Source organism: Alnus glutinosa, chromosome 4 (genome assembly GCF_958979055.1).
Source record: "Alnus glutinosa chromosome 4, dhAlnGlut1.1, whole genome shotgun sequence".
Classification (NCBI taxonomy): domain Eukaryota; kingdom Viridiplantae; phylum Streptophyta; class Magnoliopsida; order Fagales; family Betulaceae; genus Alnus; species Alnus glutinosa.
The window spans coordinates 12,202,134-12,263,862 of NC_084889.1; the positions used below are offsets into that span (position 1 = coordinate 12,202,134).

Here is a 61,729-nt window from a genome sequence, read left to right on the forward strand (position 1 = left end):
CAACTTATAATATTCATAGATTTGAATGATCTATAAATAAGCTAAAACCATAAAACAAAATTATTATTTGATCTGGTAGAGGCCACTTAGAAGTTAAGAGGCTTCGATAATAATTAATAAATTTCAATAGGCCTGCAGATATATTGTTATACTACTAATTACCTTGTTCTGAGTTTATAGTTGTTTTTATTTATTTATGTATTTTTTTTTTTAAAAAAAAGAAGATATATATATATATAAATTCCTTTTTCTTTTTTCATTTTAATAGATAGAGATATATTGTTATTACACATGGATTCATGTTTCTCATAGAGTGAAGATGGGGATATTATCGACTGCGTTGACATCTACAAACAACCTGCTTTTGATCATCCTGCTTTAAGGAACCACACTATTCAGGTGAATTTTCTTTCATATCCCTCTTCTTAATTTCTCTGTGGAATATTATATACAAGAAAAAACTTCACTTAAATATTTTGAAATGTCATTGCTTTTGTAATAATTTCTCTAAACATAAAAAACTTTCAATTTAGTATATCAATCTTTTCATTTCATCACTTCGTTAGGATTTTCTGTTATATCATATTAAAATTCTTAAAACATTCACATTTATTATTTTGTAAATTTCGTTAAATCCTGATTAACGCCTAAATCTTTGCGAAAAAATAAAAATAAAAAATTATTATTCCTTAAAAAAATATGAGTATTTTGAGAATTTTAACAACCCTCCGTTAAGATTTAACGGAAAATCCTAACAAATTATTGGAATTTAAAAAAATTAAAAGATGAATACACTAAATTGAAAGCTTATGAAGTTTACAAGAATAATTGCAAATGTAATATTAGTTCAAAAAATTTAAGTAAAGTTTTTCCTTATAATATGAATTTCTCTCAATAACATGACAATATATAATGCAATTCATGTCATTTGTAGATGAGACCCAGTTTTAGTTTCCCAAATGGGTCTTCTGATCGGCCGTCGGTGCCATTTCAAACTTGGCAAAAGAGTGGAAGTTGTCCAGAGGGAACCATTCCCATTCGCAGAGTTCGAAGGGAAGAGTTATTGAGCAGTACTGCTTCCCTTGAGCACTTCGGAAGGGATGGCCCGCGAACTTCCCCGGCAGTCAACACAACAAGTGAGCTCTTTGTATACCATAACGGCTCCAAAATCGCCATCTATCCTGTACCTGACCACTCGGTAATTGTAACACCCTTTTTACTCTCTCTCTCTCTCTCTCTCTCTCTCTCTCTATATATATATATATATATATATATTCTTTCATTAACCTTTTATAGCTTTAGAGTGTGTTTGGCATTGTGATTTTACAAACAAAAAATGTGATTTTAAATCAAATCGTAGAAAATGAATCATTTGAAATTACGTTTTTAAAAAATTACGATTTGAAAACGTAGAAAATATGTTTTTTCAAATCGCAGGAAATTTGGTGATTTTTTTGGAAACCCACAACTTTAAAGGTTAAACTGCGATTTTAAAGACTAAACTGATATTTTGTTAAAAGCTTAACTACATTTTTAAAAATTACTTTTTCAAATTATATATTTGAAAATAGCACTTTTTGAAATTACAAATCCAAACAAATTCTTAATTTGCTCCTTGTGCTAATAGAATTATAGGTATATGAATGAACTAGCTAGATTTAAACATGGCTGCATCAGCATATATAGTGATTAATGGATTGTTTTGAATCTTTCTAAAGCTTTTGAAAGTGGATTTTTAAGATTTTTCTCCAAATTAATCCAGAAGATTCTGTCACAAACTTATACTTATCTGGCATCCAATTTGGAATAGACAAAAAAGAAAAAAAGAAAATTGTGTTCCAAAGATTTCATGGGTTTGTACTTTTACAATAATCGAATATTTTTGCAACATCAAATTTTTTTTTTTTTTTTTTCTGTTTAATTAATTGCAAGGTATAATTTTAATAAAAAGAAATTCAATGACCAATTTAATTTGTTTGGTGATGCTTTTGTGAACCAGACTTCATTTCTTATTGCAACGGGATATAATTTTGTTGGAGCTAGAGGAGACATAAATGTTTGGAGTCCAAGAGTTGAATCATCCGATGAATACACTACTGCTCAAATTTGGCTGAAAAATGGCCTCGGCGACATTGAAACTTTAGAAGCTGGCTGGATGGTTAGTTCATTAATTGAAACAATTAATAAAAAAAATTTTAATGTAATATTTGTCAGAGAAACTATCATAAATTTATTTATTTATTTATTATTATTATTTTCAGGTCAACCCAAAGTTATTTGGTGATGCAAAACCCCGACTATTTGGACGTTGGACCGTAAGTATGCTTTGAGTACGTTTTGGAGTGCGATTTCACATATCAAAAGTAAAATTTTAAAACAAATGGTAAAAAATGTATCATTTGAAAATGTGTTTAAAAAAAATACAATTTGAAAATATAGAAATAATTGTGCTTTTCAAACGCAAGAAAGCAGGATTGATATGCGTTTTAAAACACTTTATTCTAATAGTTCAACTGTAATTTTAAAAGCTAAATCGTTATTTTAACAAGTGCTTAACTACATTTTTATAAATTGTGTTTTCAAATCGAACATTGAAACTACAAACTCAAACAGAGTTTTACAAACTAGAAAAAGTGAAATGTCATTGTCAATAATGTTTTGATTGCTTTATGTGTGTAAGTTTTGAAATGTAGAAGCAAGAAATGCAATTCTGATAATAATATCCATTTCCTTCTCAAAACAAATAATCATTAATTAGCTATAAATTTTGATAATTTATTTGTTTCTTCTTCTTCTTCTTCTTTTCTTATTTATTTTTAAATTTTTTTTATTTTTTATAATTAGTTGGACGCGTACCGAACGACAGGCTGCATTAACCATATTTGCCCTGGGTTTATACAAACTAGCAAAAAGGTGGCATTAGGAGCAGCTGTTCAACCTTTGTCAGTGAGTGGAGGACAGCAATATCAGATGAGCATTCGCATTGACCACGTAATAAAACTCTCTATCTCTAGTGATATCATTTTTTTTTTTTTAAACGGGATATTTGAGATTCGGAACATCATGCAAAGCGCTTTTTTTACACGTATTGGGTAAAGCTAATTAAGCTTTTGCCTACGGACATGACATTAAAGAATTATTTGCACTCATGGGGTTGAACCTTAAATTTGATGCTTCACGAGGAATCGAAGTCAAGTGGCTCACTGCTCGAGCCCAACCCTGAGGGTTCATTTTTCTTGTCCTTTGTACGTATTCATGGCACCTAAATGGTTTATAGGAAAGTGATGACAATAACCAATGTTTAACTATATATTGTTTTAGGATCCAAGCAGCGGCAGCTGGTGGCTAGCATATGGTGATGAAACAGTAGGTTATTTTCCGGGAAGTATCCTCAATTATCTGCAACGGAGTGCCACCAAAGTTCATTGGGGAGGAGATGTTTACAGCAAAAGGGTAAAGAAAGAAAACAGCCCCCACACAGCAACAGCCATGGGGAGTGGGGATTTTGCAAATGGTCTGTGGGGAGTGGCGTCTTATATTGAAAAGATTAGGATCGTGGATGGGTACCTTCTGCTGAAGTACCCTCAATGGGTATCTAATTTCAGCGAGGAACCCAATTGCTATACGGCGTATAACTACCGGAAAAATCCTGCTGACGAGCCTATTTTCTACTTTGGTGGGCCTGGTCGGAACCCTAATTGTCCATGAGAGAGCAAGGTTAATAATTAATGTTGGTCGTGGACATGGTTTTGCTTTTTTAACAATTTCGATGGCTTGTATTTGAATAAAATGAAAACTTTATCACCAGTTCCATTAGTGCTATGCTCTTTGATTTGCATGCATGTATCTCAACGTACTAAGCACTTCCATCTACCCCCGGGTCTCTCTTAATTATGTATAATTAATATAAAATTTTGAAAAAAAAAAGGGTTTTCAAACAACATATCAAGATCGTTGTAGGATTCTTGAGATATTCTACCTAATTAAATTCTCAATTGTTGTTTTTTTTCTTTTAAATTAAAAATATGAAATTTTGTCACCTCAGCATTTGCAAAATTATCATCTCAACATTTTTTACATTTACCAATTCAATATTTACCATAATTAATAATATCCATTAATTCTAAAATCCACTGATGAACAATATGCGTAGAACTCTAGATGATCCAACGAGTTAGACAATTACACGCAAGACAGAAATTTCTCGGTGAAAAGTGCATACCATATGCATGGGAAAAAATATTTTCCTACAGGAATATAATCAGGTGAGTGTTCCAGAGCTTCAGAACATATAGCAAATTGTGGAAGAATTTTTGGTCTCTAAATGTTCTTGAAGTGGTGAAAGTTTTTAAGTGGAAGGCATGTAATAATTTGCTGCCCGACAAAGAAAACTTGTTTAGAAAAAGGATAGTTAATGATTATTTGTGCCCAATTTGTGAAGTGGAGGTGGAAAATATGTCACATTTTGTGGCGATGTCCATCATCATGTGATGTTTGGGGGTAGTGCTCTAGAAAAATGCAAAAATGTTTCAATGGGGGGGACGATTTTTTTCAAGTTGCAGGTGGGCTACTGGACAAGTTTGAGAGAATGGAGAATTTGAATTAGTGGCCACAATAGCCAAAGGAATGTAGCTACAGTAAAATGTAGTGGTATTTGATGGAGCTCGATTGAGTTCCTCACCCTAACCGGCCAATTTGTCAAAAAGGAGGAGATTGTGGAGGATTTCTATGCAGCAGAACAGGAGAATGACAATAAGGAGATACGACAACAAGATACAGATATATGTACCAAGGTGGTTGGCCGGCTCCTCCATGTGGTGTGTACACAATTAATTGGATGCGGCTCTTGATAAGTCAAGAAAATTGATGGGCATAGGCATGATTGTTAGAGATCATGAGGGAAGGTTTTGGCAACAATGTGCTCCTCCATGAGGTACATCATTGATCTAATTGTGGTGGAGGCTTTTGCGACCGGAAGGCTGTGCTTTTTGGCATAGATCTGAATCTATACAATTAATGTCATTTTTGAAGGTGATGCATTGGAGATAGTACATACACTTTGGAGGGAAGATCGAACTTGGAGCAGGTATGAGAATTTGATTGATGACTTGAAGATAACTCTACATAGTCTCCAATCATGGCAAGTGTTGTATACAATGAAGGAAGCAAAGAAGGCATCCCATCTTTTGGCAAAAGCGACTCTTAAACAATTTGCAGAGGAAAATTAGATGGAAGAATACCCTGGGTTTCTATGTGATATTGTAATTTCAGAGAGTTGTATAATTTTATTTTTTTATGAAACCCTGAAATTTCACTTCAAGACAAAGAATTGAAAGGAAATTAGGAAGGTGGAAGTAACTTGCGAATGCAGCCAATGAAAGCCACGGCGCACTATGATGGGTAAAACCATCAAGAGTAAGAGAACTCTTAAAGACTCAGATGTAGACCAATTTTCAAGGAAACCGAGTAGACTAAGAAAAATAACAACAAACATGAGATCTTCTTCACAGACAAAGATTCTGAAGCCCAATTGGTTTGGGTTAAGACGAAAGCAGCAACACAAAATAGAAAATCAGAGTAATAAACAGCCAAAAAAACTCAAAACCCAGAAAACAACAACACCAAAAGTGGAGGAGGTGGGGACGCGCGTGGAGCCACGTGAGATCCTTGCGTTGACGTGCGTGAGTTGGTTGCCTATGGGAAAGGGAACAAATTTTGCCCATGCACCTTCAACTTTAGTCTAATAGTCTTGTTTCTAATATATATCATCAACTAAAATTATGTTTCATTGTTTTTTTTTTTTTTTTTTTTTTTTTTTTCACACAGAGAGAGTGAGAGAGAGAGAGAGAGAGAGATAAAAGAGTTAGTTTTTTTTATTTAAAAAAAAAAAATTGAAGTTAACCTCTTTTTCTTTTAAGATAGGGGGAGGGAGAGACTAAATTAACAACAATATGAATTTGAGAGTTGAAACTCTTCGAATTGAAATTACAAAAACCAAGTTGACAATGGACCCGAATTTAAAAGGGACATAAATGTATTTTAGGTTATCAAGTTAGTCTTTAATTATTAAACAAGATCTTTGATGTTAACTCGCAAAAAACTATACTATTTTTTTCTCTAACTAGGGTAAACAAACCGGATTGAGATCCAGGACAATAGCGGTCAAAATTGCTTGGCAATTATTGTGTCAAAGCATATATAAGATTCATATGCTCGAGTAGATGGTTAGGCAACCCAAAAGTTATTTGTGTAGATGCGTCCCATATATGCTCTCTTAAATTAGATGCCCAAATTGTTATTGATTCCAATCCAAACAAACCTTTGTCTTGACTAATTTCCTAGACATGAACAGTCATAATTAAAACTAGCCTATAACCCGTAATATGCCCGGGTTTTTCTCATTTTATATATATATAACAAGCTATTCTGTATTTTATTAGATAATATCCATACAAAAGTGCATATGTATACAAAACAATAAAGATCAATTAATAAAATAGTATGAATGTTAATCAACTTAGGATATAAATAATCACTAAACTGCAGGGTTCTCTAAAAGGGATGGGGGATTTTATTTATTTATTATTATTTTTTGTTGGGGGCCGGGGGATAAGGTAGTGCCTGGCAGAGGGAGGTTGGGTTTTGCTATGAGAGTGGGGCGTTTCCGTATATAGTGTTAGGTTTTTAGTTTGCCCATTTAGTGTCCAAAACATGGTTTAATTTTATGTTCCAAAAAGACAAGTATTGCAGTTGGTGTCCAAACATGGAAGAAACATGTCCGAACATGAGCTATATCCGAGAGAACATGTTCTCTATCATGTTCCCTAGTGTCTGAACATGCCCTTATTGCTGAAGCTTATTGAAGCCGATCAATGTTCGAACATGGAGGACACAAGTCCAGACATGATGGAGATCTGAGAACTCTTGTTCTCTATCATGTTTGCACATGTCCAAACATGCCTAGGTTAGAAAGGCATCACTGAAGCTGATGTCTGGACATGGATGTCACGTGTCTGGACATGGTGGAGATATGAGAGGACATGTTCCCTGTTGTATTTGTTGCTGTCCGGACATGATGGAGTGATCGGACATGAAACCCTAACCATATCCGGACATGCTTATCTTATGTTTGGACCTTGCCATACAAAACATATTTCGATTTTTATTTTAAAGGATGTTCTGCTTAGTATTTTAAAAAGTTCTCTCGGACATGCTTATCTTATGTCTGGACCCTGCCATACATAACATATTTCGATTTTGATTTTAAAGGATGTTCTACTCATTATTTTAAAAAGTTCTCTCCTGCATGATTTTCAAGAACCTCAATAAGAGTTCGGAGAGCATATTTGGTATGATCAAGCACTACTTTGATTGTGTTCATATAAGGGGTGCTTGGGGTTGTGTGCTAAAAGATCACTTGCATGAAGTGAAGACTCTTGGAGTATGAATCAAACCACGGTGATGCTGCATCATTGTTCATCAACAGAAGTCTATCGGTGGGTCAATAGGGGAATTAGAAGAAGATAGGCTAGTGAGGAAGCATGGAAATGAGTGAGGAGCTTGTTTGCGCACAATGTATATTATGTACACTGCTTAAAATACTTTGTTCTGCATGTTTTCTTTACATTAAAATAATACATGAATTGTCCCTAGAATAATGTATTTTCAAAACAAAACAATATTTGATACTAGCATATTAATAGAGCTGAGACAACACTTATCAATTTTGAAAAACCCATGATATTCTCAATTACTAAAGCCACTTGTTATTTTCATGAGATAAGATAGGCTCATTGCATGAAAAGTTTCGTGATAATTTACTTATTAGTTGTGGACTTGCATAGTTAATTACTTTTTCACCTGTTAAATATTTTGGTGTTTTGCAATCTAGTAGGTTATTGAAGAGGCAGATTCGAGCGATATATTTGCAAGGCTGAAGATAATAAGCAAAAAGCTTATGTAGGAATGTTTGCATGGTATAGTTTAGACGGTACTGTATTGTAAATTACATTCTCTTGGAAGTTTTGTGTTTATATTTGATGATAAATGATACGTAGTATTTATGCTCATATCATTGTTTTCCACTTTTCGTTATATTTTTACTTTGATAATTAGTGTTTAAGGTATTAATTTCAGCTAATTACAAGTTAATCAGTGTGAAAGGCACTATGAGTTCCGAGTTAATTATTTTAGTTAATTAATTTTGGAGTTGCTACTGTTCATGGTGTGGATATATGTTGATCTTTAGAATTTATTTTGCACATATATGCTATATCCAAATAAAAATGGGAGGGACAGAGTTCTAAATAAGTGGGAAGCAGCTCTGGTATTAAATTCATGTAAAACATATACATAGAGCAAAAATATTTATAGGGATCAATGGAGGGAAAGACTAATTAAATTAAAAACAATTTAAAATTTTAGGGTTGAGATTGCTTTAATTGAACGTACCAAGACCAAAAACTGATTATAAACTTAATTCAATGGATTGAAGCTAAATGAATGAAAATGTGTAAGAGAATGACACTAAACACATATCAAAATGAATATAGCCTATCTGTCAGGTTATATTAGTCCTTATGGACAAGGAATATCTTTCTATTTAATGTCAATTATTCACAAATAAATTATCTACTAATTGAAACAAGATATAGTTATTGGACAGAGTCATCACCAAAATTGATTCTAGTCTTATATGGTGTTTTCTCCCACTTGGCATGCATGTACATTGACTGTGTAAAGGTATCCTTAATTAATTAGGTGGGTAGTTATTTTTCCAAATGTACTTTTTATGGGAAGTGAGTGATTTTTTTTTTTTTTTTCTAGGGAAATTAATCATGGGTACTTTAGGAAAGGTTTAAGAAATTCTATCTTCTTCCTCCTGTAGACCAAACTGACCTTATATATATCTCCCAGTGTTTGTAGCCATTCTAATTTGTTCTGTTGGTTTGTTTTATAGAGAGAGAGAGAGAGAAGAGAACATGGTGAAAAGATTTATATTCATTTTTTTAGCATTGAATTTGCTCATTTTATGTGGCGGACTTGATCATGCGAAAGCCAAAGCTAGAAAAAGTCTTTCAAAAGTCAATCGGAAACTGAAGCTTCTCAACAAGCCTGCAGTCAAGAGTATTAAGGTATATTTTTCTAGGTTATCTGTACGCCTAATCTCACTTAAAACTTTCTCTCTCATCTCTTAGGGTTTTGGCCTAGCTAAAAGATGGATTTGGCTCAATCCAATTATTTGCTTCTATTTTTCCAAGTTTTCTTTTAGATCATTCAATGTGAGAAGTATGAGTAAAGAATAGGGGAAGAATCCAATTGCGTGAATCGATGGACCTTCTGCAACAATTAAATATCTTGTTCATGCAATTTATAAAAATGAAATTTCCTACAAACCAATCTATAAGAGCGACATGTCTTTTAGAATGTGAGAAATACGTATATTTTAATAGTATGTATTTTTTACTTATTTTTTTAGTAGCATTAATAAGAAAATATGTGCTTCTCACATGGTTAAAGAATACGATATTCTTAGAGGCTGATTTGTAAAAAAATCCTATAAACCAGTATATAAAAAATTTAATTATGTCCCCAAAATTTAACGATGAAACAAAGTTATTTGATCTGAAAGAAGGATTTAAAACATGAAAATTAAACCCCATTAACTTTTTGTGGCTGACTTGGTAAATTCACTGACAAGTGGTGGCTTCAATGATTAATGTCATTAGGCCATTCATCCAAAAATAATAATAATAATAATTCAATAGGAAATGTACATCGTGCAGTATAAAATGGTTATTAATGAGAGATTTTGTCATTGTTCACTAAGTATTGCAAATGCATTAATTCGTGTTTCTTGTAGAGTGAAGATGGGGATATTATCGACTGCATTGACATCTACAAACAACCTGCTTTTGATCATCCCGCTTTAAGGAACCACACTATTCAGGTGAGCTTTCTTTCATAACCCTTTTCTTTTTCTGTGGAATATTATATATAAAGAAAACTTCACTCTAAACCCTACAGATTCAAGGTATAGAACATTTTAAGTTTGAAAATCACTTAAACCCTACAGATATTATCGTGTGGAATTTTCTTTCATAATCTTCTGTAGGGTTTATATGAGTCCCTCATATAGACCTCACAGAACTAATTGGTAGGGTTTTCTCTCTCTCTCTCTCTCTCTCTCTATATATATATATATATATGGGCCATGGCCCCCCCCAAATTTCCTAAAAAAAAAAATTTTAAGGTGAGAAAAAAAATATAATCTAAAAAATTAAAAAATTTAAGGTAAAAAAAAAAATTTAGCTTACTTGGCCCTACCCAAAAAAAATTTTCGGCCATTGGCCCCTGCCCATAAGAACTTCTGGCTCCGTCCCTGTATATATATATATATATATATATATATATATATATATATATATATGTATATGTATATGTATATGTATATGTATATGTATATGTATATGTATATGTATATGTATATGTATATGTGTATGTATGTATGTATGTATGTATGTATGTATGCATGCAGATGAAACCCAACTTTAGTTTCCCACACGAGAGTTCAAGTAGGAAAAATGAGTCATCCTCTCCGGCGGCGCTATCTCAAACTTGGCAAAAGACTAGTGGAAGTTGTCCAGAGGGAACCGTTCCCATTCGCAGAATTCGAAGGAAAGACTTACTGAGGGCGGCTTCCCTTGAGCACTTGGGAAGGGACGGCCCGCAAACTTCCTCGGCAGCCAACACAACATTCGACCAAAGTCGTCGCATCGTATACCTTAACGACAGCAAAGTCCAAGTCTATCTATTTGCCAGCCACTCGGTAATTCTAACAGCTAGCTGATCATCATGTAGTGGCTACAAAAATTTTCCCGCCATAACTTGTGACGATTTATTTGGTGGCCGATCGAACCAGAATGCATTTCTTATTACATCGGGATATAATTATATTGGCGCAAGAGGAGATGTAAATGTTTGGAGTCCAAGAGTTGAATCGCGGGATGACTACACTACGGGTCAAATTTGGCTTAAACACGGTCTTGAAAGTGTAGAAGCTGGCTGGATGGTTAGTTAATTAGTTCCTTAATTAATTAAGCCTAATTAACAATAATCCTATTTTTATTTTCGCAGCAATAACTCAAGTTAATTATAATTTTATTTTTTTTTCACTTTCTATTTTTGCAGGTCAACCCAAAGTTATTTGGTGATACAAGACCCCGGCTATTTGGACGTTGGACTGTAAGTACTATATAAATATATGTGCTACTATACTAATGCTCTGTTTGTTTCGGCGTAAAATGATTTTTGTAAAATGATTTCAGCATTTTTCGGTATTTGGTAGGGGCGAAAATAATAGTCAACCGGAAAATGATTTTTGTTTGACCAAAAATGCTTAGTAAATTTAGGAAAATGATTTACGCTTTTTAAAAGCGTAAATCATTTTCTGAAGACGCCAGACGCATTCGACCCCTATTAAACGACACAGTCGACCTTCACTTCAAGCAGTCGACCATCACCGAAATCTTGCCGGTACCGAAATTCGACAGCATCCGGGCAATGTCACTGGAATCCGGTTAGCCCAGATTCCGGCAATCATATTCCGGCCATCTGGCCGGAATCTGGCCAGAACGGCCAGCTGGCTGGAAAGATTAGGCCAGAACGGTCGGATTCCAGCGGTTCTGGCTAATTCCGATCAGTATGCCGAAATCCGGCCAACCTAGATTCCGACGAAATTGTTCGGATTCCGGCATTTATCTTGGATTCTGGCTATAATAGCCGGAATAGCAGAATTCGGTAAAAGTGGCTGAAATCCTATCGGTCAATGACGGAATCTCGTCTTCAGTAATTTTTATATTATTTTTCATTAATATTTATATGTTTTGAATAAAAATTGATTTTTATAGGTTAATATGATTGAATAAAAATATTAAAAATATTTGTGATTTTCCGTACGCGCCAAACACCGAAAAATGCTTTCGGCGAAAAATATTTTTCAAAAAAATGACTTCCCTGAAATCATTTTACGACGGAAACCATTTTACGTCGAAACAAACGGAGCATAAATTTACGAAGCGGAAAAAGGGAAATGTTATTGTTATTTATGTTTTAATGAGCTTAATTACTTTATTTGTTTCTTTTTCTTTTTTGATTAGTTGGATGGGTACCAAAGGACAGGTTGCATTAACCATTTTTGCCCTGGGTTTATACAAACTAGCAAAAGGTTTGCATTGGGTGCAGTTGTTGAACCTTGGTCACAGAGAAGAGGACCCCAATATCAGATCAGCGTCCGCATGGACCGTGTAAGTAATAAAACTCAATCATTTCTCCTCTCTCTCTCTCTCTATGGATATTATTTGCAGCAGAGTTATACATAAATAATTACTTGTACGTGCATGCATTCGAAGCTTTTGCATTCGCCACTCCGCCAGCTCAATCCATCGAATCGGAATAGCCGACTGTTTTTGGTTAATATCATGAAATTGGATGTTCAAGTAATCAATTCCGATCCTCACTCGACCGATATACGGTTCTTGCAGATAAGCTCGTATATATAGATTTTATTAGGGATGGATCACAAGTAGTCTGCCTCAAGGGTTTCACGTCATTTGAAAAAAAAAAAAAAAAAATACTTGATGTCGTACGGAATTATAATTGTTTTGACAGCGTATGATAACAACATAAATTAAGAATTGAATACTGAAAAGAGAATTCAAGAAGAGAAAAAGTAACAATTAGATAAGAAAAAAAAACCCTAGTCGTCTCAAAGAAGCAATTAAACTGATAATAACTCTAAAAAGCTGAAATTTTTATTGATACTCCAAAACTGAATTGAGAAATAATACATACTATATGCTTTTACATAGGCTAGGTTTTGAGTATATATTACCCAAGCAAAATACTTGGAGTATAAAAATATCTATAAACTTAAAAACAAAGTAAAATTCTTGTAGACAAAAAAAAATACTTTTCAAACATTATGCATATATGATTCTTTTCATTCTTGTTCTGATCTTATTCCCAAAATAATCTTAAAATATTATATATGTCTGATTCTTGTCGTTTTATATATATATAATAACATTTTTCTTTTCTTATTGTATTGACGATGGAATATTGTTTTGTTTTCAGGATCCAGATACTGGCAATTGGTGGCTCCAGGTCGGCGACGAAGTAATAGGGTATTGGCCCGGCAGTATCCTCAACTATTTGAGACAAAGTGCCATCATCGTTCAATGGGGAGGAGATGTTTATAGCCAGAAGGTAAAGAGAAGCCGGCCGCACACTGCAACAGCCATGGGGAGCGGGGAGTGGCCATCTGGTCTCTGGGGATTGGCGTCTTATATTAACAAGGTTAGGATCGTCGATTATTCCCTCCAGGTGAAGTACCCGGAGTGGGTTCACAGTTACGCCGAGGAGCCCGATTGCTACGCCGCCTATAACTACCAAAAAAGTCTTGCATTTGAACCTGTTTTCTACTTCGGAGGGCCTGGGCGGAATCATTACTGTTCGTAAGACTGAAATCGCAGAATTCGAAACTATGACACTGGTCGGTTCCATTAATTAATTAATATGATGATGCTCTGTCGTCTCTTTGATATGAGCAATGCATGCGTCTCATCTCTCCCCAATCTCATCATGTTAAGAAGAAGGCTATCACGGTCTATCGATCACGTACAAATTCACTTCTTTTTTGTCAAAAATAATACCAGTTGTAAAAACTGAAATAAATGGGTTATGAAAGTCGTTTTTCTTGAGAAATTATTTGTCCTAGTCAATTCTGGTGAATTGGTATGCACAGGTTACAAGGTTTTGATAGAGAAATTAAGGAGAAGAGAATTTTATGTATTCTAAAGCAGTTAATCGTTAGATTAAAATTATACTTAACAGTTATTTAATTATTATCATTAAATCGTTGTTGTTAGTAACCGTTACTCAATTTCAACCATTAGATCAATCTCAATTTAATTTATCAAACCACGATCGAGATCGTATAATGAAGCATACACACGAGTAGACACACCCAAGTAAAGCTTGCTTTAAAGCAATAGAATTGTGTGAGTTTGGCATTATAAATGCCAATTTCAGTTTCTCTTTCTTTTTTTTTTCATGTTAAACATACTCCGTTTTTTAAAGCTTTTTAAAACCTTCCATTTAAAATATATATATGAAACTTTTTTAAAGTTCTTCAAAACCATCCATTTAAGGCACTTTAAAACTTTCAAACATCAAATTTTCTCATCTTCTTCTCATGGAATGCACTTCTCCTTTAGTATTTTAAAGAGTTAATGGCTTTGTTTGATAATTTTTTTTTTCTCTTTTGTTATTTTTTTTAACTCAAAATACTCAAAAACTACTTTTACATTTATGTCATATCGACATATTTTTTCAAAAAAAGAAAAAGAAAAAGAAGTCTAAAAAGCATTTACAAACAGAATCCTATATATGTTTCAAATGGATCTTCTTGTAATGGTTTAGGGTTCTTGTAATGGTTCGATGAATCCTAGAAGTCCTGTGCAGATCGGCCGCCTGCCGCCCACCGTCCGTCCACCGTTCGTCACCTCTCCGACACCGGGCCACCACCGACAACTGGTGGCTGGTAGGCGATATAGATTTTGCCTACCGACGTCAGTTCGGTCGATAGGCGAAATGGATTCCGGGAAGTCAGTTTTTGCACCGACCGAACCGACAATCTTATTTCTGTAAAAAAAAAAATAATAATAAAAAATTATATAATAAAAACGACACCGTTTTGCGTTACAAAGAGTAAAACACACACCTTCTTGGTTTAGAAGTTCTCATTGAACTGAATCTGAACTTTCCTCGCCGCATACTATATATTCATCACTTAGAAAAAACTCAAAAACCTAATCTGAAACTTTCATAAACACGCCTTCTTCGTTTTTCCATTCTCTCTTGCTGTTGCCAAACTCTGAAATTCATTCTCTCTCAATCTCTTGCCAAGCCGTGACGCAGTTTGAAGGTAACATAAGCTTTTCTTCTTTTATGCTTTATTTCTTCTTCTTCTTTAAGTTTTATGTCTTATTTTTTATTTCCGTGTATTTGGTATATTGAATTTGAAGTTTAAGGCACACTTTTTAAGACTGGCTTGTCTAAGACGTAGAGGTTGAGCTTTCAATCCACCTTTTTTTTTGTTTTTGTCTCATTGACCAAGCATTAACTATGCAGCAATGTTTCTTTAAAAAACAAAAAATAAAACTATGCATGCAGCAAGCCAGCAATGTTTAACTAATTGACTCCTCCATGACAAACTTTCTTGTATTTTACTTTTCTTCTCTTTTAATAATACATGTGCATTGAGCATCATACACGAGACTGACACACCAGTCTTTGGAGCTGTGCGACTTGGGTGACTCTAGACGCGTGCAAGTCTCAATTACTTTTCTGGCAATGTCAATCCCTCACGCAGTGTGTCAAATTTTCAATTTCAATTTTTTTATTTTTATTTTTTTGTCATGAACTAACTATGAACTAACTATGGCTTTGTGTTAAAAGGCTTAAATATTTTTAATGTATTGTTAACCCATGACTTTGTATTAAAGCAATACTGCATGTTCTAACAGTAAATATTATTAATTAATATTGATCTAATGATTTTTTTTTTTATTTAGCTTTTATATTATAGCTTATTTTAATGGTTTTCTAGTGCATCATGTTTCCCTGTGTACTTAACTGCGCTTTACATTTTTTAATGAAATTTTTCTTACTTATAAAAAATAAAAATAAAAAATAAAAAAATAGTGTGTCAAGTTTGTTCACCATGATAAAGAATACTATTAATTTTTAATTGTTAATCAATTACAGATGGATTCACTTCTAGGCACACCTTCACTGGGTAGTGATTCTTGTCATCTATCTTCTCCTCTGAACACTCCAGTGACTCCCATAAAGATTGAGGAGACTCAAGTGACTCCCATAAAGATTGAGGATGTAGAAACATCTGCTGCTAGATCTATGCCAGTTGGTGGTCATGGTCGTGGTGGACGACCACCATTCCCTAGGAAAAAAAAGAAATATTTCAAACAAATCTGCAGCATGGGACCATTTCACTAGAGATAAAAGTACCATTGATAATGATCCCGTGGCACATTGCAATTACTGTGGGACTCCCTATAAATGTCATCCAAAAATCAATGGCACCTCATCTATGCTGTATTGTGTGAACTCATGCCAAAAGTACAAGAGCCTAAAATCTAAACAGGATAGGTCTCAATCTAAGTTCACTTTTGAAGCCGGGCAGGGTAGTAATGGTAACAACCTCATGATTGCCAAGTATTCTGAGAAGGTTATTAGGGAGGCACTTTGTGAAATGATTATTGTTGATGAAATGCCTTTTATGACCTTGGAGGGAAAGGGATTTCAGAAATTACTCAGGGTTCTTGAGCCTCGATTTAAGGTTCCTTCTCGATATACAGTAATGAAGGATTGTGTCAAACTGTATATAAGGGATAAAAACATACTGAAGAACACATTTTTTACAACTGGTCAAAGGGTTTGCTTGACTACTGACACATGGACTTCAATTCAAAATATGAATTATATGTGTATCACTGGAGATTTCATTGATACTAATTGGAAATATCACAAAAGAATATTAGCATTTCGTCAAGTGGCAGATCATAAGGGGCAAACAATTGCAAGAGAATTAGAAGAGTGCTTGGTTGAATGAGGTATTCATAGGATATTGATAATATCAGTTGACAATGCAAGTGCTAATGATACTGCAATTGATTGGTTTAAAAAAAGAACTATGGCCAATAAGGAAGTTGTTTGTCGTCATGAGTTTATTCATGTGAGGTGTTCTGCACATATTCTTAATCTAATTGTGCATGAGGGTTTGAAAAATGTTGATGATTCAATCATAAAAATCCAAAATATGGTGAAGTATGTGAAGTCCTCCCCCCAAAGATTGGCCCTCTTTAAGCCTTGTGCAGAAAGAAAAAACGTTGAGTGCAATGCTTCCTTAACACTTGATGTTCCCACTAAATGGAACTCTACTTATACCATGTTGGAGGTGGCAGAGAAGTACCAAAGGGCATTTGAACTTATGATAGATGAAGATGGACATTTTTTAAACTATTTGTATAAGGATGGTGCAGGAAAAAGGGGGTTGGGTTTCCCGACAGATGATGATTGGTATAATATTCGTCACTTTATTAAGTTCTTGCAAGTGTTTTATGATGTCACAATGCAAATCTCTCTGGTTCCTTGCAATCAACTTCCAACTTATATTTCGATGTGCTTTGTTCTGTTTATTCATGTTTGACAGAATATTCTGAAAGTAGTGATCCGTTGTTGAATACCATGGCAAACAGAATGAAAGTGAAATATGATAAGTATTGGGGAGATGTTGAAAAGATTAACCCGTTGTTATTTGTGGTTAGTTTGCTTGATCCACGTTACAAGATGGCTAGTTTGAAATATTGGTTCCGGCTTAGTTTTGGGGCTGAGAAAGCGGAAAGAATTGACTCTCAACTGAAGTGGGTATTGGGTCGGTTATATGAGCACTACACATGTGGTTCTAAAAATGTTGGAAGTGGGTCTATATTATCAAATGATAAAGTGCGGAGTGGTACAACATTAGTTGGTAGTTCTAGGTCTAGAACTACTTTTTTACAGAATTTTCATTCATTTCGAGCGTCTCGAAATTTGATGCAATGTAAGACAGAAATAAAACAATATTTTTTGGAGGATGTTGAGACACCTAGTGAAAAATTTGATATTTTAATGTGGTGGAAGGTAAATTCGACAAAGTTTCCAATCCTCGCTGAGACAGCGCGAGATATATTAACAATTCCAATTACCACGGTTGCTTCTGAGTCAGCATTTAGCACTGGGGGTCGCATGATAGATCCTTATTGGAGTTCCTTGGCTCCAAAAATAGTTGAGGCTCTTGTATGTACTCAAAATTGGTTAAGATCTTCTCCTATTAGTGCACATGAGTCATATTTGTCTAACGTTGAAGATGAAGAGAGCTACAAACTTGATTCAGGTAATGGTAACAAAATAAATTTCATATTTTGTTAATTGTTTCAATTGTTCATTGATTTTATTAATTCTTTAAATAATTTATTGTGGTAGAAATAATGTCCAATTCCATCATATATGACGCGGATTAAGGGCTTGAAAGATGTACTTTGTCGAATGATGTCTTTTTTTTTTTTTTCTTTTTTTTTCTTTTTTTCAGATAATGGTATTTTTTTTCTTCCATATTTTTATTTTACTTAATATTTAGTTTTAGTATTTTTTGATTGATCACTATGCTTATGTTTTGATTTTTTTATAATTGCAGGTATCAAATTGAAAGGAAATAAGGAATAGAATGTTGTTTAGTTTAATTTGAAAATTGAAGTGATCAAATCGAATGTTGCTATTTACTATTTAATATGGGCACTAAAGTATTTATTTTGTGTTTTGAGAAGTATGGATATTAAAGTTAAGTTTAGGGAAAACTACAATTTACCCCCCTAAAGTATACACCATTTTGCAATTCTGGCACCAATGTTTAGATTGCTTCAATTGCACCCAAGAAAGTTGCAAAAATTTGCAATCCACCCCCTTCCATCCGAAACTGCCGTTTGAAGTGACGGAACTCCAACCACGTGCGTGGCACGTGCATTTTTTGGACGAAACTTGACCAAGATGCCCTCCTTTCTATTTAAAACACAACGTTTTTTTAACCCTTGAACTCGTCATCTTCTTCCTTTTTCTTTTCACGCAAATCTCTCGATCTTCTCCTGGTACCTCCAGCTGAACCAGCTTACACGAAAGCAGCTTGCGGGCATTGGCTTGGACGAGAAGGCGGCGTCCCTGCGTGATGTTCTGGTACCCTCCATAACCGTTCTAATAATGGGTTGTGGATTAATTTATAAACAATGTATAACTGTTTATATAGTTGGTGAGTCTTATGCAGAAGGCTTTCTCATTATCTTTTTGGAAGCTTGGAATAAAGCTTTGTTTAAGAACATGAAAACATAGGTGAATAGTAATATGAATAAAGGAACTGAAAGTATGTTTGCTGAAAAAACATGCAAGGATCGGGTCCTCCATTCCATATATGTTGAGGTGTGTATTAGTTACAAGGAAATAAAATAAGAGGAACAAGTACAAGGTACAGAAAGTAGTACAAGTTACAGAAAGAAAAAATACAAGACCAAGAAATCTGAAAATGAGAGAAGATGGAAGACTTGTAGCCTGTAGGCTTGTCTGCACTGATATGTTTCGTGTGGCTAGCTTGGCATGGTGTCTGAGGCTGGTTTTGCAGCCTTTTCAACGTCCAAATTGTTTTTTAATTTAATAAACAGAGTCATGAAAATGGAAGGTGCAGCATTTTCACGTATAATCATTACGGGGCAAGAAAATGCCCTCACGTTTCTGCCAAAGCTTTCATGGCTGCTTAAAACCAATGAAACAATGAAGACCCAGAAAGCCAAGATAACATAGTTGAAGAAAACTAGCTATGAATGCTATGGAAAAGGCCAAATATGAGGGACAGATATCAAGAAACATCAACTTAATTATTTAGAAATTTATTTATGGGGAAAAAGTGGACTTTGAGACATTGACACGAAGAAGTCCCCAACTCTTTTTATGTGTGTACGTTTCATATACTAGGAATCTACGACCAAAGATTTGGGTAATGCTTAGGGACATTAGCTTTGGTCACGGCTATATGTGGAATTACCTCTAGTGTTGTGCATGAATGGCAGGCTGGCAACTGTTGAAACATTTGCTAGCCCACACGGCAAGCATCAGGTAGTGAGGTAATTCTGCGTAGAGCAGTGGCAATGCAGATGTTTCAACAGCTGCCGTTCATGCACAACAAAGGAGTAGAGATCATAATATTTCCATCAACATGGCTCTGAGTTATCTTTCTTCATCATTGTTGTTGAAAAAAGAGTTGGTATTGCTGTCGGTGAAACAGTAAGTATATCTATATATTTTATACAAAACAAAAGTAGAGCCTATGTGCTTTTGCTCACCATCACCATCGCTCAACACTTGTGGGTCCCCAATAATGGGTTGTGCCTTGTTTCAGTGGCACATGTCGATAGTTTTCTTCACAAACTATTTCCAGTCTCACAAAAAACAAAGAGATAAAAACAATAGAACTTAGACCAGGATCAGATTGAAGGCTTGAATGCTGCAGTAAGTGGCCTCTGTTTTGGTTGGGTAAAACAGGGGTAAACAGAGGAATTTTAATGGGCCGGGAAGCTGAGCAACGTGGGTATAGAATTGAGGATGGGTGAGGTGGCAAGAATATGAGTAACTTTCTGTATATCACAGGAGGGGATAAGACATTTCTCTAAGTTGAGTTTGAACAGAAATGGGTTTGAAGAAAGGATGGTAATGAGCAGCAAAGGGTTTCCTACGCTTTCCTTCATTTTCCCAAGAAAACACTAACAAAGCATATAATTAACCAAAATAGACTCGAAAGAAAAGGCGAAGAGAAGATAGGATTACTCGTGAGTGCAGAAAAGGAAGGAAGGTCTATATAGATGCCGTGGAACATTCAACTTGAACTTGTAGGAGGGTCTATATAGATGCCTCAACCACCCTTTCTCTTCCCCACCAGTCCCACCCGTAATGAGTAGAGAGAAAGAAAGAGAAGATATTTTTCTTCTTTTTTTGAAGTAGAAAGAGAGAGAAGATCTGATGCAGAAGAATAGAAGGAACAAGCTTCTTCTACTGAAGAATGAAGGATTCTAAAGACCTTCCCTTGAATATATAATACAGCTTCTATTGAACCATACCATGATACCATTCAACACGTTTTCAATTTACCCACTGCCCATCATGATTGTAAGTCTAACCACCAACCGGTTAAGTGTAACTGCCAACTCTGTGCAGACTTGACGGTGGTGAGTTTGCATGGATGTTGCAGTTGGATGAAGAAGACGAGGACGTACGTGGAGTTTAGTTTTTTTTTTTTTTTTTTTTTTTACCAAAACGATGCATTTTTGTAATAAATGAGGTCATTTTTGTCAACTTATGTCTAAAAATGTCATGTGTCGTGCACATGGGTGCATTTCCGTCTCATCAGACGGAGCAATTGGACGGAAGGGGGTAGATTGTAAATTTTTGCAACTTTCTTGGGTGCAATTGAAGCAATCTAAACATTAGTACCAAAATTGCAAATTAGTGTAAATTTCAGGGGGGTAAATTGTAGTTTTCCCTTAAGTTTAATTGTTATATAGTATCTTTTGTATTATTTAGAATGTGTTTTTAATTTTTATTATTATTATTATTATTTTGTTTTTTGAAGTGATTTTCTTTTCATGATAACTGTATATACATGGTTAGATGGATAAAAATTTTTCATGTTTTTGTTCATGACAACCGTATGGCTTGGTTTTTTTTTTTCTTCATGTTTTTATTTTTGTAATAAGAGATGGATAAAACTTTTGTTTAAAAAAAAAACCTTTTTAGCTAGTTGTACTGCATTTTTGATGCCCAATTGCCCATTATTATGAAAGTATTCTCTTGACTGACAAGCCTAGTGTTGGCATGGGAATTGGGAAGGAAAGGTTTAGGACTTTAGGTCATTGACCCAGCGGGTCTGCAATTTCCACATTCCAAGCTACAACCTACTTTTCTCCATGATTGCCTATAAAAACTAGCTGCAGCCTATTAAAAATAAATTATAAAAATTTGTACTCCACCTGCTGCATGTGTCTTCGTCTTGAGCCCAAATTAAAAAATTTCATACCCATTTTGCCCTTAAACTTTCATGAGCAGTTCAAACCGATTTTGCTTGTCCAAGGGTATTTGAGGGAGGCAAAGAAGCTTCTCGAAATGTGGAAATTGCAGACTCATACCGAGTCGTCTTGCGTTTTCACTTGCCAAACAGAAGTACAGAACCAGTTTTCACTTCGTCTTCCTCATTTTCGCCTTTCTCATTTGCTCTTTCCAAGCAATAATCAGATCACCGAGCCGCTGCCAGCCCATCGCCACCGTTGCCACCACTACGTTCAGAACTAGCGACGTGGAAGCCATTTTTCTCGTCGGTCTAACAACAAAGCCTCCCTCATTTTCGTCTAGCTATGTAACCGGTTACCGATCGTTACCTTCATCGGTTAACCGGCGACGATAGCAGTCGAAATAGACCATATCGGAAAGAAGTCGGTGAAATTACCGACTTCACCGACAAGGGCGGGACGGTAGGCGGAAAACCCCCTACCGTCCCCAATTCCCCCAATACCCACCCCTAAATCCTAGAAAACTAGAGTAGTTAATATGTTGGTGAGCAATCTTTTATATGCTCAAATTGTGCAGGGTAGTTATTGTAGATAAGCATGTTGTCAAACCTTCGTGCAAAAGCATAACTGCATAAGTAGTGGGCTAGAAGCTTCTCACGTGTTTTAGAAACACATGTCAATTTATTAGATTGGGTTGTAGCTAATTTATGTCCGTAAGTAGTAAGAGAGAGAATTTTAGTTAATAGGACGTAAGATTAAAAAATAGAGTTGAACTAAAAAAATATTGAAAATATTAGAAAATAAAATCAATAAAAAAGTTAAGTAGAGTTGAACAAAAAATATTGAAAATATAACCAATTAAAATAAATAAATAAAATTCAACAAATTAAAATAGAATATTGAGTTGACCGAGTGAATATCTAGTATATCAATATGTGAACTTAAAACATAGCTTGATTTATTAGTTCGTAACAAATATTTACATGATATTAAAGATATTGAACTTGTGTATATTTTGAGATTTCAATATCATCTGTTTCTTTTGTCTGTGCCTCTTCCTTCACTCTTTCTATCTGTTACATATTTTGCTTATGTCCAAACCCAAAAGCGTATATTAATTGTCTGTATCGTAATTGTTTTTGAGATTTTATTATCCCTAGCAATGAATTGTCTTCCACTACATAGGAAAGCACATTTCAACGGTAGTAAAAAAGTTAATACGCAAATATAATAATCTTTAAAAAAAATCCACCCAAGATATGATCTCTACTGTTAGATTTTTCGGTGCTACAATGAGAAAGGGATTGAGACTAAAGTGACCAAGTTAGCAGTCATTTGTGGCGGACAACTAACTTAAAGTAGGGCAGAAAAAGCGGGCGGTTATTAATAACAGCCCGTTAGCCACTAACCACATATGGTAGGACAGTTAACAGTTTTCTAGGAAGGAGCTAACCGCTAACCACCTTTTCTATATATACATTTTATATTTTATATTTTAAAATATATACAATGTTAGGTGTGTAAATTCATAGCCGATTCCTAGTTATTGGCCAATAATCGGGAATCGGCTCCGAAGTCCCTGGTTATTGAAATTCAATAACCTGCTCTGGAACCAAATACCCTGATTAATCGGGGATTACCCGGTTACCCCGGATGAAACCGGTTATCCAGACCAGGTACTTAAAAAAATATATATATATACTTATCTAGAATTTTCCAAGCAACCAAACGAAACCAAAAAGAAAAAATACAATCAAATCAAATAAAACAATGCATGCAAACATATACTTTGGATCTATACATAGAAAACACACATGAAAAAAAAAAAAAAAAAAAAAAAAAAAAAAAAAAAAACCCTAGATCTGAAAAAATTTCTCCATAATTTTTTTTTTTTTTTTTTTTTTTTGGGAACCACTTTATCTTAGAAAGAAAGCAGAGACGATGCATCAGATATTCAAAAGTGGGGTACGAAAGAGGGTAATAGCCACTTAGCCATCCAACGCAGTTTATGCAATCAATAAATAACAAAGCAACAAAGGTTTTTACCGAAGTCCATCGAGACTGCCTTTGCCAAATCAGGGCTTGAATCCAATGAGGATGGATCCATTAACGCAGATGAAGACTAGCGGAGGTGGTTGTTCTCCAGCCGGATAGTAGCTCCCTAGCCGGAAAGGGAAGGGAGATTTGAGATTTGAGAGCGACTGAGTGAGGCAAGGCGCTGGCGGAAGGGGAAAAATTATCCAAGTCCATCGAGACTATCTGTACCGAATCAGGCTTGAATTCAATGCGGATGGATCCATTGACGCAGATGAAGACCGGCAAAGGTGGTTGTTCTCCAACCGGATAGTAGCTCGCCAGCCGAAAAGGGAAGGGACATTTGAGATTTGAGAGTGACTGAGTGAGGCGAGGCGGTGGCAAAAAATAGAAAATAAAAAATAAACTAGAAGAGTGTAAGGGATTAAAGTGAAATTGTGAAAGTGGAGGTCTGGGCCTAAGGTGAGGTAGCAAGTGGAGGCCCATCCCAAGTCTCAAGAATTTTATATATTTAGGCCCATATATATATATATATATATATATATTCGGAGCCGATTACCCAATTATAACTGGATTTTTAAGAAGCTAATAACCGGTTCTGGCTCCAGGTGCCCGGTTACCCGAATATAAATAAACAAGTACCAAACTGATTTCTTGGTTTTTCGATTATACGGAGCTAGTGGGTGCCCAGTTACAGTTTCCCGGCGAGTTATTACCGGTCCGAAATTACACCCCTATACAATGTGTGTGTGTGAATGTGCGGGTGTTTTACTTACGGTATTATACTTTTATCTTTTATTTTCAGCTCGAGCTCTTGCACTGCACATTGCACTCTCTCTCCTCTCGTTCGAACATTTCTCATTCCCCTTTTTGCACCGCACACCATGCCCCGCATAGCCCCCTTGACCCTCACCTGTATGGTGGGTTGCTGATTCTTAGAAGTCGGTATATAGTCATTCCTTACTCTTCAGAAACCCTAAAATTCAAGAGAGTGTGTGGCGTTTTGCTTAGGGTTTTATACTATTATCTTTTGTTTTCAGCCCTAGCTCCTGTTCCACACATTGCACTTTCTCTCATCTCATTCAGTCATTCCTCATTCCCACTTCTACGCTACACACTAGTACGCCACGACTTTGTCTCTCTCATTCCCACCTTAACCTTCTATGCCGCACACCACGCCCTGCACAGCCCCCTCGACTCTCTCCTGTATGGTGGGTTGCTGATTCTTAGAAGGCGGTATGTAGGCGTTTCTTGCTCTTCAGAAACCCTAAAATTCAAGAGAGAGAAAGAAAGAGACAGATTCAAAGAAGAGAAATTGGTGAGGTTTGACCGGTTGAAACAATTGGTTTCATCAAGGTAAATTTTGTTCCCTTTAGCTTTTGATTCTTTTTCAGTTGGTTTCAATTGGGTCTTGATTTTGGGTTTGTCTTGTGTTATGGGTCAATCAAAATTGGGAGTTTTGTTGAGATTAATTTGATTTTGTTGTTGTTTCATTAATGGCCGAACATGGGTGATTTTGTTGATTTTTGGGGGGTTCTCGATGGATGGCCGAATGGGTGATTTTGAGGGTGTTTTCTGTGGTAGCCAAATAAGTAGAAGCTAAATTGAGTTGACTTGTTTTAGGTGTTATTGTTGATGAATTTGCTGGGTAGTTCATGGCTGTAAAATGAGTGTTGGTTGTTGATTTTTTCCATTGAAGTAGAAGATATTTCTGTTGTTAACCGATTAGGTTCTTTGGGAGAATGTTGTTTCTGTTGTTACGCCCAGCTTATTGGGCCAAAAAAAACCCTAGTTTTTTTTTTTTTTTTTTTTTTTTTTTTTTTTTTTTTTTTTTTTTTTTTAAAAAAAATGGCAAAAACGTATAATGTAAGCCCAAAAAAAGTAGGCTCACCACCCAAAATCAGCCCAAAAGTCCAAATTTTTTAAAATGCGGTTACAGTGCGGTTAGTGGAAGCGGTTATCCATTTTTAATAACCGCTTTAGAGGGTTGCCGTTAGCAATTTTAGCCAATAACCGCTAATCGCATTTTCACCCCTAGCTAAAAATGCCTCCAACAATCTTACTGTTGGCAAAGCATTTGTAATTTTACTCTTAAAACATGTTTAGGTGGCCGGTGAATTATACTTTGAAAATTTTGAATATATTTTAAAATTTATGTTTTGGTGAGAATGATTTTTAATGGTTTTCTTTTTTATTTTCCTTTTATTCTTACCAAATTGTAGGAATGAAATTTCAACTTATAATGCTAATTTGATTGATGTTTTTCACCAGCTCTTCTCACGCTTAAACCTCACAATCCTCCTCTCACCCCCGGTGGTGTGGTTCATGCGATTCGGATGGGCACGTTGAGAATATCAACGACGGCTCATTGGAATTTGATAGGCAAGAGCGGAGGGTTGATGAGAGATGAAAAGAGCGCGGGTGCGAAGGATGAAGACGATTTGCCCACCAGAAAGAGGCCCAAATTGGAGAGGTTCCCTTTCACTCGATGGGAGTTTGCTGGTGTGCTCGGCATCTTCTTTGTCTTCTTTGTAGGCCTAATTATCTACATCTACTCCCCCATGCCATATACGAATTCCCAATAAAATAAATGAATTCAACATGAAAAAAGATTTATTTGGGTTAAAAATTAATTAATTAATTAATTAAGTCGGGTAACCCAATCGGGTTGAAAATAATAATAATATTGAATTAGCCCATTTGAATTCTAAACATGAATTAAACAAAAAATGATTGCTCCATCACAAAGTATATCTTAAACCTCGTTAGTTGTCTCAAATTATAGACTAATATGAAAATTCATAGAAATGTCAATCCACTTGCGCGCAATTTAATAAAATAGGTTGCTTTCAGTAATTCAAATGCGAGCATTCTTAAATCCTGTAATCCAAATGAACAGTAACAAATAGACTACTAACCTTTAATATAATTAATAAATGGGTTAGGATTAAGAAGTCTGACCGTTTAATTAAATAGATACAATTATGATTAATCTATATAATAGTCTTATATCTATATATCGACACGATTAAGACTAGACACACGATATTTAGAGCTATCAATTATTTACATGACATGTAAATTTGATAAGAAATTAACGACTTATAGTTGAGAGGTCTAATATATTTAATTAAATTAATCAAATTAAAATTAACATATATAATTTTATATCTATACATTTACCCAACTTATCCTCAACACAAAATGGCCGCCTTACCTACCAATACCATCATCCATATTTTTATACTTGACATTTGCTTAGTTAAATAAACAGAAAAGAAAAGGACTAAAAAGAAAAAGATATTCGAAAAGGCTAAAATCAGCAACAAAACCAGGTCTTTTTATAATGGGAAAGGTGCACCCAGTTCTGTCCAAATAGGGCCCACAACTCCGCACTTTTTCCTTTCCCCTTTGTATGCAAGAAGATGAGATGATCTTCTGAGGAATCCCTCAAAACAAGCCCACCTCTTCTTTCTCTTTCACGAATCTCTCTCTCTCTCTCTCTCTTTATTTGCTCTTACATTTTCTATCGTGCTTCCACCATTCACGCTTTCTTGGTCTGTCCTACATCTATTTCAGCTCCAAAAAGACCTTTTCCTCTGAATCCCTAGTTCTCATAAATGCTTCAGTTTCCGAGAAAGATTTTTGGGTTATTCCGAAATCGCTTTGTCTTCTAAAAGGAAAATTTCCACTGTGGTCTTCCGGAAGCGTGGGTTGACTCCGGGCTTTCAATTTTCCGCAAGTGGGTTTTCATTTCGGAACCCTCGTTGGATTCAGGGTCATCGTGAAATCGGTCGGTCAATTTTCGACATAGTAAAGGTTGTTGGTTTCTGGGTTTGATCAATATTGAGTTTCTGCATGTGGGTTTTTGGTATTAGAGGTCCTGGACCCCCTGGTAATGAAATCTTTGGATGAATTTCATGTAAGACCGAGGTTTCCTGTTTTGGGTTTGTGTTGAGGTATACAGAAAGAGAATGAAAAGAGGGAAAGATGACGAGAACATCATGGGGCCCATGTTCCCGAGGCTTCATGTTAATGATACCGAGAAAGGAGGGCCAAGAGCACCTCCAAGGAATAAGATGGCTCTTTATGAACAGCTAAGTATTCCCTCTCAGAGGTTCAATCCTGGGGTCCGGCCTCTTAACCGTCCAAATAACAGTAGCAGTTTGGTTCTCCCCAAATCCTCGAGCCAGGTAATTGTTAGGATTTAGAACTTGTATCTTTGCTTTCTTGTTAATGGTTTCTGGTGGAGCGTTACTGATTTCCTAACTTTGGAACATATTTCTACGTAGTGAGTTACTAGCCTGGAGATTGTGAAGTCATGTTTATTACTAATATCTACAAGTCTGGTTTTAATTTGATGGCAAATCTTAATGAAGAATGATAGAGGGATATGCAATCATATTTTGCTGTATTTATTGGTTCCAGAGTCATAGTTGATAGAACAGCTTGGCGTTTTGGTTTTTCCCATGCTTGAAAGGTTGGTCAAGGGGGATTTTTTCCTCTGTATAAGTATTTAATGTTTGCTTCTCCACTCAAATGGTGGATTTCCAAGGACATGAAAATAAATGTTGCATCTGGGAGCTCATAGGAATTGTTTGTTGCATAATTTACGCCAGCTGCATCATTCTACAATTGAGCAGTATGTATATTCGTGGTTGGATGGTAATGCTAAGTTCTTCCTCTTGCATGTTTGATTACCCTGCATATTTACATGTCTGCAGGGAGCTGCATATGCACATATACCAACTCTAGCTACTACACTAACAACTTAGTTCTCATATTTCTGATTATTAGGAGCAACCTATGTTTGCAGGGAAATGGCCTTGAAAAAAATTTTCACGTCCCACTTCACATACCTCCATCAACACCCACTCATCGGGCTGAGAAATTTCTTACTCGCCAGTCTGAAGGATCAGGTTTGAACAATTCATTGGCACAACTCAAGGAGAGGAAAGTAGGAGATGAAGATGACTTTATTGTTCCTATATTTGTTCAATCAGGAACAGGGCAATGCATTGATAAAACTCAAAACAGTAGTGATAGGGAAAAACTCACTCCCTCCAGCCCTACTTATTCTTTTCGCTCTATAAAACACAAAAATGCTTGTGATAAAGATCCAAAGTTAACTACCTCCCCTGCTCTCAAATTGAGGCAAGAAGTGAGATGTGAGAGTGAAGAGTGCCCAAAAGTGAGTGGTCCCAGTCATTCAGTAAAATCTACAACAGATCCATCAACTAGAGAAAAGATTGAAGGGCTTGTGAAGGAACCCAATGCAACTCAATATCAAGAGTATCGAGATTTCCCTGTGACTAATGTTAGCAGGTCAGATGATATTAGTACTTGTTCACAACAAGAGTTCAGAACCAGGTTGCCACCGTTTGACACTAGATTTGTTGAGTCTGTAAGGGATGTAGAGAACAGAAATGGTTCTCACCTAAGAAGCATCTCTCACTCGAGAGAGGATAATATCAATGAGCCTGATAATTGCAGTGAATATCTTGTAGACAGGACAAATGTGTCACTACAAATGGGAAATGTAGACAAAAGTGATGATGTCTCTGAGACCTCCATGGTGGATTCTGTATCAGGCTTTGATATCTCTCCAGATGATGTCGTAGGAGTAATAGGTCAGAAGCATTTCTGGAAAGCAAGAAAAGCGATTGTCAAGTAAGTCTGTTCTTATCAATATCCGCTCAAATCTGTTGCTTCTTGGTGGTTCTAAATCCAAGGACACCATGTGAAACTTTTTTTCTTTTTTCTTTTTTTTTCTTCTTAAGTTAAATAAAATGTTGAGTTACGGTATACAGAATGATGATATGTGCTTGTATAACTAACGGCAATGCCATCCTCATGCTATCTCACTTTAATGCACAGAAACAGCCACAGCAAAGATGAAGTTAGAGGGTACAGGAACATCTTTTTCTTTTTCCTTGTTATTGTTGTTAGAGGGTCAAGAACATTAAATTTTGTGAACATGATGAAATTTCCTTGTACATTACAAAAATGGAAACATGTTTAACTTAGATTCAATTTTTTTCTCTCAACTTGTGCTGTCACCATTGGTAACTTCAACTTCCATATTAAAACTTTTGTCTGTTGGCTTCCAAAAATAAAGGAACTGTCTTTTAGTTTTTCCATAGTTGCCTCCATTTGTTTCTTCTTTTTCTTATATCCATTTATACTAGTCTCATTCTGATCAAATAGTTTGTACAATTCACCTCTGCTCTTGGGTTGGGCAACTTGTGATTGTAGATAATGACTTGGAAGAGATATTAGGAAGTTTGGGTGTCTTCTATGTGAATGTGATGTACATTCTAGAATATTATTTTTATTGGAGAAGCGAGGTGATCATTTTACTGGAAAATGTATAGTGCCATCTAGGAAGCTGCTAGCATTTTATAGTTTGGGAAGTCTTTTTCCTGTTCTCTAAATTTAAAGCTACATTAGATTGTTGTCTGCACTATGAAACATTAAATTAGGAATATAGATATCTCTTTTGAACTGAAGAGTTGCAATTATGGCTTTGAGGGTGGGAGAACTCAGTGTGTGCAGTCCCAAGATCCCTTCTAAAAGGCATTTTTTTGTGTGTACAAAGGCCTTCGATAACATTTTAACAGTGTATACTGGATCATCTTACAGCAGGGAGATGTGTGGTCCTAATAGAGGTACTTTGCACTAGGCGACCCCTGAGACAGTGGATCATCTCATTATTCATTCTCAGTTTACGTCTACTTTTTCAGATGTATACCTGTCTCGGTTTATTATCGCTTAATCCTGCTGACCACCGGAGAACATTTCCTAGCGTGGCAATCGAGGGTATGGAGCAAGAAGAGGAGCAAGTGATGGGGTATGGTCCTTGGAGCTGTTGTTGGGTGGATCTTTGGAGAATATCGACAATGTGGAATTGTTAGTTTACATGGCGACGAGGCGGATAACTCATATGTAGTATCTTGGTGTTCTGTTTTGGATTTTTTTTGAGGGGCTGGGTTTCCTATTATTTTTATCTGCTTCCTAAGCATACATTGATTCCTCTTCTACAGCTTGTATATATTATGCAGTGTAGTTTCTAATAAGATTTGTTGATCTGTACATGCAAAAAAAAAAATATCCAAAAAGAAAAAACTCTTTACTTATGTACATGTGAATTTTTATAAGTAAATCAATCTCATTATAAATCGCAAAGGGGTGTGACCCTAGTACAGGAATTATATAAGATGCTATCTGGTGATTTGGTTTCATCTTTCATATCCCATTTGGTTATGTGGGGGACTTTGTAAACTGCAATTTTGTACCCGTTAAACCACTTCCTTAGTCTGTAATTGCAAATCCAGTTTTGGGTTGCATTGGTTTATGTGCTGGTCCTTCTTATGATGATGCTATCTGGTGCTTGATTCTGCTGTATTGTCCCATTGAATTTCTTGTATTACCTTCGGTTGTTTATATATTTATGGAAGTTTCATTTGATGAATATTGTGCGATTTAGTTCTTGATCCAACTCCTGTTACTCTCTACAGTCAGCAAAGAGTGTTTGCAGTCCAAGTATTTGAGTTGCATAGGCTGATAAAGGTATAGTGGTCTTCGACCCTGTTAAGTAGCTTCTGGTGGTCTTAATATGCTTTGCATATGTTTTTAATTTGATTCACCTAAAAGGAATGTACTTAATTATTTATATTCAAACAGGTCCAACAACTGATTGCTGGATCGCCGCATCTTTTGCTTGAAGATGGTGCTTTTCTGGGCAAAGCTACATTGACGGTTTCTCCTGCAAAGAAACTTCCGCTCAAGTATGTCATAAAACCGCCATTGCAGGTTGTTAAGGGCAAAGACGATTCCGAGAGTTCAAACCATAAAATGGAATCTTCTGCAGAAAATGGAGTTGGGAAGACATGTATTCCTTCTGTACAAAGTGGTAGTCAGCCGCCAAATTATGGACCTTATCTAGGACACTTGCAGCCAGCTACTATGGCTACTGATAATAAAATGGCTCCTTGGTCTTTCCATCAGTCACCTGGGCATCAATGGTTAGTACCTGTAGTGTCTCCTTCTGAAGGACTTATATACAAGCCCTATCTTGGACCTGGGTATATGGGAGCATTTTGTGGAGGATATGGACCTTTCAACCCAGCTCCCTTGACAGGTAACTTTATGAATCCAGCCTATGGGGTTCCAGCTCATCATCATCATCAAGGAATCGGGAATATTCCTGGTACAACTCCACTTGGTCATACTTTCCTTCCTCTATATGGCATGCCAGCCATGGATCCAGCCACGTCAGGTTCACCCCTTGAACAAGCGAACCAATTTACTGGACCTGGTCCACATGATCAAACTCAGTTTTCAGAAGGTAGAGCCAACTCTAACATGCAGCACCTAAGCTCACACCACGTGCCAAGCCAAAAGCATGGAGCTGTTTCACAAGTTGCAAAGTTTCAGGCATCTAAAGATAGTGAATTGCAAGGAAGTACAGCAAGTAGTCCCTGGGAGAGAGCACGAGGTGTCAGGACAGGTTACACTTCTGAGGGGAGGGGAGATGCACTTCCACTTTTTCCTACTGATCCAGTAGACCCAGAGGCAGCTTCTCAGCCTCGTGAAACCGACCAGCCGACACGCGTGATCAAAGTTGTGCCTCATAATCCTAGAACTGCAACTGAATCAGCAGCTCGAATTTTCCAATCTATACAAGAAGAGAGAAAGCAGCATTACTCGGTTTAGCTCATCATATGCATCAATCACCTGCTGGTAAATGATCTTGGGATCATCTAAGTTGGTGTCGTGCTTGGTCATTCCCTCTGTACTCTTTCGGTAATGGGCTTGCCTTTGCTTAATTATTGTGACCTATTCAAATATATATATATATATATATATATATATATATATATGTCATATGTTTCTGGAAGATCACCACCGTTGATGAGTATATGCTGTCTCTTCAATTTTGGTGTTGGATCGACTTTTGGGCAGAGGTGGCATTACTCAAGTGAAGAGGCGGATTGGTTTTCACCTATGAATTCTTTAGCTATTAAAAAATAGGAGGAGAAACTCATGTAACAAGAATGCATATTGTTTTCTTTTTTCATTTCTATGTTGAATATTTTTGGCAAAGGGGGCCTTACTGTTTGAATGGGTGGATTATTTCATGACGCAATGATTTTCTTCAGGGTTATTCATCTTCATAAACCATGTGTGAGATTATGGTAGTCCGTTTGTCCGGTGTGTGATGTGTGCTCGCTGGCTCTGAAAGCTCTCAATCATTCTAATTTCTAACTGCTGCCCACCACCGAAACGTATGCAAACCCATATTGCCCCACACATGCAATCCCCCCACAATCGTCCTAGAATTAAAAACAAAGTTCCCCGCACCAGACCAATCAACACAAATCCCAACATAAAAAGTAAAAACACGCTCAATTTGTAACGTCAATTCTTGTGATGTCCTGTTAAAACTATTCTTCTGAAAAATATTCTGCATAAAAAATTCAGGAAAAAGTAAAAATAAATAAATAAATAAAAATTAGGGGAAAAAAAAATTCTGTAGAAAACGACCCACGGCCATCCTTGGGCCATTTTGCGAAACTTTTTGCTTTCTGCTATTTTCTTTTTTTTTTTCTTTTCTTTTTTTTCTTTTTTGTTTTGCTTTTTTTGGTTTTCTGAATTTTTTTACCTTCTAAAATTTTGTTTTGTTTTATTTATTTATTTTGTCATTTTTTGTTTTTTTGTTTTTTGTTTTTCTCTGAATGTTTTTTTACCTTATACATGATAATTTTATCATTTGGTAGTTAAGCATGGTAGGTATATTGCAAAAATTAAAAGTTTGGGAGGGCATTGCAAATTTAGTGATAGTTTAGCGGATAAGACAGAAATTATGTAGTTTTACCTACAAAAAAAAAAAAAAAAAAAAAAAAAAAAAAAAAAAAATGTAATTTGAAAAATTATTGACAATGTAACAAAAATTATATTGGTTGGTTTGATTACACCTTACATCCCAGAGATTATCTATTCAAATTGAAATTGAAAGAACACAAAGTGATATTTATAAATTTTCTAAAATAAAATAAGAGAAATTTTGCCCACTCCCCTAAATTTTGGTTATGTGGTAGGAAATGGTTTATTTATTTTTTATTTTTTGGTTTTGATAATTAAGGATCTAAGTTTTGGACATGTGACAGCTAGCATATTTTAACGCCTCTGTAAAACTAATTAACTGGTAATTAATTTCACAATTCACCTCTCAATCCCATTCCACATGAAATAAGACTCAGTGATCTCTACTCCTAAAAATGAGAGTATTATGAAGCAAAAACATAAGATATTTTTATAAACATTAACTCTTACAACCAGAGTACATCTACTAAGAATTGTCACATTAATTTAAATCATACTATACAAATCATCGATATAAAAGATCCAAACTAAACTTTAATGTACAATCACACCTCAAATGCTAAGTCTACAATGTCACCTAAAAGTATTAATTACCATAAGTGGCCTTCAAAATTCTACAATCACTCATTAAGCATTAACCGAATCGAAAACACTACGCCAAACGACTACATCAACCTCAAGGTTTATCTCAAATTTGACATCTAAATGTAGTCCAACTATAATACAACACATGTTTCATAAGTGGAAATGATACAAACATATGTCCACAACTTAGTGAGTAATAATACATATGGTGTACAGGTTATCATGCAGTAAATTCAGTAGCTTAGCAAAAGATTGTAAATTACAAGCAGTAATATAAATAAAGTCTTCTATCGAATAAAAGAATGACATAGTAATGCATTATATATATTAAGCGAGCATTTCATATATTAAGCAATATGGTCTCCTCGATATATTAACTCATTTTCGTCAAGGTTGACACTATCCCAAGGGACCTGTAGTACAAAATCAATGCCTTCAAAACCCGTTAGCTATGGTTTGTCTATTATGAGCCTACACAAGCCTCGGTGGCACATCTTTTATATTTCACTGTTAAATAACTTTAATTCCGACAGCATGAACAACTTAATTCTCATTTGCATACACAAGTAGCTTAAGGAATGAGAAACTATTGGAATGGAGGCTGGTAATTTCAACTTAATTCTCATTAGCCTACACAAGTAGCTCAAAAGAATGAGGAACTACTAAAATGAAGGCTTACATTCCATATTAGCCCGATAAATAGCCGACCCAATATCCATATAGCCCAAGCGTAATTTTTGGGTTACATAAGAGCCCGCAAGCCCAGCGAGTACCTGTCTTGAAGCATTCGCATATCACTAGAGATACAACAAATTATCGTGATTATGAGACCACAAATTACTCTCCTAAAGAATGAAATGAATGTCCACAAGAAGAAATCACCTTAAATACTTCACCAAAGGCAAGGATGTTCATAAAGATGGTAAATGCAAAAGGAAACTCCTATGGTGATCAAATGTTCAGTCAACCACTAAATCAGCGATACTCGCCTTACACATGCATTCAATTAAGCCAAGACCACATCTATAAAAGGTTATTTAAAGGCTATGAGTAATTCTACATATAAATTAAGTGTCCATAAAAAAAATGAAGTGGCTTTTAAAATTACAATTGAGCGTGTGATTGATCAAATAATAATTTTAAAAGCCACATCAAATTTTTATGACACTTGATGAGCACTTCATGTTCATGTAGAATTACTCAAAAACTAGACCTAAATATGCTCTCATATTCTTATCTCTATTTATTTCTTGCCCTCTCACCTTCATACTTTACTGACTTAAGCATTAAAGGTAGTTTGCCGCCCCTCTTCTTTGGCAATGCACCACCCTGACGTTTGACTGTTTTGTAGGAATTTTGAGTCAAAGAATAGGCATGGATAGTTATCGTTAATTTTTCTGACAATAACAAATTTAAATTACAAAATAATTATCACTGGTACACGTCAAAACAATTTTTCAAAAAAAAAAAAAATAATAATAATAATAATTTAATACCATTGTCAAACCGTACAGTTTCAGAATTTGAAATTTTTTTTCGTATAAAACCCGAAACTTAGAGGCCAAGACTTCGATCTACTTGGATGGTCCGATCAGATGGCCTCTTCTCGTCCTCTGCATCAGACAAAGATTCCTCTGCCCCTGGACCCAGGTTTACTCCTGTTTTTTGAAAAATTAACTCCTCTGTCGGATTAAATTTCGAAAAATAATGTTTCACTGACTAATTTTTCTAGGGGTATAATGTTGCTGTAACTGCGTACTTTTTACAATTTGATCCGTTTTATATTATTGTTGTAGTTATTTGGAATTGCAATTTTCCTTTACGCTCTGTTTGGACGGTGAGAAAATGTGGAAATGGAAAGCGTGAAATATTACGGTGTTGGATCGTGGACAATTTCTTTTCTTGGAACCCGAGAAGTTAAACCTTTAGCTAATTGAACCCGATAGGACCATCTGGATGAACTGGGACGGGTTTTCCAGTCGCTGGAAAGCAGACGGATATTTAATTTGTTTTATTTTCCCTCATTTTCTAGGCAACCAAACGGGGGATCAGCGATCGGTTTATTTATAATTTTGTTGGTAGATAATTTGATATTTCATGTGGCTATTGCTAGTCATCTCTCTGATAAATCTAAGTTTATGCTCCAAAAATCACTCGTTAACTTGATTTTCCTGTTTGTTTACTTAGCTTATATAATCCACAAATTTCAGTAATTCTGTTGATTTTGCTCTTTGTTTATTATTATTTTTTCCACTGCATTTACCCGTTTAATTCTCGCACAACTTCTTCTTCTTTTTTTTCTTTTTTTTTTTTTTAATTCAGTCCATAGCTCATAGTTGAAGTGAATTAGAGTCTGAAATATTTGTGAGGCGGGATAATACACAAGCTGAATTAAAGAATTCTTTCTTTCTAGAGCATATATCTCACTTGCATGAATTGTTCACGTTTGCTTAACCAACCCCCCCCCCCCCTTCCTTAGGCTGAGACAGATCCCAGTAGGTAAAGAATTTCATTACTGATACTGAAGTTTTCTTATGATTGAATTAAGTTCTTTGCATTTATTAGGTGACAAGCCCCTGGATCACGAAGCCCACTTAACATTGGTTCCTATACATATTGTCACTCATGCATCTCAACTTCCCACTGAATTTTTGGAGCCATCGGTTGAAAGTCAATTAGTCATTGGCTTTGATTGTGAGGGTGTTGACCTATGTCGCCATGGAACTCTCTGTATCATGCAGGTAAAACTTGATTTGTTTTTTACCATTTAATTCAGATGTTATTATTCTATACTGTACATCGAATACGTGTTTTATATAGTTCATTCACAGTAAGATTGCTACTACTATGAATAATAATACAGATGGGCATCGAGGTTGGTAAGGTTGTCTTTTGGGTTGTTTAAATGGTTTTCCTTAAATTACGTTATGATCATGTTTTATTATATGAGATAACGCACGCACGGGTACTCATAGATGCATGTCCACACACAGCATAGTCTGCTTAAATGAATGAAGCTGAATCTCTGCCTTTTTGATATACAAATATGGAAAGTGAGGCAGAGAGTAGTGTGAAAGATATGAGTACCAAGTTGCCTGTTATACACATGTAAACTTCATTAGAATTGGTGACAGTTAAGACTTAAAAGATTTGCTGTTAATTTGTCTTTTATTTTCGAAGATTCTGGAGGCTAATGTTATCTCACATTATAGTTCCATGTTGAATTGGAAGCATATCATGTTAGTGTCTGTAGAAAGCTACCTTTTTCTTTACTTTAGTTGCATTTCTTTACTTCCTAAAGTGGCCATTCTTGTCTCACTTCCTGATTCTTTCTTGTAGTTCGCTTTCTTTCTTTTTTTAATTAAAAAAATAAAATAAAATAACAAGCGAAAGGTTATCCTACTCATTTGTTTCCTGATTTAGGGATTTTCTTGTGAATTCTTTTACACATCCCTGATGATCTCTTCAATTAGTATATGTTGATTTTATGTATACTGATTATAATAAGCTTTATTTTTATGGCAGCTTGCATTTCCAGATGCTATATATCTGGTTGACGCCATTCAGGGTGGAGAGATGCTTATGAAAGCCTGTAAGCCTGCACTTGAGTCTAGTTACATCACAAAAGTTGTTCACGATTGCAAACGAGATAGTGAGGTCTTGATTCATTTGTTTACTTCTGCATCTCAGAATGTCTCAACTCCCTTATGACATGTTACTTACATTTGTGAATTTATTCCTATTTTGTAGGCACTGTATTTTCAGTTTGGCATCAAGTTGAACAATGTTGTGGATACCCAGGTGAATGTCTTTTGTTACTTCCAAAGCTCATAAGTGAATTGTTGACATTTTCGTTGTCTTTTATATGCAGTATATTTTTATGTAATTTTCAGACAACTTCCAAGTTCTTTTCCCTCTTTATTTGGGTGGTGGGGAGGGGTTGAGTTCCATGTGTGAGGTGTTGGGTTAGGCATTGTTTAATGGGGAAAGTACACTTTAGCCCTCTAAACTATCACCACATTTCATTTACACCTCCAAATTTTTAAAATTGGCATTTGGGCCCTCTGAACTATCATTACATGTCAAATTAGACACTTTTTCATTTTTCTATCCAAAATACCCTTAAAGTTACTAAAAAATAAAATTGAAAAAATAAAAAATAACCGTTTGAAAAACAATTAAGGGAGAGCTAATATGAAAATGGCCACCCCTATTTGATATTTTTAGTTTTCCCCTTTTTTGTTTATTTTTTTTAATAATATTAATTTTTCTCAAATGGTAATTTTTTAATAACCTCCAAGGCATTTTGGGCAGAAAATGAAAAAGTGTATAACTTGACAGGCGATAGTAGTTCAGGGGGCCTCAATGTTACTTTTTAAAGTTTGGAGGCGTACATGAAAATGTGCTCATAGTTTAGGGGGCCAAACTATATTTTCCCCTTGTTTAATTCATGGGATTGACTGATTTGAACCATCTAAAATAATCCATCATTTGAGCAATATCACTGAGTATGCCTTTGTATCTGCTCTTCTTTCTCCATTGCCATGCTATTATGTTGGAAAATTATGTAGCCTTCACGTGGTCTTGTACTTAAATTTGATTATTTATTTGGAAAATGCTACTCTATCTTCGGCCTGATTATCAGCAATATGGTATGGCATGGTTTAACAGCTATGCTGGAGTTCGATCCATAGGAAACAACCACAGCACCATTCATATTGAATTAGCATTCCCCCCCTCCCCCTGTTTTCCAATAAATAAATGTTAATTTATAGGTGCCATGCACTTTAAAGTAATTTGATATTGGCTCTCTTTTTTTTTTTTTTTTTTTTTTTATTTATTTATTTATTTTTTTCGGTTTTCAGATTGCTTATTCGTTGATAGAGGAGCAAGAAGGACGAACAAGATCTCCAGATGACTACATATCATTTGTTGGCCTCCTTGCAGATCCACGATATTGTGGTATTATACATGTTCTGGTATCCATTTGGGTTTCTTTATTTTTTTGAAGATTAAGCTTTTTATCTGTTGCTAAATTCTTCTGGATGAAATTGTTTTTTATGCTTGCTGGAAGTTTCTTATGAGTTGTTCTGTACAACTCTCCTTTTTGAACTATGACCTCCAAGCCTTTTCAGCGGTAATGTAGTTGGGTAGTGCACTATGGTTGTGGCTAATTCTGTTGCGGATTGATTATAGGACAGCCAATCCTAGAATTCCCCACCCCCCTTTCAGAAAAGGAAACTGAAGAAAATGGCTTCATAAGTTTCAGAAAAATGCAGTTATTCATCCTAAAAACAAAAAAGCTTCAGAAATGCAGTTGGAATTGAAATACCTAAATTGTTTGTCTTATTCACTACCTGGCAATATTTATTAATAAGTCTGCTTATTTCAGTGTCAGTTTCATGAGAAGATACTCATTATTCGACTAGGAGTGGTGGTACCTAGAAGAATCATCTAATTAATTGCAAATGCTTGCTCCCCATGATAGCACTCATTTCCCTTAGAAGAGTATTTGGCAGAATAAGGCTCTTTTGAGAGTAGTGTTATTTGCTTGGTCAGCTACCTTAGGCAAGATACTCACTATGGATAATCTAAGAAAGTGGCTTGTCATGGAGGTTGATTGGTATTGTATTTGTAAGAAGGGTGGGTTTTGGGCTTCTGCGGTTGCAGCAGGGTGCAAGTTGGTTTTTGTAGTTTTTCTAGTGTTGGTGTTTGAATGAACTGATACTTCGGCTCGTCTGATTATTATTATTAAAAATGAGGCTACTTAGACGTCTTCCATGGTACAATTTTTATGAAAAGAACTCCATCTAACTTTGAAGTGAGCACAGCATATAGGAAAAGGCAGAAAGCTTAATGGATGGATGAAGAGTGTCGTGGAGAGAGGAGAGGAGGGGGGGGGGGGGGGGGGGGGATGGCATTGTTCACATTGTGCATTTTGAGAAATTTTCATGTGCACAAGGTCCATGTTGAGAAGTAATAAGCTTTTGGAAAAAAGAATCCTATTGATCTAACTTCTGGAAATAAAGCACGTATATTTATTAAACCTCAATATACTTTAAAATAAGTATGTTTTTATTCTTATAATTAAACTCTTAAGGACATTTTTGGAGACATTACAAATTATGAAGTACTATAACTATTGATTACACAATGTGGAATGAAGTTAGTTCCTCAAAAAAAAAATTATTAATTATTAGGGTTATTAAATAACAAAATATTAATTAGAAGAGGGCTAACTGTAGTGGATTTTCTGGTCCTAATTACATTGTTTTGCAGGATTCTGATTTTCAAAAAAGAAAACAAAAAATGTCAATTAGATACTTCATGTGTTATTTTTCTCTTGGTCTTTCTTTAAGCTCCTCTACTACTGGTAATATCTCCCTTTTACAATGGTATAATTTGCTCATTTGTATTTTAAATTATTTTTTCTCTCCTTTGAGAGAGTGATGGTGAAAATTCTTTTTTTTTTTTTTTTTTTTCTTCCTCCAATATCTGTTTGTAAGTACTTATATTTATGTATTTAGTAGATTGATATGGTGTGCGATGATTTGGTGCCCTATGATTATAAGAGGTGAGTATAGGGGGTAACTTACATGTTAAGATGGCCAAATCTCACTCGGAATTGACTAGACAAGTCTGAGTGCCTGTTTTCCCTCAAATCTTCTGTGCATCCTAGATATAATCATGTTCTGATGCTTGCTGCTGAATCTGGACAATTCCTTTAATTTGCATCCTCTCTATTGCTTTGGTTTTCACTTTCAGTGTTCGAATGTAGGTATATCTTATCTTGAGAAGGAAGAAGTTCGTGTCCTTCTTCGGCAGGTTAGTTTTAAACGTCTTCTCATAGTTGTGGAAAGACCTTTCTCTGTGGCTATGTTTTAGTTTAGATTTTTTTTTTCATTGCTTTTTATTATTTTAAGAATTGTTTATTGAATAATTGATTAAATACAAAAAAGAATGGATGAAAAAATGATTTTTGTTTAAAACATATAGATTTCAATTTTTTATCTCCATTTTTAGAAGTGCCACTATTTGAAGTATAATCAAGCCATAATTTAAATCGATTTTTGGTCAAAGTGGCTTCAAAATAATCAAACTCATGTTGGTAGGGCTTTAATGAATAAAGCTACTTGTGAACATGTTCAGGCTCGGCTTGATTAAAGCTCGGCTCAAGCTCGACTTGATTATTCAACGTGTCGTTCATGAACATGAAACTAGGCTCAATTATTAAACAATACATGCTTGTATAAAACTCAGCTCGGCTCGTTTAATGTTCATGAATTATTTAAATGGGTCATAAATTATTTATATAATATACTTGTCAAAAAATAAATTATTTATATAATATATTTATTGATATGATATATGACATAATGATAATACTTATTCACATGATATATGATTAAGTATATGTCAGATCATATTATCATATGCTCTAAAGATTAAGTATCTTTAATGATCATTGAATCAACCATTTCAATACTTTATGATCTAATGACAATTCCATTACTTAATCATATACAATGTGTTTCTTATAATTACAAATTAAGTGAAACAATGTTAGATCATATGGCACAATGTTAGATCATATGATCCTAAGTATTTAATGATAATACTTAGATCATATGATCTAACATTGTGCTAATTATTATTATACTTAGATCATATGATCTAACATTGTGCCATGAATAATTACAAATTTGCCATGGAGCAACACTTTTTTCCAGATGAATTCTGGATAAAATGCTGCTCCTTAGCATTAGCCCTTGGGATAAATATGATCCATACTTATTATAGATAATATTTTTATAATATGATTCATTTTTTTTTTTTTGGATGATATGATTCATAATTCATAAATATATATAATTACAAATTAAGCTATAAGTATAAATTATAATAGAGTAATGCTATATACCACATTTTTATCCCATAACTATCCCACAATACTGACGTGGTAGTCTCAACCAACTGTTAGAATTTTTTTTTTTTTTTTTAACAAGAATTGATCAAATAGTTGATTGGAACTACCACGTCAACATTGTGTGATAGTTATGGGATAAAAATATAATTTCTAGCATTACTCGTGATCACGTAATGTCACGTAATTACATAATGTCACATAAGTATACAAATTCATACTAATACAATTATTAAGTATATAGATACTTAGATACTATGATTAAGTATGATCTAAGTATCCCACAATTCATAGTCATATAGATACAATGTTTCAGTATCTAGATTAAGTATGTTAGTATCTAGATTATGAATTGTTGATTCATAATACATAAAATGTATAATTTTTTTGATAAGTAATTGTGAGAATAAATTTAAAATGTCTACAAAAGTAAAATCATTCAAGCAATGATGGGACGCTATCCAAATATATAACATATTAAGCAAACGCTTCCGTAGCTCCACCATTGATGTCTCTACATCTTCAAAGAGCCACGCATTCCGTTCTCGCCAAATACACCACAATAAACACAATGAAGCTAACCGCCAAGCTTCTTTAGCACGACCATACCCAACCGACGCACCCCAACTAGTCAACAACTTCAACACTGTTCGTGGCATCACCCACACTACCCCAAATAAGATAAGAATGTAACTCCAAAGATCACGGGCGACTTCGCAGTGAAGCAACAGGTAGACTCCCCATTCTTCTTACACATACAACACCACTCAATCACTACGACATTCCTCTTATGCAAGTTATCATGAGTCAAAATTTTACCCAAAGCTGCTGATCATACAAAAAAAGCCTTCATAGTAGGAACCTTAAGGCCCTTAACACGTCAAATACTCTTCCACGGAAAGGATGGGCCATTTTTTCTAAGAAGTACTTCATAATAGGATCTCACCTCAAAAAAACCCTTAATTTGTAAAATGTATAATTACAAATTAAGCTATAAATATAAATTATAATTAATCACATAATGATAATTTATGTATTATGAATTATCATGTTGGGAGATTAGGCGGCGTGACGTGATATATTGTTAATTAATTGGACAATAGATTGATGAATAGACCTATTTAAAACTAACGAAAACCTAAAGACCTAATTATCAAAATTAATAACATAAACAAAGCAAAAGACTTTTTGGAAACCCCACATCAGGACTTTTTGGTTTACTAAATTAAGCAAAGAACCTTAAAGCAAGAACCCTGGTTAACTAAGCTTATGATCTTGGCAAGTTGGCATCAGTTTCCCATATCCAAATTTTCTGTTCCCCTAGGGTCTCCCTTCGGGTTTCTTCTAAAGAGAAGAGCCCAAACCAAAAATCACATTGATTGCAAGGAAGTGGATTATCTTCTTCTCTCACTTGACGTGCTCGTCTTTCCTACTGTCCAAACCGTTGATGTACCTTGGGAACTCTGCAACTAATGTTGAGTATAAGTGGACAGCGTAGATTTTGCTGGAAATCTCGAGAAAGCATGTGGACAGGTAGATTTTGCGCTTGAAAGAGTTGTCATTTTTGTAGTTTTGGAGCTCATTGCTAGCTATCTTCGAAAATTCCATCTAATTTCACCACATGCTTTCTCGAGATTTCTTTCACTGCGATCATCTCAATTTACTGACTTCTCGAGCCTTCCTCAACTTTGACGCTATCTCTTCCCCATCTTCTCCTTTCACATCTTGTTTCTTTCCTTCTGAGACACAACCTTGCTAACTCAGAGAAACCCTAAGCAAGGACCATCGAAAGTTTGCAAGGCCACGCTACTAGCCTTCAAAAGTTTTAAGTTATCAGATTTCAACACTGCTAGGCCAAAGCGAAACTTCCACCCTAGCTTTTGCCTCGGCTCTTTGTTTCTTCTTTTGTAGATTGATGAGTGAATGTGGATTTCTGACGCCATGGCCGTGAGAGAGATTTGAATTTATGTCTTCTCCTTCCCCATCTTCTCCACTTTCTGCTTTTCTCTCCCAGATCAGATGTGGTGGTTGGGGGTGGAAGTGGAGAGTTCCATGTGGTCAGGGTGTGGTGGAGCAGTGGCAGGACGTCTCTCTACGCCGTCATTTATTTTGTTTATTTAAGATTTTTATTTTTTATTTTTCCTTAAAATAAGAAAATAAAAAATCCTGCCCAAGCCGAGCACTCAATAAGGCGCACGGCTTGATTAATGGGCGAGCTTGAGTTGAGTCGAGCCATGCTTTTGATACTCGTCACAAGCTCGAGCTTGAGTATAGTGTAAACAAGCCGAGCTCGCACAGCCATTACTCGCCCCAAGTTTGGCTCGTTTACTGCCCTAAATGTTGGTTAACTTTAAAATAATGAAAATGATTTAAATCATATTAGTGAAAATCATCTCAAGCATGCATTATAGGATTGATTCTGATTTTAAAAACCGATTTAGTATATGTGCTTTATTATTAGCAGCCAACACGATGTGCAGAAATTATAGCATGCTATAATACTTTTTTCATCAATCATTTGATTTTGTGTTCAAGGAAAAAGTGAACTATGATGTTGTAGCCACACAAAAGTATATTAACAACCACTTTATAGTGACTGCAGACAAAGTAATTGCTGCAGACATGTAGTTCCGGCCACACACACACACACAAAAGAGGGGGAAAAGACAGATTTAATCATATAGTTGGAAATTTTTATTTTTCAATGTGTTCTTTTATGCTTATTTTCTGGAGATGGATTAACAGAATTTAGTGGATAAGCTTGTAATTTGCTTTGCAGAAATATTCATATGGTAGCAACTTCTAATGAATGACGTTCAACCTGAACGGTAATTTTCTTTTGTCATTTGCAGGATCCCAAGTTTTGGACTTACAGGCCATTATCAGAACTGATGGTCCGTGCAGCCGCAGATGATGTCCGTTTTCTTCTCTACATCTATCATAAGATGATGGAGAAATTGAATCAAAGATCCTTATGGTATCTTGCAGTTCGTGGTGCTCTGTATTGCCGATGTTTTTGCATCAACAATAATGATGATGCTGATTGGCCATCTCTTCCTCCCATTCCAGGTCTTTATAATTGGATATGTATATGTTATATATCAAATGTTGTGTTTAGATCTATCTAAATTTCAAGGGGCAGTTCGATCGGTTAGGGTCCATGCCTCATAAAGCGGAGGCTACTAGTTAAATCTCTTCTTCCCCCTCCTTTGGAGCCAATTAAAAAAAACGATCTTTCTTGACTTTGGAATTCATTTTCTCCCATCATTGACTTTAGATTTAAATAATGTAATGTCACAGATATTCTTCTTAAGCTTCTATATGAGATAGAATGACTCAATAAAATGATGCGTGCATGTAGAGCACAAGTTTCAAGAAATTATGGGTTTTTATATGCTTAAAGCTACTACTTCAAAGGGTAAAGAGACATAATTCGAGTGTTGAGTCACATAGGGAAATATGGTATAAACAATAACCCAGGTAATGACTTAATCCTAAACAATAACATTATCTATTAATGCTGAAGATCCTGTTAGGAATCTGCCACTATACTAAATTGCATTTAAACAATTAATCCTGTTTGTGCTATTATGTGTTCTGGCCATAATTAACAACTATAAAAATTTGGGATGGGAAACTTGGTTGTTAGCTTTCTAAATCAACTTTATGGCTGGAATGTAAGTGAGCACTACTATGCACTCAAATGAATGCTAATCCAGTTCTGATCTATCTTCATAGATAATGTTGAAATCGAGGGCGATGCTCCTGAGGAAGAAATCCTTTCAGTTCTTGATGTTCCTCCAGGAAAGATGGGGCGTGTTATTGGGAGAAAAGGAGCTGTCATTTTGTCAATAAAGCAATCTTGCAAGTATATCTCTCTCTCTCTTCCCTCCCTCCGGTTGTGAAGCTTTGTTTTCCTTGTCCTTTACTTCTTCGAATGCATATTTTGCAGTGCTGAGATTCTCATGGGAGGTGATAAGGGCCCGCCCGACAAGGTTAGTCTGTCATTTTTTCATAGTACACATCATTGTTTTTTCTTTGAATTCATTGTTATCTTATATTCGATGGTCTGGAACAACATGATTGCTTCTCCCTTTTGAACAGCTTTATTACTGACTCGGTTCAGGATTTTTCTTTTGGGAGAGAGAGAGAGAGAGAAGCTGTTAATGCACAAAATTGACCATGAACTTCCTCCTCATTATCTTGTGGTTTTCATGCATAGGTATTTATCATAGGACCAGTCAAGCAGGTGAGGAAAGCGGAAGCTATGTTAAGGGGAAGAATGCTGGACATGTAATAGCAAACTTATGTTGTGCTTCTATTATACTTCGTCTTTACAAATAAAAATGAGAGATTCTGGGAATTAATATTACTGCCTTTTAAGTGATTTGAGTCTATTTTGCTGCTTACGTCTGAGAAATGCTTATTTTACTCAGTTGAGGAGCTACTGGCATGTAACTTACAAACTCACGGAAACGCAAACAAATATATATGAGGAAAATCAACTTATACCAGAAAAACAAACAACGCCTATAATCAACATTTTGGACCACGGTATTGAAGCAGTTCCAGGAGGTGAGGAAGTCAGCCGGATCTCGAGGTCTGGATCCTGAACCGGTGTAATAGGGCAACCCATGTCATAACCTACTCCGACTCCATTTGCTCAGATTGTCGGGCAGGTGAGACCAGAGCAAGCTCTCACATGGGTCTGCTCAATTACACGGGATTCTCGTTGCTTGAGGTCTTTCCAGCCTTTCTTATATTTTTTTTAATAATGTTGGGCCACGAAATGATAACGCTACTCTATTATTGGAAGGGCCAACATGTTCTAAGCCGCACGCAATACCGAAAGTCTTACTAAGGAATGGTCCCTTTCGAGCGGGAGTTGGATGGGTTTATAAGCTTCACAAAAAGTCTTATTTCTGTCGGTGGTTGCGTTGATAGAATACTTCTGTGGGTCCTGCTTATGACTCAATTCTCTCCAATTCAGCTCCTATAGTGCCATTTCTACCCCATATCCAAAAATAATAATAAGTAAAGGACCAGTCCCTTTCGCACCAGCTAAAAAAAGTAAAAGAATCCTTCTTTGGTAGGTGTAACAGGTATATTACCGAATTAGGGTTTTTGAGAGGGAATTGTGGAATTGAGAGACAGAATTGTGAAGAACTGATTGTATTGATACTAGAACGATTACACCATTACTAGAGCTAGGAGACACCATTACAGACTAGGGCTAAAAGCTGTGGGCTAAGCTAGATAGCTAACAATTCACCAATTCACATAATTCCAGAATGAGTCCAATAAGAGAGACTTGGGCTATTTATTCTATAACCACTCGTGGGCCAACTAGGCCTAACTGGACACAAAGCCCATTCAGTTACATCATACTAATAAAGCCCATGTGACTGAAACCTATTTCCTCAGCACTTGCCACGTAAGCCCCTTATATGTGACATGTGACAGTAGGGGATGATTCAATCTTGAAGTGAAAAAAACAATGGAACCTTGAGCAGTCAAATGACATTTAAATTGGATCGCAGACACTGATTTTATACGCAGCACAATATAAAGTTAGCATATTCCCCCCCTCCCAGGAGATTGAATCCAGGAAGAATCCCTTATCAAGCGGAGGTCAATTTGTTATTTCCTGCGAGAACCGATCATCAAACCAACAGAAGACGGCCACCAGACTCGTCGAACTTTACAATGAAGCTATAACACGTTCCAGAATACATATATCCAGTCATCACTACTACATTCTCCAATCATAATATTGCTCAACGCATATAGAAACAAACTGAGCACACCAAAATGCTCAAAGATTTTCAACATACTCGCCAATTATGCAAAAGAATATTGAAAAAAAAAAAAAAAAAAAAAAAGGATAAAAGAGCAGAAATGAGAAGAAAAAATTTACTTCTGGAAGCCACCATATTGGTAATTTTCGCCGCCAGGGTTTGAGAAGATGTCGTTGCCAGGCATTGGCTGAGAAGATGAGAACCCGGATCTACCAAGACCAGATCCTGCACCCATTGCTGTCCCCATGTAGTATGAAGTAGGGGGTCCTTTCTCTTTTTCATCTGATCCATCACTCAATCCACCCACAATGCCAACATCTGCAAGGGATACCTTCTTGGCTGCAAGTAAATTCAAATGAAAAGGGCACCGACACCCCAATTAATTAATAGATGGCTGATACCAGTTGCACACAAAAGTTGTGTACAACTCAACTCCATCACATTATCCTTAACAAATCTTTTTGACTTAAAATGGCATTGAAATTTTTATGCAGTAGTTGAAATGGCAATGATGAAAAAAGAGAAATTTTCATGCAGTAGTTCTGTAGTTGAAATGGCAATGATGAAAAAAGATGCCATTTCTGTCTAGACTACTTGCAAAATGATTTGTGAAAAAAAAAAGAAAAGAAAGGACGGATTTCCAGCTTTATTATTTAGTAAATGAATGTCATAACACATCCTGAAGTTAAAGTTTGGGGCAGTTATCTGTTTTTTTTTTTTTTTAATAAATAAATAAATAAAAATAAGTAATTGAAATTTCATTAAAAAGCGCAAAGGTACAACTAAGTACACAATAAGTATGCATACAAGAGAAATACCTAACTAGAAAGGGGAAAACGATCAAGAAAATCATGAAGACAAGCAAATTAGAAAAGTCTAAAGTAGCTCCCCAATTGTAAAGAGTATTGAAAAGAAAGACTTAAGATCCACCATCGTCCTCTCGCTGTCTTCAAAACTCTTTATCATTTCTTTCCCTCTAAATACATCACAAAAGGTAAGACGAAACCATCTTCTACATTGCTGCACTGTGAGGACTACCATTCAACCCTATGTAACAAGTGAAAAGTCAACCACTCTCTTTGGCATAACTCAGGGTTAGCCCAACATGATTAAGGACAGCACTCCGTAAGGCACTAGCAATCTCATAGTGGAGAAAAAATTATCCATAGACTCCCCCCACACCTCTTACAACATCAATCTACTACAATGATATGCCACTTCCTTAAGTTATCTATGGTGAGGATCTTCACTAGGGCGGCCAACCAAACAAAGAATGCCACTCTCATGGGGACCTTATCCTGCCAAATCCTTCCAAGGAAGGGAGTACCATCATGGGAGACAAGTTAAAAAAGATCTAACGTCGAACAGCTCTCTTGGAAGGGCCTAGCAAAGCTTGTCTTCACCTCCTCGACTCACTCTAGAGGAGTAAAACAAATTGAATAAGGCAAATACATCCACCTCCCAATCATGAGCAGCTCTGATAAAGCTTATGTTCTACTAATGGGAGCTGCTAGGTAACTCCAAATAATCTACCACAGAATCATCCTTAACAGGAGCTATACTATACAAATCTGGAAAAGCTTCCTTGAACGCCTGATCCCCACACCACGTATTATGTCAAAACCTAATTGTGAAGCTGTCTCCCACCTCAAATCTAGCATGACTAGCAAACTCCCCAACCCATACGACCCATGAACCTCATTAGAACACCACCCACCCCACGAGCTACCATATTTAGAATCCACTATGACTCTCCTCAAATCCTCTCTCTCATGCATATAGCGCCATAGCCACTTTCCCAAAAGAGCACGATTGAACAAATGTAAGTTTTCAGCGCCCGACCCTCCTTCAGAAATCCGAGAAAAATCCTTGGGCCAACTTGCTAGGTGGTATTTGAACTCTTCACCTATTTCACCCCATGAAAAATCTCGTTGCAACTTCTCTATGCAATTGGTGACACTAGCCGAGAGGAGAAACACGAGAAATATGTAGGCAAATTGAATAGGGTGCTCTTTATCAAGGTAATCCTTCCATCTTTAAACAAGTAAATCCTCTTCCAACCAGCCAAACAACGCTCAAACTTCTCAATAACACCATCCCAAATAGATTTGGTCTTCAAATACGCTTCCAATGAAAGACCAAGGTACTTCAAAGACAAAAAAAAGAAACCCTGCAACCCAGAATACTGGCCAAACCTTCAACATTAATGGCATTTCCCACCGGAACCAATTCTGGCTTGGCCATATTAATTTTCAAATCGAAGACAGCTTCAAAGCATAGGAATAAAGCACGTAAATAGCAAAGGTGGTTCAGGTTTGCCCCACAAAAAATCAAGGTTTTATCCGCCAACAAAAGGTGGGAAATGTTAAGCGCACCAATGTTCCTAGACCCCACAAAAAAGCCTAAAAGAAGCCCCTCATTTTGGCCAAAAGCATTTTACTTAAAGCCTCCATGACGATGACAAACAACAATAATAACAAAGGATCTCCCTGTCTCAAACCACGCTCAACAAATATAATAAGAACCCCCAATCGGCATGATCATAGGCCTTCTCAATATCCAACTTGCAAAGAACCCCAGGCTCGCTAGATCTAATCTTACTATCCAAACATTTATTAGCTATAAGAACAAAGTAAAGGATTTGCCTACCTCTGACAAATACATTCTGGGGCTTCGAGATAATCTTCTCCACAACCCCACTCAACCTATTAGCAAGGACTTTGGCAATAATCTTATAACTCTACTCACTATACTAAAGGGAGAAAATCCTTGACATTGATAGCCCAGTGAAACTCATGGAACACCCCCATAATATCTTCTTTGATCACATCCTAGCAAACTTGGAAGAATACCATAGTAAATCCAACAAGGCCTGGTGCCTTATCACTGTATATACCTTTCACCACCTAAAGAACCTCACTATCTTCAAACAGTTGCTCCAACCAAGAGGCTTCCTCCTCCTCAATGGTATCAAAAGCAAGGCCATCCAGCTTGAGCCACCAACTAAACTGCTCGGTAAACAATCTCTCATAGAACTACACAAAGTGTTCCCTAATCTTAGTTTGATTGGATGAAATTGAGCCATTAACCAACGACGACTCAATAGAGTTGTTTCTCATATTCGAGTTAACCGCTCGATGGAAAAACTTTGTGCATTTGTCACTCTATTTTAACCATAGCACCCTTATAACTACTACCTCCAACTTATCTCCTCCGATAAGATAACCCTCTCCAAATCACTAATAATTGTCTTTTCTCAACTTCTCTTCAACATATAAAGCTCTCTCATTCTCCAAACCATCGAGAATACATAACTCATCCAAAAGACACTTTCTCTTGTTTTCCACATTACCAAACATCTACTAATTCCAGAAACTTAAATCTACATTCAAAGCCCTCAATTTGCAAGCCAAAATGAAACTTGAGGAGCCTTATGATAAGAAGACGAACATTGAGGGAAATGGTCTAAGCAAAGTCTAGGTAGCCTTTTTTTAGACAATCCAGAAACCGGACTTCCCAACCCTTATCTATTCTTGACCAAGAGGGGGGATCCCGCTTGTTTGACTGCGTAAAAGACCCTCCTACAAGGGAATATCCATGATGCCCTCGTCAAAAATAAAATCAAAAAACTCCACCAAAGCGGGACAAAAACGAGCTTCACCTCATCTTTCACTAGTAAATCGAGTGACGTTGAAATTTCCCCCAATGCACCACGACATGATCCACAACTAAGCAAGCCAACAAATTCTTCCCATAAATACCTTCTATCATAATCAGAATTAGGCCCCCATAGACACATGCAAAAGCCCAAAATAAACCATCTTTGACGTTTCTAAAGGACCAAGCAACAGTAAATTCCTGCCACGCACTCTTCAATTTTCTCCACAACCCTCTTATCCCAAATAAGTAAGATACCACCAAAGGCACATCTAGAAGCTGAATAACACCAATCCATGTGTTGACAATCCCACAAACTATGTACAACACTACTGAAATCAACTCCAACTTAGATTCCTACAAACAAATAATATTTGTCTTCCATTATCTTAGCAAGGTTCTGACTCTTAGGCATTTGTCTCACTTGTTCAACCCTCTCACATTCCAAGATAACAACTTGGGCTTCATAAAGAACCAATCACAACCCTCCCTTTGACTCTGTCACGGGTAGCACAACCACCTTTTGAGTCATAGTTGATGGAACAACATAACCATTTAATTCTCTACTTTCCTTATTAAATAAACAATTTGGAACTAGAAGCTGACTCCTTTTGGGAGTGACACGCTTCAATGGCTGTAAAAAAGGCCATAAGCTCTTCTTCAAAACCTGCACATGAAATCCCCACGAATTTCCTTTAGTCTGCAGCAACCAGACTCAAGATTTTGCCCTTGCCCTTTTCTTATTAGCAAACGGGGGGCATGATTTCAACGGAACATGCACTTGCTCAGAGAACACTTCCATATCCAGGCAAGGTGGAGTTACATTATCATTCCTAACCACACCACCCACTTCACAGCCAACCATCTCAGCATAAACAATACATTTCTCTTTATCTATACTAGCATTAACCCCCCCCCCCCCCCCCCCCCCCCCCCCCAACACCTTGGAGGAGCATGGTGAAGAGGGAAGAAAAATATCTAGCACATAGGAACCCAATTCTCCCTTTCAACAACAAAACCCACTTTGAAGTTACAAGTAAAGAGCCTCGACTATAGGCAATAATCTTTTGTAATGATACAGGTCCTATTTCTTGGCCCTCAACTCCTCAATGCTCAAGCAAACAGAGTCAACCATAGTGCCCTCGTTATGGCCTACTTGCTGAATCAGATGAGGCAAACCTCCAGACCTACTAATGCTGCCACCAAAGTTCAAAATGGAAGGCCCAACATTGAGGGGGACCACCTCGGCCTCATCACCAACAAAATCTAATGAACAAGCACGAGCCAGATGCTTCAACTGACTAACCGGAGGCTCCACCGTGGATGGCAGACTTTCCGCTGGCAAAAGCACGTCTATGACCCTCGAAATAATTTGCGTATCTTGCGCACAGGCATCCAGGGCTGTTGCCCACTAAAAGATAACCAAGATTGGCAAAGCTCAACCCACATGACCCAAATCCCTTCCCACCAAGCCCACATCCACAACTGGGCCTTAACCCAAGGTAGGGGGCCTCCGCAACCTTCCCAGCTGTGAAATCATAACCCACTTAAAAGTGGGCTTGAGGTGAAATGCGCGTTTCAATTGTTGTGGAGGTGGGCTTAGGGTTTTTTTTTTTTGTATGACGGGATTTGTCCGGTTGTAATGGGCTTTAGGTAGTAGAACGGAATTTTAGCACAAATTGGACCCTTGCTCGATGTTTCACCATATCAAAATCAACCTTTTCCAAGTTATTAAACTCTTCCGGCCCAAAGGATTTCAATCCCTCATCTACTAACGCTAGAAACCGATCCACCTCCCCTTTTATTTTCTCTAGTTGGCTTCTCATATTTTGAAGGTTCCCACTAACACCCATCATGTGACCCCTTCGTACGTCCATGCCTCCTATTACAGCACGAGAACTGGGAATGGAGGCGTCAACGGTCCTTGCATGGCTCTCCCTATGGGACAAGGTACGAAGAGCACACTCCAACCTCACTACCAGCGCCAATGGGCACTTCTGCAACTACCATTCCCGCAGGACAACAAACGAGGTGCATGCTCCACCACCACCACCGGTATCAATGGCCACTTTTACAGCTACCCCTCCCTACCTACCATCTCCACAAAGGTCTTTTTGCCAGCACCTTTCCCTTTGACACCGAGGAAGAGTCACCCACACCTTTCCACCAAATGTAACACAGTCCTCCCTTTTGCTACCGAGAGCTTAAAGACTCTAGCCTCTACATAAAACCAACTCAAAAAACCCATTGCCAACAACCAACACCAATGACTACAGCCCCACCGACACCAAAGAGAAGACACAGAAGAAAGAAGACATCGGAACGTGCCGACGACAGAGAGTGAGAGAGGTGTTAAAAAATGGTAAAGGGGTGTGATAATTGTCTTGATTGGCATACCATCAGGCAAAGCCATGTATTGCCAAACCATGACATGGAAAGCTAGTTATCTAGTTTGAACATGCTACAACAGGAAAAGAATATGTGCACAAAAATATTTTTGATGAGAGATGTCTGAAACTCATACAACCACAAAAATCTTTGACTTTCAAAACCCAATTAGTGGAACTCATCTCCACCACTCAAAATGAAACTTTACAATTTTATTTCTTATCAAAAGAAAAAAAAAAAAAAAAATCGAATAAATTCACATTGCCCCCTCAAACTACCACCCAATTGACAATATCTCCAGCAAACTTCCAAAATTCTAAAAAAAAAAAACTGTCAAGGCCATGGGAGTGGTTCGGCCACCCCCTCTGGCTAGCCAGGGGTGGCCTAACCACCCCCATGGCCACCACCCCCTTCATTATTTTTTATTTTATTTTTTCTTTTTGCCCATTTGGGGGTGGCAATACAGCTACACCGGTCTAAGAAGGGGGGTTCAGGGGGCTCTCCCCCTGAAGCTTGTTTCTTTTTGGCAACCACTCCCAAATAGCCATGGGGGTGGTTGGCCACCCGGGTGGCAACCCCTGGTTTTTTCTTTTTTTTTTTTTTTTTTTTTAAGTTTTTAGTTTTTTTTTTTTTCAAATTTATAAGGGTGTTTTTGTCTTATTGAAAAAATTGTAGGGTCATTTGTCCTTTTGCTGGACTTGGGGGAACATTGACAATTTCTTAGTAGTTTGGGGGTAAACATTGTCCCAATTGAAGGTTAAGGGGGAGGGGGAATTGTCAATTGAGTGGTTTTTTGAGAGGGGGTACGTGGATTTTTTCTTGTTTTTTCTTTTTTCTTGTTTGATGATAACATATCAAGTTTATTGATAAATCGTTCAGATCTTATGACTCAAAAAATCAATTGTTCCACCCAAGTTCGTATCAGAATACATGCAAATCAGACATGCTAAGGGAAGGTAATTTGCTAGTCAAGATGAAGATAGATATACGTACGGGCAGATATATTAAGGTCAATCAGTCCACGGCTTAGTGAATCTGCCCAAATTCCCGACTTCACCTGGAAACTATTCTTCTTGGGTGGAGTCTTCGAGTCTGCTGAAGATTTTTCATTCAAATTGATATCGCTTCCGCCATTGCCATCATTTTGTGCGGGTTCTGAAGATACTGAATCAGAATGAGAAGTGAATGAACCAAATAAATCAGATCCATCAAAACTGTTAAGCGGAACAGCAGCAAAGGGATCAAAAATGTTAGCGTCTGGCGATGCAGAGTTCGGAGCTTTTGCTTCTGGCTGCGCAACTGGATCAGGGACGGCAAAAAGATTCACTGTTGAAGGAGCTGAAGAAGAAATGGCAGGTTGGGAAGCAAATAGATCGACCTTAGTCTGCACAAATGGTACCATCAGAATTTGGTTACTACAGAAGAAAGGGGTCTTTAGCACCTAAAGGATAAAAAGTCTACCCTTTAATCCTTCCTAAGGATACTTAAGCGCTTACAGGATTCATTAAATGACAACTAAAACAGTTTTACACATGCTTGTGTGAACATTCTTTTAATTTAGGATAGACAAAATTTAATAACCTGTAGCAGTGGATGATTTCAATTTATTATCCCCTCCTCTCCTTTTAGCATCAAGTGCTCTGCTGAAGTTTCCAAGACTGACTACTATAAGTTTATAACCCTCTATCAAACACTGGTAGGAATAGTAAAAGCAAACAGTCACCAGTAAGTCACATAAGATATTTTAGTTACTTTTTCATGATCATTTTACCCTTATATTGTAGAGGACACCATTTTTATCCTTCTATTAATTGACTGAAGATATACCTATATTTACTTGGCCTTAGTTGATAGATAAGGGAGGGCAAAAATAGAAACACCAGCCTCAAATTTCAAAAGTACACAAGACTGCAACATAGAATGTATGAAAGAGTATCTGACCTGGGTTTCAGAACCTGGTCCTTTTTCTGCTTGGGGTGACGCAGATACAAAAGTTGCATCTGCAAAAAGATCTACTTCTGATGAACTGTTATTCATAATAGGATTTTCTGTGGGAACAGATATTGGAGCATCCAAGAGGTCACCAACCAAACTTTGTCCAAACAGATCCACCTGGTCAGAGCTTCCAGCAGCAACCTCTGTCAAAAAGCATAATCCACAACAACAATGGTAAAATACATCCTGCTATCAAATACATTATTAACACATAAAGGGCACTACTTCAGTAATTAGTATCATTAGCATATCTCATTGAAAAGCTTCTGCATCTGATAAAGCCGAAACTAAATTCATAACAACAAAAATATAATTAATCTAATGTCACTGTTCAAATTCATATAAAATGCATGAGATGAAAACTCAGACATGGATGATGTACTACACTAATAAATGAGGGGCACCACGACAAGTTTCTATGGTACATGCAAGATTCTGACACATTCATACATAAGAATAATCGTCCAAGCCTAGTCCCAGATCACAGGGAGGATCCTGTCTATCAAACGATATTATAACACCTTCACCGAAGGGCAAGGCCTTCAAATAACTACTTAATAATAGAGGAATAAACTGAAAGATGACCCTGTTAAAATTTCTTTTAGTCCCTCCCACTGATACCAAAAGAAATTGTGTCTCCCTATAACACCTTCTTCCACTGTAATCAATTGATACAAAAACAAGTCAAGTACCATCTGAAATATGCCTCAAAGGCAATCGGTTTTTAATATCTCAGTTGACATATCAGCACAAGCTGCTCTGAGTCAGTGAGTCTGGGTAAGTATGAGTGCCTCATTTGGTAAGTTATGAGAAAAACAAACATAAAAAGACACTCGATGTGTGGATTGTAGGCACAGGCAACAAATAGATGCCAAATACTTGCAAACATGTGGACCATGAGACTCCTTTTGTTACTTATATAAAACGAACAATTGCACCACAGGGAAAATCATCTCAGGATACTTACTACTATTGGAAGTTCCACGCGGATCAAAGTCATCAAAGTCATCCTCATAATTATTTGGAGGGGCACCCAAACTTTGAGAGGGAATTGAATTGTACTTATCTGAGTCATATAATTTAGTTGATGACTTTGATGCACTAGATGAAATATTGTTCCCATCCTTACTGCAAGACAGAATCTAAAATCAGCAAAATACAAAAGAGTTCAACAATTAGAGATGCAAATGCATCAGTTTTTGCTGGTGAAAGCATGATGGAGACAGAGAGAGTGGTACCTATCTATTGGCAATTAAAAACCATGTTTTATGCAACACAGTTTTCTGAGTCATGAAAATTAGCAGGTCAGTCCTATTGGAAATATTAAAGCCATAACCATCTTGATATTTGCATGTACACAGGTAAGACTTTTAAAAACCAAGAACTATTGAGAATGGATGCATGTGAACACACATAATATGATTCAATAGATTTTTCCAAACTCTCACTGCAAGCATAATAGCCGCAAACAGCAATGCGCCAGTGCCAGTACATCAGTAACCATAATACTAACAAGATCAGAGAAAATGCTAGTATCCAAAGTGAACAACATGAATCTCTATTTGCATGAACTGAAACCAATAGAAAGATATAGCAGAAGATGACAAAAGATATGAAGTCCATGACCAACAAATATAACAAATATGTCCTTAAAAAGCTTATCCAACTTTATGATAGCATAGTCCAATTTGGAAAATACAGGCAAAATTCTTATTAAGTTGGCAACAAATCAGGAAAAGACGTAAACCCCTTGCCTGCCATTGCGTGTAGAGCCCTTCTTCAAAGCATTCCCCTGATTCTCGCTCGAAACCCTGGAGCGTGATTTTCCAAAAGTACCCTTCTCATACTTCTCTTCTCCATATTTATCCCTGTCACTATAACTATCCTTGAATCTATCACCATCCATTGCACCGCTTCCACTCTGGTAGCTGCTGCTACTATATGAGGTTGAACCTGACTTGTATGTTACTCCAGAAGAAGAAAGTCCAAAGTACCTAAAAGTAGTGGTATTCACACAGTTCATTCACTGGAAAAAGCCCAAAACAGAATTCCTAAAACCCCACGTTAACCATATAATTTGAGTTATTGAAGCATTGCTTACTTCTCGCGGTTTGCAGCAGCTTTATTCCTAACTTCTTGTATTTTATCCTTGTCATTCAAAAGGGCCACAATGTTTTCCACTTTCTTCCTCACATTTATACCCATATCCTTCCCGTTTGGCTCAACATATTCAAAACTTGAGAGTGACTTTACGAACACAAAACCAAATAGAATGTGAGAAAACATTCAACATCATTTTTTACACTGTAGAGTATTGCATGGGCAAGTATACAGAATGTTAGAGTCCTTACAGAGATTTGGAAAGTATGTTCTATAATTTCATCAACTGCACGTTCAGATCCATGTGCAACCAAATACTCAATGACTGCCAATGACTGATATATATAAAAAAGCAATTTCAGGTGTTGACGGCATGAAAGAAGGCCCATTAAGCCATCAAGGTTCAGAGAACAGCTAAGTCAGATTCTACTTGAAATTCATACTTCCCAAGAATGAAAAATGTGGTAATAGGAGAAATCTTACCTTATAGACATGGCGCCAGTCCTTTCCAGTCTCGGTCAATCTTGTCCACAGAACATTCATAACCATCTGACATTCAGTACTGAAAGATATCAAAAGTAATAAGGTAAGCTTAAGTGACGCATGGAATCTTTCTTTCATAGATTAGTACAAGTATAAAGATGTAAAACTAGAATATACCTACACAAGTTCAAACTTACAATTTTTTAGTGGCCTGTGCAATCTCCGCTAATGCAGTGCCATGAGGACCCCAAGGTTCATTATCCGTTGCATCAAGTACCTGCATTAATAAAGGTTTGAAAGTAATTTAAGCAACAAAACAAAATCCTAAATCAATTACATAAAATAAGTCTAATAAACACGCATATTACTAATTACAGTTTAATCATTCGCCACGAAAGTACAAAACAAGCAACCAGCTATGAATAAAAAAGTGAAACAAAAACATAACAATCGGCCGCATGATCCCAAAAGAGAAAGAATAGTCCATAAATTGCAAAACATAGAATTCTTGTATTAAGCATTCAATACAGACCAACTAGAATAAAAATAATAATAATAATAATTAAAAAAAAGTAGAATATTCTGGCCTACTAAGACAGTGGCGCCTGGAGAAAAACATCTACTCTAATTATCAGTGAACATCAACGCTAGCTTAGATTCAATTCCAGAAATCAAAAGATCTAATCAGCTTTCCCTACTTCTGTTCACTTCAACTTCACGTCGAATATTATACATAAAAAAATCACATCTTATATTTCACGAAGAAGAAGAAGAAGAAGATTGCACTCTGTGCAATGTTGCAATGTTATTTAGACTAATGTGAAAGTTGTCATAAAATGGAATTTGTAGCTACAAAATGAATAAAACAATTCGCAACAAAAATAAATGCAAGTAGACAAATCGAAATTCTTCGCAGAAAAAGAAAAAGTGCGTGTTTGTACCTTCTGTTCCATCTCGGGAACCTTCAGGACCTTCAGATTCACCTCCCTCTTTCTGGTCCCAAAAAGAAAGAAAACAATGAGATTCTGCCTTTAAAGCTTATCAGAAAGGAAAATTACAGTTAGATTTAACAAAAACAGATCGAATTGAGAAAGTCGCAACGGCGAGGGTTGAGAGGTTTCTCACATTTCTCGAACCGTTTGATCAAAAACCTTCATGAAATCCATGACGGATGGATCTGCAAAATTGTGGTAACTACAGGAGAAACCGAAAATTGTCAAAATGTAGATCTGGAGGAATTGAGGTGCTTTTAAAACTGTAGGAGTGTTTGTGGAATTCAATTTGATTTGGTTATTGAAATAACAAAGAGATTGGAGAGCGAGAATCGACGGTCTTATAGAAAGGAATGAAATGACCTTCCAGATCTCGGTGCGTCGCTGAGGATGGACGTAAAGCGCTCGCTTCTTGTCTTGTAGTTTTGATCCGAGAGAGAGAGAGAGAGAAAGAGAGGTAAAACTGTAATAGGGACAGAGAGGCTTAGGCTCCCTGATAAAAGAGTGATTATGCAGTAAAATATTTGTTCAATTTACCTTTTAAAATCGTAACTTAAATTTTAAAATAATTGGCTCATTTTTAACAATGCACCCATTTACCTCTAATTTGAAAACCACAATTCTTTTTTTTAATATTTTTTAAACGGTAATTTTTTTAATACGCACTCTACACTTTTCTGCAATTTGATTCCGAGAGTTTTTGGTATTGCGATTTCGTAGATCAAATAGATAATTTTAAATCAAATCGTAAAAAAATTATTATTTAAGAGTGCATTTTTTAAAAATTACGATTTTAATACATATAAAAATTTGTATTTTTCTTAAAAAAAAAAAAAAAAAAATTGTATTTTCAAATCGTAGGCAAAAAGATACATTTTAAAAAACGCTCAATTTTATATGTTAAACTACGTTTTTAAATTGCACATTTTAAAATTGCAAATTTAAACTGATCCTTAAAATCGTACTGTCAGACACATAGCTTCTTTTTCTTTTCTTTTTTCCCGATAATTGTAAAATTAGTCCCAACGTTTGAAGTTGTTGCAAATAACTCCCGATGCAAATATAACAAATAATTCTATGTACAAATTTCGGTACTTTTTTTTATAAATCATTATGAAATTACAAATTTGTCTTAAAAATTATATAAATAATAATAAAAAGTAAAAAAAAAAAAGGCGTGGTGCTGGGTGGCCAGCATTTCCAGTATATTATTCATATGGTTCATAATAAGAATTTTTTTATTTTTTTACATGTCCACACAAGAAGGAATGAGGGGATTCGAACTAGTGACTTCCGCTTCATGAGACATGATCATCAGACAATTAAGCTACCTATTGAAGACTATTATGAATCATTTTATTCCTCCGATAAATACTTCAAAATAGTGTTTTTGAAGTATTTTATTCATCCATTTTGCTTTCACTTAGCATATTTTAGTCTTTTCTATTCATTTCTCTCATCTCTCTCCCTCTTCCTTAAGTCTTAACTTTTACAATAAAAAGCACATTGAAAAATAATATATAAAGAAAGTAAAGAGTGAGATAAATAATTTGTTGGAATTTATATTAAAAAACTAGTAGCTAAATTTTTTTTTTAAAAAAAAAAAACGTATGTATTTTGAATAACTAAAATAATTACTACTGGTAGAAATGCTCTTAAAGATCTATGGGAGGTTCGGCCACAAAACAAAACCTAATACCCTTTTTTTTTAATTTTTATGATAAATATGTAATTTCAAAATGATCCTGTCAAAAAAATTGCTAAAATTATTACAAAAGGGATTATTTGTTATAGAGGCATGGGACTATTTGACACTCAAAAATAAATAAATTGTCACAACCTCAAACAATGACTCCATGAGTAGTAATTTTGCAACAAAAAAATTCTTTACCACCTGCCAATAGCCATCCCTTTTTTTTTTCTTTTTTGTCCTTTTGGCCACCATCCATTGGTTATTCTGAAGACTATTTTCTATTTTCATATTTTTGGCTTCATTAATATAATAAATTATAATTCAGCTGATTAACATAATGTATTGACTTGGTAAAACGATTAAAGAAATGATTTTCTCCGGTGTTGTAGTCACCTCTTTATAATATTTATCTATAAAGAAAACAAAAATGTGAAGTTCAATTCACTTTGAAAACTCATATACAGGTGAATTTT

General features: G+C 36.0%; 5 protein-coding genes across 5 annotated transcripts in view; 4 read left to right on the forward strand and 1 right to left on the reverse strand.

The window, feature by feature from the left end:
- The window catches only part of LOC133866129 (protein neprosin-like), a 7,421-nt gene extending 3,713 nt beyond the window's left edge, over window positions 1-3,708 (forward strand). Inside the window, exons 3-8 of the mRNA XM_062302683.1 lie at window positions 313-399; window positions 935-1,198; window positions 2,000-2,158; window positions 2,262-2,315; window positions 2,845-2,991; window positions 3,322-3,708. Of these exons, the coding sequence (XP_062158667.1) occupies window positions 313-399; window positions 935-1,198; window positions 2,000-2,158; window positions 2,262-2,315; window positions 2,845-2,991; window positions 3,322-3,708 (1,098 nt within the window). The remainder of the gene's footprint in view (window positions 1-312; window positions 400-934; window positions 1,199-1,999; window positions 2,159-2,261; window positions 2,316-2,844; window positions 2,992-3,321) is intronic.
- Window positions 3,709-8,981: 5,273 nt separating this feature from the next.
- Window positions 8,982-16,693, forward strand: LOC133866130 (protein neprosin-like). The gene is made up of 10 exons (XM_062302684.1): window positions 8,982-9,134; window positions 9,863-9,949; window positions 10,538-10,828; window positions 10,922-11,071; window positions 11,191-11,244; window positions 12,159-12,305; window positions 13,135-13,510; window positions 13,805-13,812; window positions 15,829-15,984; window positions 16,226-16,693. Exons 1-10 carry the CDS (start codon window positions 8,982-8,984, stop codon window positions 16,691-16,693), a joined length of 1,890 nt encoding a protein of 629 aa, XP_062158668.1.
- A 10,433-nt stretch (window positions 16,694-27,126) lies between these two features.
- On the forward strand, window positions 27,127-32,880 carry LOC133865743 (protein EARLY FLOWERING 3-like). The gene is made up of 4 exons (XM_062302202.1): window positions 27,127-27,949; window positions 28,573-29,426; window positions 31,274-31,325; window positions 31,440-32,880. The coding sequence occupies exons 1-4, from the start codon at window positions 27,731-27,733 to the stop codon at window positions 32,469-32,471; spliced, it is 2,157 nt and encodes a 718-aa protein (XP_062158186.1). The 5' UTR covers window positions 27,127-27,730; the 3' UTR covers window positions 32,472-32,880.
- Window positions 32,881-35,738: 2,858 nt separating this feature from the next.
- LOC133866756 (uncharacterized) lies at window positions 35,739-46,559 on the forward strand. The gene is made up of 10 exons (XM_062303385.1): window positions 35,739-35,876; window positions 36,792-36,967; window positions 37,752-37,883; window positions 37,977-38,027; window positions 39,092-39,188; window positions 41,005-41,051; window positions 45,003-45,219; window positions 45,889-46,018; window positions 46,103-46,145; window positions 46,373-46,559. Exons 1-10 carry the CDS (start codon window positions 35,822-35,824, stop codon window positions 46,445-46,447), a joined length of 1,023 nt encoding a protein of 340 aa, XP_062159369.1. The 5' UTR covers window positions 35,739-35,821; the 3' UTR covers window positions 46,448-46,559.
- A 1,202-nt stretch (window positions 46,560-47,761) lies between these two features.
- LOC133866755 (clathrin interactor EPSIN 1) lies at window positions 47,762-60,062 on the reverse strand. The gene is made up of 12 exons (XM_062303384.1): window positions 59,927-60,062; window positions 59,697-59,765; window positions 59,513-59,564; window positions 58,769-58,848; window positions 58,572-58,650; window positions 58,340-58,423; window positions 58,090-58,235; window positions 57,743-57,982; window positions 56,956-57,116; window positions 55,935-56,131; window positions 54,987-55,377; window positions 47,762-48,287 (listed from the first exon to the last, which is right to left on the reverse strand). The coding sequence occupies exons 2-12, from the start codon at window positions 59,735-59,737 to the stop codon at window positions 48,064-48,066; spliced, it is 1,695 nt and encodes a 564-aa protein (XP_062159368.1). The 5' UTR covers window positions 59,738-59,765; window positions 59,927-60,062; the 3' UTR covers window positions 47,762-48,063.
- Between the last annotated feature and the right edge of the window lie 1,667 nt (window positions 60,063-61,729).

Bases quoted from the DNA above. Each gene is read 5' to 3' on its own strand.
- LOC133866130 (XM_062302684.1), top strand. From the start codon at position 8,982: ATGGTGAAAAGATTTATATTCATTTTTTTAGCATTGAATTTGCTCATT. The intron at 9,950-10,537 runs GTGAGCTTTCTT...GTATGCATGCAG, and splicing joins TAAGGAACCACACTATTCAG to ATGAAACCCAACTTTAGTTT. The intron at 12,306-13,134 runs GTAAGTAATAAA...TTTTGTTTTCAG, and splicing joins TCAGCGTCCGCATGGACCGT to GATCCAGATACTGGCAATTG.
- LOC133865743 (XM_062302202.1), top strand. From the start codon at position 27,731: ATGAAAAGAGGGAAAGATGACGAGAACATCATGGGGCCCATGTTCCCG. The intron at 27,950-28,572 runs GTAATTGTTAGG...CTATGTTTGCAG, and splicing joins TCCCCAAATCCTCGAGCCAG to GGAAATGGCCTTGAAAAAAA. The intron at 31,326-31,439 runs GTATAGTGGTCT...ATATTCAAACAG, and splicing joins AGTTGCATAGGCTGATAAAG to GTCCAACAACTGATTGCTGG.
- LOC133866756 (XM_062303385.1), top strand. From the start codon at position 35,822: ATGGCCTCTTCTCGTCCTCTGCATCAGACAAAGATTCCTCTGCCCCTG. The intron at 36,968-37,751 runs GTAAAACTTGAT...TTTTTATGGCAG, and splicing joins GAACTCTCTGTATCATGCAG to CTTGCATTTCCAGATGCTAT. The intron at 46,146-46,372 runs GTTAGTCTGTCA...TTTCATGCATAG, and splicing joins ATAAGGGCCCGCCCGACAAG to GTATTTATCATAGGACCAGT.
- LOC133866755 (XM_062303384.1), bottom strand. From the start codon at position 59,737: ATGGATTTCATGAAGGTTTTTGATCAAACGGTTCGAGAAAT. The intron at 58,651-58,768 runs GTAAGTTTGAAC...GATATCTTTCAG, and splicing joins GCACAGGCCACTAAAAAATT to TACTGAATGTCAGATGGTTA. The intron at 58,236-58,339 runs GTAAGGACTCTA...GTGTTCGTAAAG, and splicing joins AACATACTTTCCAAATCTCT to TCACTCTCAAGTTTTGAATA.